This window comes from Cupressus sempervirens, chromosome 1 (genome assembly GCF_028749045.1).
Source record: "Cupressus sempervirens isolate cs-2001-9-10 chromosome 1, ASM2874904v1, whole genome shotgun sequence".
Classification (NCBI taxonomy): domain Eukaryota; kingdom Viridiplantae; phylum Streptophyta; class Pinopsida; order Cupressales; family Cupressaceae; genus Cupressus; species Cupressus sempervirens.
The window spans coordinates 407,043,198-407,115,286 of record NC_143118.1 but is presented as its reverse complement, the minus strand read 5'-3'; the positions used below and the strand labels follow the sequence as shown (position 1 = coordinate 407,115,286).

General features: G+C 33.5%; 1 pseudogene; it reads right to left on the bottom strand.

Annotated features, from left to right (window-relative positions):
- Positions 1 to 43,528: 43,528 nt before the first annotated feature.
- On the bottom strand, positions 43,529 to 50,426 carry LOC149578023 (cytosolic sulfotransferase 17-like; annotated as a pseudogene).
- Positions 50,427 to 72,089: the final 21,663 nt, after the last annotated feature.

Genomic DNA, 72,089 nt, shown 5'->3' with positions numbered 1-72,089 from the left:
GAACTAATTAACTACAAAAATATAATATATAATTAGCTCTCCCTTTCCTCAATCTTCCTTTCCCCGTTAGGTACTCCTCTTCAAATTTATCAATAGAGTTGGGATCCCAAATCTGATCTACATGGATATTTGTTGCCAACTTTGGAAGATATTTACTAATGCACACCATGGTCTAGTATACCATATATCCCTCTACCATAGAACCCTCAAGAAATGCCTTTTGTTGAACCACGCCCTTCATAACTTTCAAGTTCCACTCGACCATCCACATTGACCAAGTTTGTATAGGTCCGCACAATTCAATATCCTCAACTTTATGTATGACACAGTGTTCTTGAGCATTGAAACAGGTTAAAGGTAGAGACTTTTGCATTTCACACATAAGTTGTGGAATTTTAATTTTTCAATATTATATATCATTTTTTATCAATTTCATTATATCATAACCATCTAAAAGAGATTCAACACAAAAGAACATATAAATGAGATTTCAGATAAAATTATACAATAGACTTTAGATAAAATTATACAAATCTAAAAAAAATACTTCTAACCTCATGTATTTTCCAAGATCATATGTAACTTTTTTAATACTATTGTCAAACTAGTATGGGAGGGATAGAAGTAGGATGTACTACAATCATTAAAAAATGATCATTTCAATATATTATTAAAGAATACAGTAGGTAGTACATTCAATTTTACAAATATATTGCAAATAGAGAATATGATTTACCTTGACGAAGGTATGCCAATCATGTGTTTTCAGCCCTAGCCCAAAATCACCTTTCTTTGATATACGAGTGCTTACATTTGTAGTAAATCTTGTGAGAATTTTTATTTATTCATGACTTCTTTTGATGCATCACTTTGTTGCTCCATTAATATCCAAGGGAGGGCACTTGTATTTACATGATCTCCATTGCTATTTGATTCAATTAAATATTTCAGTGCATGATTAGATTCATGAATATCAGTACAAATTTTGGCAACTTTTTCTATCATTCCTTCATAAAATATTTTCCATAGTGTCTCTATTACATTATTTTCAATATGCATAACATCCAAAAAATGCATGATCGGGTGATCCTTGTAGTACAGTAACTTACTAAACTGAGTAGGATAACTTTTCATTCCTCTAGGAAGTTAGTCATTAATTCCTTGCCAACCTTCATAAGCATTAATTACATCATTACTAAATATAAGATAATATCAAAATATAAATTTAAAACTTCAAACCACAAATTGGACATTACCTTGACAATTTAGTTGATTGTATTCCAACTTCTATAGCTAAGGTGTCATTCTTCGTGGCCTTGATGATGTCTCTTCTTTCCCATTAAAAATATTTTTTTCAGTAATTTGATACTTATTATTATTGTGGAGAAAATACCTAAACTCATTGAACACCTACTTTTCTGAACTTCTTGAATGATGAGATTTCATCTTCAGACCACAAACTAGACATTCAAATTTTTCCTTTGTCTAAAGACCTAAAAGATCATGTACAATTGGATCATGTACAATTATCATATATAACATAAGCATACAACAATAATGTGTAAGCACTATAATAGAAAAAAAATGTGTGATCTTAAAAATATAACATACTGCAAAAATGAGTTAGCCTAGGCGCATCATGTATTGTCCATTCAAGTATTGCATGGAATTGAAATTGTCAATGTCCTATTGGTCTATAGATTTCATTCATAGTGATGCCATTCAATAACTTCATCAACTCATCAATTAGGGGCTCAATATACACATTATTTACCTAGTAATTGAATGAACATACACATTACATAATTATTATGACCATTCTCATGCACTATTTATAAATTAATTTACATAATTATTAAATAAAAAAATACCTGGCACAATCATTGACAACATTATGTGCTCCCTCTTTATGGAAATCCAAGAAGGAATGTTATAGTTAATAACAAAAATAGGTGACACTAAGTAAATAGATCTAATATCTCCAAATGGATTGACATCATCTACTACAAATGAAAGCTTTAGATTATGAGGTTCTTCTTTAAAGTATGACCATGTTTCTTCTATCTCTTTAAATGTAGAACCATCCATAGGAATTTACATAATGTCATCTTGACTTCTATTCCATGCATGGTAATCCATAAATTGTGCCAAGCTAGTCCACTTGAATAATCATTGAAGATGTCAAATAATGGTAATGTACCGAAGAACCTTGAGGCACCCTTTTTGTTATTTTGTCTGACCAATATCTGCTAATATGAAAATTAGGGCATTCTATTGCAAATTCATTTTGTTTATGATATAGAATGCGATCATTGGGACATGCATGTATTGTCTGATACTTCATTCCAATCTGATTCATAATTGTAGATAATTATCAATATGAATGAGGTAGAATGTTTGATGGTGGTAGCAAAAACTAACCTATCAACCTACAACAACAAATATGAATTGTTAATATAATGAATAGTAATTGTATGCTAACATTGAAGATGGTAAAAATGGCATACCTTAGCATACGTGACATTGCTACATTGGATAAACCATTCATAACCCTCAAGTTTACCAACACTATAGTCGAGAGAAGAGTTTTTTGTGAGCCTTGGTCTAGGGGCTCATGTGCCTTCTCAAGTAAAGGTATATCAAGACCATCTTCATCATCATTATCAGGTGTGCTAGTACCATCATCATGAGAATCTTCATCACCTACTTCAGTACCATATTTTTCAATCATTTCCTATGGAACATTATCATATTCTTCCATGGGAGTGTTATCCTCATCTTGGATATTCACATCTCTATGTTCCTCTAGTAGGAAACCCACATTTAGTGACGGATGAAAATTGAGGCCCCCTTCAACATGGCCATGTTGCCTACAATAACTCTAGGTTGTTGTCATTATAATTCTTTGATTTTTTAAGCCCTTAAACTTTTTGTAACTACAATTATATTTATCATTTTTTTTTCAAAACTTAGACCACAATGTGACCGTTGTCTCATTATTTTGTTTTGGGTTCATATTGTCAAGCATGGTCTTTCCTTATAGGAAAATATATCTGAAAAAAATTTAAAATGTTGTACTTAATATTTATATGTACACATATGGTTTTGAAAGAAAAATTTTACCTAACTAATGTGTATATTATCTACAAAAAAATGACATGTTGTACTTAATTTTCATATCTGCACATATGGTTTTGAAAGAAAAAATTGGTGTAACTAATGTATATATCTACAAAAAATGTGGACATGTTTTACTTAATGTTTATAGCTGCACATATGGTTTTGAAAGAAAAATTTAGTGTAACTAATGTGTATATTTGTAGAAAAATGGGACATGTTGTACTTAATATTTGTATCTGCACATATGATTTTGAATGAAAAGTTTGGTGTAACTAATGTTTATATTTGCAAAAAAATTGGACATGTTGTACTTAATGTTTATATCTACACATATGGTTTTGAAAGAACAATTTAGTGTAACTAATGTTTATATTTGTAAAATAATTGAACACATTGTACTTAATGCTTCTATATAAACATATGCTTTTGAAAGAAAAATTTGGTGTCATCAAGAGTTGATTTGTTCTATGAAAGTCCTAGTCTATTCATACTTGTCCAAAAATTGTAAACTTTCTATTCATAAGTTTTGATGGATTGGTTCACACATTAAAATTCATCCCTTTCCATCTACATGATTTATTTTGTAACATATATCTTTTGGACTAAAGTTTATTCTTGTACTAAGAGCTTTATCCATCAATAAATAAAACCATGAACATTCTCTATGTTATACTTGTTGTTTACCCTAAGTTTGGATTGAGGGTTTAGAAGTATATTTTATTTCTCTTTCATTCATGTAACCCAAAATTTTTAGTGCTTAGTGGATAATTGTATTGGAAGGTGGAAATAGTATGAAGGGTGAGGATATTTGGAGTTTTCATTAGGTGGAGATGCAACAGTAAATTTCATGATGGTGACTACAAGTTTAACATGCTAATTGCTAAGAATCATAGCACAAAAGGTGTTCAAGGACTGGTGAAGGAAAAAGCTTTCATGAAAAGAATGGAAATAACATGCCAATGATGTTTGAGGAAGAATTTTTTTCATGGGTTTTGTGGGAATGAGCCTATAAGGCCAAACAACATTTTTAAGCCTAAAATGCCCTAGAACAAATGAACATTAGAGATTTAGATATGGATTTACAGTTACTCAAAGATTCTATAAATAGTTTTTGCGGTTGTGTGAAATTTTGTGAAGTTTAGAATAAATTTGGCAAAAATAGGGCTACTAGGAATGAGCCCCTTTTAGGCCTCCTAGTGCAACTTTTGAATTTGGAATATTGGGAAGGGCTAGACCTGTCAGTTGGCCAATAAACCTTGTAGAAGGTTAGAGAATGAGATGTTATGGTGTATGGTGACTTAAGATCCTAGAGGATGCAAGTGAAGAGAGGTGACTTAATTGCATAGTAGTTATTGTATTAAAGAAGGAGGTGGGTTATTAAATCTGTTACAGATTTGTAGCTTTAGTTAGATTACTCTAACTAATGCAATCAAATGTATAAGTGGCATGTTGGCCTTGAACATTTGATCTACATCTTTTACCTTATCATAATTTATCTCTATGATATATATGATTAATAATAAGTGAATTAATAATCACCAACTGTGTATATGTATTTAATAACAATCATATTATTAAATACATATGCATGAATGATTATATTGAAATAAATAATAATAATATTATTGCTCAAGTGCATAAATATAGTATGGTGTATTGCAACAAATATAATCAATCATGATTGTGATAATGATATCACTGAGTAAGGTTAATCAAATAGTTGTTAATGGTAACAAATGATAAGTTCATAAATGGCATGTCTCACATAGAGACATGTCCTTATGTGAGACATGGCTCCACATTACCTTATTTATTGAAGTAATTCCAATACTTATAAAAGCACACAAATCACTTTAAGTGCAAAGCAAAACAAGTATACAACCATTCAAATAAATATATCTTAGCAGCATTAAAGTCACAATAGATCAATATTGATAAAATTATCTTGGTGAGAATATTATGAATTGAAAACAATGGTAATCAAAGGTTATAGATATGCATAACACTAGACATATATCCCATTGCTTATTACCTATTCTTTCAACCAAAATAACCATCGTATCTTGGTACAATTCAATATCTTCAACATAAGCCAATATCTTAATTTCTTATAAACTGCACTTTCAATGATGATAAGTTGTGTTCAATGTTGTGAGCTTCTTATCTAGGAAGTCTTAAGTTATAATCTAGATTCAAACTTAAAAAATGATAATAACTTTAAAATAGGCTTTGTTAATAGTGAGGGATCCTAGGATACTTTGAACATCAACCCAGATTCAATCATTTTTAATAATAATATCCCTAGCCCAATTTAGCATCTTAGGTGCATCCTAATTTGTTTTCATAGCCAATAGGGCTCCTAACTTGTTCAATTCTATATAATTCCTTTTCTTGCAGGGAAAGATTGAAGAAAGTTATGCTCACTTCTTACATTTGAGAAGTCAGAGTGTGGGATTCCATGATTGATGATCTAAAAGAAACCCCAGTTTTTTGTAGCTCTAGAGCTTTCTACAATGGTCTCTTCCTGAATATGTGGAGAGTCCAAGTCATGCCAATCAATGAATAGAATCGAGGTGTTTTGTGTTGTTTGGAGGGGAACTATTTCTACCTGTAAAATAGGAGCCCCAGTTCTTTAAGCATAAATTTTCAAAGGCTGCTTGGTTTATGATAGTTTTTCCAATGCTTATCAAGTAGCATTGTCTTGTCTAGAGTCTAGACAAAACCAACATAGTCATTTCTTTAAGTAAAAAAAAAAGGCAAAAAATTTGAATTACCAAAATGAAAAATAAAAATGCATATGACCATTGAAAAAATAACATGTTATAATCTTGTTATTCAAACATGTTCTAGCTACTTTTATAATGTAATAAGGAACTAAAACATTTTTGTGTATGCATTAAACAAGACTGCCCATAATATAAGCATTAAATTCTAGATTCTCAGAGAAAATTTAATTAGGAATAGATTGTGAACACCAATAAGTTTATTAGAGAACCAAAGAAACCTCATAATGATCATGATAGAGAATACAATTAGAGAAAAGACCAGAACCCACACCTATCATCTTTCAAGAATGATAAGAAGGTTATTGGCTATACCCACCCAACCAACTATATCCATCGAAGCTCCCAAAGTTGGTCAAGGGATAGTTGTCATGTTTGGCAACTAGATTTGTCAAGTTGACAACACTAAACTAATAGGCAAAACTGACTGAATGTGGTTGTAGGGAAATTAGAGAGGTTGTTTTATTGGTGTTATTAAATGGGTTTGTCCTATCCAGAACCACCTTTACAATTGACTTTGAATACCCAAAAGAAAGAAAAACTTTGAAACTAAAGATAGACTCACTTGCAATTATCTTGTCAAGTGCTCTTTGAATTTTGAAATGAAGGTACAACTCCCTCCTTTTGATTTACAATAAATGATTTTCTGGTTATGCCTTTAACCTAGAAGGCAATGAAGGAATACTAACATCCACTCATCAACATGATTGAATATTAAAATAAGAAGTAGATGGAAAATTTTAACTTACTCCCTCGGGACCTTTAAATTCCAAAACATGTTTCCAATATGCACCAAAGGAAAGCTAAACTTTCACATGCAATTAATATCCATAAGAACATGAATCACCATAGAGTAAAAAATATTATCTACACTAGAAAGTTTAACCTAACATATAAAACTATAGAATTTTATATAATTTTCCAAAACTTTAGAAAATATATTCAAAGTTTTAAAGCATAGAATACTTAGGAAAATATAGTTTTGACTTGGTAGTCTAAGGAAAGATGAACTTTTTCTGATACAAAATTGAAACATAAATTATCTTCACTTTCCTTCAAAAGTGTAGACCTCTTAAAAAATGGGAGCCACCCTGTTATAATAGAATTTCCTATTTTTAAAGAAATCCTACCCTGGTAGTTTTTCAACCACCATAACTCCCTTTCATAAATCCTTCCCAATACAATAATAATTAATTCTATATAAGAATTAATTATTTTACATTCTTTTTCCATTTTAACCCATTTCATTTCTCCCTGTACTAGTATGCCTTAAAGTACAATAATAATTAATTACTTTAAAGAATTATTTATTTTAAATTATCTCTTTTTACTTTATCCCTCAACTTCCAAATTTCTACCTTCAAGCTTTGATTTTTTAAATATTAAGTGCAATAATTACCTTGCACTTTATATTAATGTTAATTCTTAAAGAATTAACTCATTTCATGTTTATCAAATTTTCCTTAGAATTACTATGTGAGAGATTAATTTCATATTGATAATTAATTACTTTGCATTTAAAAATGATAATATTTAATATTTTTAAAGAAATAAATATTATACAATGCAAAATAATTTATAAATGATAACCTTTAAAAGCTTACCATTTTTTTAATTCTCACATAATTGATTTGGAGAGAGAAATTTAGGGTTTCAAAATCTCAAATAACATTGGCTCTTTCTTGGGGCTGCATTCTATGCCAAGATATAGAGAACTCTAGAATCTTTGTCTATCTTTATCCAGTGCCTATCCATTGGGTCATAGAGTCATTATTTCCTTACCATTTGAATGAATATTGTAATGTATGTAGTAGCATCACTTTAGAGAGATTCAAGCCTTGAAACAATTTGTCACAATGCATCATATACCTCATCACTTCTCTATTAAATAGGACTGTGAAAAAAAATCCCTTTGATTATCATCCACTATAATTCCTTTGATTATTTTATTACCACAAGCTTGGGTTTATCTATATGCTTTCATTTTCTAGAATACGGGAGAACAAATGTGTTTCCAAAAATGCCAGTATATTCTTTTAAAAATGTGCTAGTTTCAATTGAAAATTATTATGATTTGTAGCTACCAGCTAATTCATAGCCATTGGAAAATGCACCTTCTACCTTTAAGTTTCAACCCTATTGACCATCAATTACATCCAATCTTTAATAGCCTTCATGTTGTTGATTGAGCATGATAAATCTGTAAACATATTGCACACATATATACCACTACCAACATATTATTGTTGAGTAATTAAAATTGGAAAATCCATCATCTTTATAGTTACTAAAGATGTTTCATTCCAATAACACAAGGCTTGATTCACGCACATGCATGATATATTGAAACATGTAGAATGCATTCTTTTCACAATAACTAACATAAGAATCAATGTTGCACCATCTTCTAGACTCCAAATCATTACTGGGCTTCAAATTATCTACCTAGTTGAAATAAAATATACCTTCTTCCTCACTCTAAAAGGCAGTGGATTAAATAACATATGTATTGCACTACACAAGTGTATTGGAGTTATCCTTCTCACATTCTATATTTCCTAATGAATTTGAATTTGAAGCATATGTGAAGTTGCTTCAACTTCAATTTCAAGTTTTCTATAATGTATTTTATTTTCTTTCATCAAGCCTAATCTATGCCCTGCACCGATGCTACCTCCATGATTTTCTATCCTTTCATATAGAAAGGGTTCAATTGTTTCCAAAAGCTTATCATCATTTAGGAGTTGAGATGTTGAAATGTAGATTATGGTCTCCAAGATGTTCATAACCAACAACCTTAGCTAACTATATCATTCCTTCATCTTCATCCAATTCCATTATGTGTTGGCTGTGAATCTCCAGAGTTATCCATGCATGTATCGCCAGTGTTATCACGCTATTGTTGTCAAGGGATGACTCAATTGCATGCTTAGCTTTCTGTATCCTTTTTCTATTTTTCTTTTAATAGGGGATGCTAATTCATTTTCCCCATGAGTGATTGAGCTCAAAAATGCACCTCCCATGCTCTTAGTGTCCAAGGTTTTCACACAAAGTGGAGATATAATGAGTCTTTTCAAAGGACCTAGATCACAAATTTCATTTGATTCAATGCTCATGTCTACCTGAAATTCAACATGCAGCAATCAGCGACACCAAACACAATGCCATACATGGCCACACATTTGGAACCAGCCATGGCCACACATTTCCAATCCTTAGGTTAATCCTTTGAACATTTTAAATGTGATTCTACACCACAAACAACATAACGATGTATGGAACTATCATAAGCTATTGATGGCCCCAGAGGCTATTGTGGTTGAAGTGGCCCCAATCAAACACAACATGTACAATTTTTTCCAGAGAACACATTCTTGTCTATCCATATGTGAGAGGTAGTAGGGGTCATCAACTTTAATCTAGACTTTTATTTTGCCTTTACTGGTTTCATCCAACAAAGAAAGTCTTTTCTTTGCCACTATGAAACTATATACAGGAGAGCTATAATCCCTAGAAATAACATGGAAAAACATGGCAAAATGAGCACGTCCCATAAATTTCCCATCTTATAGGGTTTCCACTTGCATTTTAAATCATCCATCGTTCATCTAATGGAAAACTATCATCATAATTTCCACGTGTCTTTCTTCTCCACCCTAATAGACTTTATGAAAATATTAGGGAAAATAATTCTTTCACAAGTGGAATATTATTATGAGTAACATGTCCATATATTTTACCAAATAAGAGCATAGTTCCACTATATAGATCCTGTATCAAAATATTTTTGGAAACACTAAATTATTGATTTAAAAAATGCAAAAAATTCTAGAGCCTGGGTGTATCAATATTTGAAAAGGCACTTTGAAAAAATCTTTTCTGAATGAAATATGTCCACAATTTCTTTAACTCACATGATGAAGTCCTTACTCTTTATTTTATTTTTTTAAATCAAAATCCACTTTCAACTCTATCTCCACATGTCACTAGATGCTTCCCACTAAGTTATCATTATATTCTTACATATGGCTCTCAGAAAGCATGATATGGAATTTAAATAAGGAATTTGACTCTTTCAACTTGGATAGTGAAATTGGATGAACATTGGATATGACCATTCAATGGGAGGGCCTTTACTTTCTAGAAAATTCCAAGTATGGATTGACTCAAAGAAAAGGGGGAAGGCTCAAAGCTAATGCAACTTTATTGAAGAGAAACACCAAAAACACCTACACTACCGACAAGCAAAACTAAAAAAAAAAACTACACCTAGCCACAAAAAAATCTTTATGTACAAAGAATAGGGCAAGCAACCCATACTAAATGTACCTAGTTACTCATGGAAAACCATTAACTGGTTGAGAGAAATACATGCTGGTATGAAAAAGTGGCTAGAAAATGAGATGCACCACTCTAAGCACCCATCGAGCAGTACATAAAAGCATGGATCCAAAAATCATGTTCTAGAGGAACCTTTGAATAACTATGCCAATTACAAATAACCATTCAACTCAAAAGAAATTAGGTTTTAGCATTCTAACCTGTTCTTTGATGAGGCAATTTTTATCTCACACACCTTTATGACCAACCTTAGTATTTTCAAGACCTTTTTTGTTTTATGTTGTGGCAATTTTTCACTAATCTCCATGTAACCAAAATGGAAGCATTCATAATTAGCATGCAAGAAATTTTTTGTTTTAGCATTACCACCCTTAAGTGTTTCTTGATCTTGATGAACTATTAAACTATCTTCATTAGAGTAGCTAGCTAAATATATATCAGAAGTATCAAATATAAAAGATTCTAACTCTGAAAAGAAAACACCTAAAAACAAGTTCTTACTTGATTCAACCTCCACAATGCCCTTCAAAGCTTCTTCTTGCTCATGTGGTAATTCAAGATCTGATCTTTCTTCTTGACAGGTATAATAAAGATGACAAATTTCATTTCCCTTTGTGTATCAAGATAATAGCTACCTTATTTTTCATTTCAATTTATCACATTTTCCCAATTATCACCAATAGCTAGGACAACATTAGATATTTTAAAAGAAAAAGATTTGAGTTCCTGCAAGGACACAACCAATGATGAGCTTTTATGTAGCTAATTATCACCAAGTTTCCCCTTGGTGGAAAACCTAGCAAAGCAAGTTATCATATCAGATGATTGAGGAAGATGTTGATCATTATTTTCAGCATGCAAACTAGATTCTTCTATCATATCTAAAGAATCATTTTCAGTAGGTGTGTCTTCATGATAGTCTACATCACCATACTCAACATGTAGATGATATGCTCCAACCATATCACGGTGGTTGCTTTTAATCACAAGAGGTACTAGAAAATCTTCTTCGTGGAAAACTGTCAAAATTTGACAAGAAGAGACAAAAGGTGCTGATTTTATTTTCTTTTTCAGAACAAGCTTCTTCTTAGAAGGCTCAACCTTTAGATAGTAGTTTTCTTTGGAAGAGTCCTTGTAGATTTTTGGCCACTAAGAATCAAATCATCATCCAACTTGATTTCCTTCTTTTGAGCATCTACCAAACCTTGCACTACAAGATGCCTTAACCCAAACTAAAATTCAACCTCCATTGTAGCAGTAAAGATAGCAATGAAGATGCCTATCTAATTGATTTCATTAGGCAGATGAGCTATAGGGATTTTTCCAACACTCTGGTTAAATTTGTCAACAAACTCTCTTCGAGATTCATCCTCTTTTATCTAGATTCTAAAAAGATTCTTCAACAATAGATAGGCATCAACTATGAGTTGAAACCTCTCAAGGAACTTTTCCTTAAGATTATCCTAAGTGGTGATACATCCAGTTGGTAGATTCTAAAACCAATCAGTAGCATTTCCCACAAGGCTTTGAACAAACAACCTAATGGATACATTTTCTTCTTGTACACCAAGAACACCAAATGCAACAATAACTACTTTGATGTGGTCATTTGGATCCTAAGTCTTGTCTCCAAAAAACTTGGGAAGGTATTCCCATGATCTTTTAGGTAGGGCTAAATACTGGACCAAAGCAAATAGTCTGATCTGAGCCCCCCATGGATAAGTGGCAACCATGGCCATAATATACACTAGACTTATTCAACCAAAAATAACTTAGAGTTGCTAACCTCTATCCTTGGGGAGGTAACCTTCAGATATCCAAAGAAAGGGAAAGCATTAGAACTTGCTTTCTTTCCCCAGTGAAGTCACCAAAAACTATTAGTAAATAGGTTTGTCCTCTCAAAAAACACCTTTACAATTGACTCTTGAATACCCAAAAGAAAGAAAAACTCTAAAACTAACAACAAAGTCACTTGCAATTATCTTGTCAAGTGCTCTTTGAATTTTGAAATTAAGGTACAACTCCCTCTTTTTGATTTGCAATAAATGATTTTTTGTTTATGCCTTTAACCTAGAAGGCAATGAAGGAATACTAACATTCATTCATCAACATGACTGAATATTAAAATAAGTAGATGAACAATTTTAACTTCCTCCCTCAAAAACTTTAGACTCCAAAACATGTTTCCAATATGAAACAAATGGAAGCTAAACTTTCACATGCAATTAATATCTACAAGAACATGAATCACCATAGAGTAGACAATAGTATCTACTCTAGAAAGTTTAATGTAACATATAAAACTATATAATTTTATATACTTTGCCACAACTTTAGAAAATGTATTCAAAGTTTTAAAGCATAGAATACTTAGGTAAAAATACTTTTAACTCTGTATTCTATGGAGAGATGAACTTTTTCTGATACAAAATTGAAAACCTAAATTATCTTCCCTTTCCTTCAAAAGTGCAAACCTCTTCAAAAATGGGCGCCACAATAGAATTTCCTATGTTTAAAGAAATCCTACCCAAGTAGTTTTTCTCAACCACCATAACTCCCTTTCATAAATTTTTCCCATTACAATAATAATTAATTCTATATAAGAATTAATTATTTTACATTCTTTTTCCATTTAAGCCCATTTCATTTCTCCCCATAAAAGTTTTCCTTAAAGTATAATAATAATTAATTCTTTTAAAGAATTAATTATTTTAAATTCTCTCTTTTTAATTTATCCCTCAACTTCCAAATTTCCACCTTCATGCTTTGAGTTTTTAAATATTAAGTGCAATACTTACTTTGCACTTTATATTAACATTAATTCTTAAAGAATTAACTCATTTCATGTTTATCAACTTTTCCTTAGAATTATTATGTGAGAGATTAAATTCATATTGATAATCAATTATTTTGCATTTAAAAATGATAATATTTAATCATTTTAAAGAATTAAATATTATACAATGCAAAATAATTTATAAATGATAGTCTTTAAAAGCTTACCATCTTTTCAATTCTCACATAGTTGAGTTGGAGAGAAAAATTTAGGGTTTCAAAACCTTAGATAACAATTGGTAACATGTGATGATACAAGTCTATAAATGTTGTAAAATCCTAACTATGGAGAGAGGAGAGGAGTTAGTGTATGAAGTGGTAACATCAATAACATAATGGTTTCCTACAATTCCTATGTCTTTTTAACAATTTTTACTATTATTTGTAGCTTTATTTCAAGTCTAGATGCTTTCTTTTTTAAGAAAACTTATATGAAATTTTAGAGCATATAATCATTAGTATCTTGGCTTAAATGGCACCTAGATTCATTAAGGGAGATATTTGGTTCTGAAAAAAACTGCTGTAATTTTTTTCCAGGATAATTTGAGAGGGAAAAAATGGGATATCTTGCATGAAAGTGGTCATGGAACCCCTAAACCTTGAAGGAAGAAAGAAGAGGGGTTATATTTTATTCCTCCACAAGTGCAATTTGGTATGCAATAGTTTCCACATGCTTTGAGTCAAGGGAAAGTGATGTTGTAACTATCTCTGTGTTACTAGAATTGTGACAAGGTATTGGATTAAGCGCTTTAACCATTCAAAAATTTGGAGAGTGCTATGAGAGTTAGGAAAATAAGATTGGGGAGTCTAATTGATCTTTGAGTGATTGAGAGTGGTTTTGTACCCAAGGAATGATCTCTTCAATGATAGTTTAGTGTAATGCGTGATTGTCCTATAATGACAATAAAATATGTAAGAAATGTTATTGATTGGGATTTGAGATTGACTATGTTAGTAGGCATTGAGGACACAATGGGAAAATTCCAATGTGTTGTAATGGCTAGAGTCTCAAGGGATTAAGGCATTTAGTTCAGGGTTAAGTCTTATTTGTAGTCGCTGGTGGAATAGGATACTAGCAATGCTACATTAGCAGAGTTTGGTTATGAAAAGAGTCTTTAAAAGAGTAGGATATGATTGAGGGATCAGAGGGAATACAATATGATGCTAGGTTGTGTTGAAGAGGATGGGATTTGGTCATAGGGTACAAGTGAAGTTCTATGCAATTAGTGGTCATGAAGACAATAAATGTAGTCATTAAGTGTTGTGAGGGAAATCAGAAAGTGTTGATGATACAATCAATGAATGAGATGTGATCAGAAAATGAGTATGATTAGAGATTGAGTGTGATTAGTATGTGGAGTATAGTGGAAGGGAGATATTTCTAATGATTAGGCTTTGGCCATTAATAGTTCTTGAGAGTGTGTGATCAATTTAGAGAATCCTTGTATTGATCCAAGAATTGGGATAGTTTCTTTGATGAAGACTAATGATGTGAGAAGTTGTATTGCACTAAGACTTTCAAGAATATGTCCTAAATTAATAGGACTTTTGATTGGGACCATTATCTTCTACATCATAGTGGTACCAAAGCAAGGGATCAGATCCTTGCAAGGTGAAGATGGTCTAACAAGGTCAAAGAAGGAAATGCTATACTTCTTGAGTAATGGGAAGAAGAAAATAGAGGAAGAAGAGAGAAGGAAACAAGAAGAGAAAAGAGATGAGAAAATGAGCCAAGAGGAATTGAGAAGCATAAGGCAAGTGCTTGAGGAAAACATGAGGAAGTTGGATGGACCTATGGAGTAAGATAGGATGAACACTGGGAGATGGGAAGAATAGACCAACTTTAGGAGCCTAGATGGATATAGAATACAATTAGAGAAAAGACCAAAACCCACACCTATCATCTTTCAAGAAAGATAAGAATGTTTTTTGTTGTAACACCCAACCAACTATATCCATCTGGGCTCCTAAATACATGTTTTAGCTACTGCAAGAGAGCTTATCTTCTAGTCTTAGGGATGAAAAACAATTGAACGGAATAAATTTCAAAAGAAATATTTAGGAAATAAACATTTATGTTGCTGCAAAAGGGCCTAGAAAAAATTCTAAAGGATGATAATCAAATAGAAAAGAAGGGATTAACAAGCCAAAGAGTGTAAAGCTAGTGGTAGTGACTTTGATATTTCAAATTGGTAACTTGTGCAGAGAAGGGATTCACAAGCTTAGGTAATTTTTAATGAGAACGAAAATATTTTATCAACAGGTCAATTGAAGGATAATTAACATTCTTGACAACATGTGATAGTGAAGTAAGGAAAATGTCCAACGATCTAAGAAAATGAAAAGTTTAATATAAACTTCTAGGACTATGATCATAGTTTATACGGTTGTCTTAAGAAATAGGTCAAACCCATATAAGATGACCATAAGGACTCAAGAATTATGAGTTTCTATGTTGAAAACCATGATGATGATGAGGAAGCTAAGTTGATTGAAATGTCCACTATCAAGATGAAAAAGGATTTTATGTGCTTAGAAAGATGTTAGATACAGATAGAATTGAAGATTTAATGCCTCATGATGAGCTCTTGTCAAAATTGAGTGTTTAATAAAAGCCTAACACCATGGAATGAATTAGTTTGATATTGGATAAATATAGAAATGAAGATTTAATGCCCCATGATGAGCTCTTGTCAAACTTGAGTATTAAATCTAAGTCTAGCACCTTGGAATAAAGTAGTTCTTTGAGGCAAGTGCAATGTTAACCCCACTCAAGATAGATGCATCTCTATTAGGTCCCTATGGTTAATATATATAGACATAATGGAAGGTTAATTCATGTTTTAAAACTAGCACTAGTGGATGATTCTTTTCAAGGTTAGGAAGAGCTAACACTCTATTCTAGGCAACTAGAAAAACTTGTCTTTAACAACACCTAGACAACATATGCCAAATGTTCTAATATGCATCGAAAAAATATATATAACTGATCGTGGCTATATTACAACCAATGAAAGAACATCGAACAATGCGTACATTCAATAATGTGCAACTTGAATATCTTTGAAGTGAGTGGATACTGATATGATAGAGGCTTCATAGATTACACTTAGCTAGATTTTGTGCAATTATTATCAAATTATTAATAAGACACCAAATTATAAATGACATTATATCATTTTGATGGAAACCTTACCAAATACACACTTGAAAAAAGATTACTTATTGATTTGATGAAACCCTTATGGTGCAAGGGCCCTAGGTCCTGATGAAGGTAGTTAAACACTGAGGAGAAGGGTGTAAAGATCAATAAGTTTCCAAGATGACACAAGTTAGTTTAGATTTCCTTTTTGTGCATTTGTGACTTTTGGATTGCATAATTTCTAAGGTTTCTTCCAAAGTCAAAGGGTGGTCAATGAGTGGTCAAACATGGGTGTTGACCAAAAATCATCAATTTTATGTTGCATAAAACTCATTCATATTTTGGTATAGTTTGATGGATTTAGTATAGTTCTTATGTCATGTTTTTGAAAATAATGTAAAAAACTACAAAATTGCAAAAAAAAAAAAGTTGTCATGGAACTTTTACAAAATTAGGGAAGCTGAATAGTTAGAAGTTTAATTTGATAAGATTGAAGGTAGTTGAAGTTGAAAAGGAATGGCGACCATTTAAATATATGTTTATCTCCCACTTTGAAAGGATTAACAACTCCATGTATGGATCTTGAAAATGAATAACAGAACGTTTTTCTAGACAGTAGCCTATATTTGTCAGCATTTTTATTTCTAATTTTGGTAGATAATAGTTGTAAGTATATGCTACTATTTTAGAAATTTTCTTTCAAATTTTATGAATGGGAAATATGGTGTGGTTCGAATAAGGGAGGATAGTTTTAAGGTTTTTAAGTTTTATCATACTTGTTGTTTACCTTAGACTATGATAGGGTTTTGAAGGTAAAAATTGTGTTTCTCTCTTCTCTAACAAGGAGAACTCTTGGTTCTAGGTAAAGTGAAGAATATTTATGCATATAATCCTTCTATGGGATTGGTTTGATAATTCCCTAATGGTATAGAGACCAAATAACAATTGTTGTCACTATATTCCCTACTAGTCATGGGCTGACAGTCTAAAGAATAGACTTAGAGACCTTTGTGTGAATGTTAGATGGTGGAGCCTTAGTGAAAAGGAAGAATTAGTGGTTCCAATAAATTATCAAAAGGAAAATCCTCATGGGGTTTGTGGTTATAGACCTAGAAGGCCAAACAACAACTTCTAGCCTAAAAACCTAGAAACTAGGGCTTGTTAGGGGAAGGCTTGAAATTTGAGATCTTAAATCCATATTTGAGATATAGAAATAATTTTTTATATATTGAAAGATTTTACAATTGGTTTGGGTGGTTGTAGAGAATTTTATGGATTTTAGTAGTATTTTGGGTTAAACAGGGCTACAAGAATTGAGCCCCTTTTAGGTATCTTATTGCAACTTTTGAATTTGGAATATTGAGAAGAGCTAAAATAGTTAGTTGGAAAAGAAACCTTGTAGAAGGCTAGAGAATGAGTTGAAAGGGTGTGTGGTGACTCAAGATCCTAGAGGATGTAGGTGCAAAGAGGTGTAAGAGTGATTGTTGTTGAGTGGATGCACTAGACTACTTGGAAGATAGGGCGCGTTGAGGGTGTGAAGGTGGTCAGTGGGATCAATGGACAATTTCACATTTACCCTAAACTTGAGTAGGTCTTAGGAAGCCTATTTGGTTATTCTTGGGTTTTCATACTACTCTTACTTGAATCACCCTGCCAAATAAATTATGTGATAAGAAAAGTTGTAGATTTCTACCACTTAGCGATGGCAACTCGAAACCTTTCAATTGTCTACAATGGAAATGGATACTAAAACTTGTCAAACATCTACAATGAAAACATAAGAAATAGGATTTTAAAAGACAAAAATTAATGAATTTTCAATTTTTGAAGGGCTATTGTATAATACCCTTTCCTTTATTAAACTTGTCATAATTATTTTTTAAATCATATCTTTTCTCTTCCTATTCTCATAAACAAATTTGAAAGCACACTCTTTAACAGTTAAATTAAGGCACACTAATGACATTTGTTGACAATGCTAGTATTTTCAATATTATTAATCTCTTGGCTACACATATTTTAGGATAGATGCTCAGAGATTTAGCTCCCTTTGTAATCAAAGATGATATTGCTCTTTAGGGATGTACTCTTTGTTTTCCCTAATGGATAGCTTGCCAACATGTTTTCTTCATGATTTTCCTTAATTTTAATAAAATCTACATAGATTAATACAGAGATCTTTAGCCTTTTTTTGAAAAACAAAATCAAATAATTTATGTAAGGTAGAAGGAGCAAAGGTATGTCGCTTGCTAGTATTTTTTGCATTCAACAAAATTGCTAAGTTTCTAGGACATCGAGTTTTATAAAGGCTTTAGAATATGTTAAGTTGTTAATGTCATAAAGATACATGTGTATTTAGGAAAAAAAATTCTCTATACAATTGTGTATATCTAGATAATCTACATCTTGTATCATGAATACAACTCTATCTAGCTAGACACACCATAGTCCCATCCATTACCTATACACTACTAATGGAATCATCTCAAGGATAAGCTCTAGATTCTACCATATTAACACCTTAATTCCTATATTGCAAAGAATGAGATCTAAGATGTATCTAAAAAGTGCAAATCAATATTGTTGGATGAAGAAGAAATAGATTAAATTTGGCATTGGGCTCATAGGAAGCCAATGAGTTTCATGCAAAAAGATGTGGCCTAGTGCAAAAGAAAAAAAAAAAGTATTCATCTTGAGAGGAGAACTATCCACAAATTTTTTTATTATAGTATAGGCTTCAGTGTAAGAAGAAATAAAATTAGGTCTTTTTACACTAGTTTGATAGAGAGAAATTTCAAGAAAAGAATCTAGAATTTTTTTATGGTTGATAGTGTATCTCACAAGATTTCCTATAGAATTTACCTTTCTTTTAATGGTTGATGGTGTATCTCACAAGATTTCTAAGCTCCTTCAACTGAGTATAACTTCACTAGAGTCCATGATTGACTAGACTACCTTTGAACTTGGAACAAATAATACCAATGTTTTTCTGTCCAATATATTCTATTGCTTTAATTCACTTTGAAAGAAAACCATCATCAAGACTTGTAGCCTGCCACACCCTAGACACTATCAATTCAATGAAATAAACCTCTTTTAGTTGGCAATGATTTATGAACATTGCTTCCATGCCATCATCTTTGGTTTGCTTCAATATTGGATGTCTTTTCTACATAGGGGATATATTTTGAAATCATCGAAGGTGTTATATGATTTTCAATATTTTTAGAAGTTATACAGATTCTTCCACATCAATAAAAGAATATTCTACTTGGCAATCTTTGCAAGAGCTTGTAAAGATCTCTAAGGAGGTTGGGAAAAGTTCTTGTTTGAAGGGACATGAGGCCCATCATCAACCAAAATATGGTCTTATCAGATTCCATCTTTGTGACAAGAATGACCAAACTCAGATATATGAACCGAGTATGAAGCTACTAAAAGGTGGGACTGTGACTTTATGGAGTGGCTTGACCAAGTGAGTGTATATATAAATATATGTGTCTCCAAGAAAGATTTCTATTGAAAGTTTTAAGAGTTGCAAATAGCTCTATTGCATTGGGCTTGCTTCTTGTGCTAGTTTTGCATTTTCACATGTATGGTAATAACAATTTATAACCACTTAAAGCAATACAAGATGCTGAAAATATACCATTAAGTGCATACCTTGTTTCAAGAATGTTTAGATTTTCTTTGAAGAGTGATGAAGGAAACTAGGTAGGGAGCCAATTTATAATGATTGGGATGATAGATAGTGGTTCCAAAGATCATCTTAGAAAATAAACTTGCATTAACATGATGCCAAAATTCTAAAATCCCAATTTTCTTTGTTTTACCCATCATATCTTATTAAAACCAATTTGGCAAAAATTTTAACCAAATTAGGAAACCCTAATTTAAATTAAATTTTGACCAAATTAGGTAAAAAAAATGCATTCATAGGACAATATTTACATTGGTCAAAAATTTAGGTAGAAAAACAAGTGATCATGTACTAGTGCGTGTTCTTTGGCTTTACTAGTATTTTACATGTAACTTAATTCATACTGATCTATGCACTTAGATATTTCATCATGACATTCTGGTCTACCTATCCTTAATTGTGCATGTGCCAATTCTCACTATTGACTTCACAATATCATAATTACTTTTGTATTTATATTCAAATGTTTGATACTTAGACAATTTTGTGTCTATGAACATAGAATCTTTAGCTATATGATATGTCTTCTATTCCAAAATAATATGTTTCCATAAATGACAACTCTTACTCATCTTACTTAGCCATATTTCCAATAAGGTCATTCTTTAAGCTTGAAAGCATGTAATTGAAGCAACCACACTTTTATGCATTAATAATGCAATGGCGTCTTATTGATCCATTTTACAAAGGCACTAAGATGGTTTAATTCCATATAAAAATCCAACATATTAAGAGCAAGACCAAATAATGGGATACCACAATTTTTAATAATGTTTTTGAGCAAAAGAAGATTTTGGGCCTAATTTCAATAGGTTATTCACACACAATACTTTTCAGCAATTTTGATTGTTTAAATATTTCACATTTTTCTTGGCACCTTTTAATTGAAAGAATTTGATCTTGATTTTATGTGAATAGATTTGCTAACCTTTAATCTTCAATAGTTCTAATTACATCATTTTATTCAAAATAAAAATTACCTTGATTTTCTATGTATGGAACCAATATAATTTTTAATGAGAAAAATGGAATGTCTTCACTCACATTTTTCAATTTGTTTCTCCTATCTTATTTTCATTGTAACAATGTAGAAATCGACAATAAATTATAATTTTAGATGCATTTCTTTCTTAACATATTTTTTATGCCAACATGAATTTAACATAGACTGAACATGAGTTTCAACCTAGATTTTCTTTGAATGGATTCTTTACAATATTCACTAGATCATATAATTTGGAAAATGAAATTATCTTCTAAAAATTTTCAATTCGATGTTGCAATCTGGTCTTCAATGCAACATTTTGGAGATTGAAATTTAGATAATGCTTCATTCTATATGGTTCTTTTTGATGACAATGTAAACTTAACATTGATTTGATTTAAATGGATTTGTTACAAACACCTAACTTCAGCTACTTGTATAAATTTAAAAAATAATAGTTATTCTTAGCATCTTTCAATTCATTTCTTGCTTTGAATTTCATTGGAATAATATAAACAGAATGTCTGCAACATCTAAAATATGAAAACTCTGTGAATTTGTGCATAACCTTAAGAGGGACCAACATTGCAAGTGTATGAATTTTGAAGCATCAAGGAAGAAGTGGGTGGAGGTGGATAAAATTGGAGAAAGATTTCTAATTTTTGTTGTTGTTTAGAAGTTTTTAATTTCTACTATGTAAAATGCATTATTGTAACTTCTATGCATGAACAAGTAAATTGTCTAAATAGTCTAACATAAAGCATGTTTAAAGACAAAACTAAAATCCATATCTTACCAAGGGGGTATTTATTTATTTATTATCAAACTCTTTTGTTCAATCTTCTTATATACATTTTACATTTTACATGTTGATATTCATATAAACTTTAAAAAATGAATCAAAATATATAATGTCATTTGACAATCATAAATATTAAAATGTCATGCTAAGAAGTCAAATTAAAATTGAAAATGTAAAATAAAATTCAGAAAATCTCTAAAATACAAAATTAGAAAAAAAATTCTAAATGATATTATCAAATATAAAATAGATGAAAAGCAATATTAAATATGCGAAGTGGCACTTTTCTTTTTTGAAGTTTTCTTTTCAATTTTTTTTCAGTGAAACATTATATTTATATTAATAATAACTAGTTCAAAAATAATGAGTTCACACACACACACACACACACACACACACACACACACACACACACACACACACAAACACACACAGAGTATACTTTTTCCAAATTTTAATTATTCAAATACAAATAGTCACAAAAGTTTATATAGGTAGATTTAGTGGAAAAATAAAATAAGTAGGCATTTGACATATTTAATATTGATTTTCATCTATTTCTAATTTGAGAGCATCATTTGACAATTTATTTTTAGTTTGTATTTTAAAATCTTTGTGAATCTCATTTTACATACTCTATTTTTATTTGACTTTTGAGTTTAATATTGCAAATATGTGTTTTGTTAATTTATTTTATATTTATTTGTTAATAATTATGATTGCCAAATATTATATATTTCCATTTATTTTTAAAAGTTTGTGTAATTGACATTTGTGAAAGGAAGCCTAGGTGCGGAAATGCTTCCAAATGCTAAATCTAATTGGAGAGATGATGTTGAAATTTATCTCATAAAACCTTAAACTATTGCAAGCTAAATAAATACATATAAAGAGATTAAACTCATAAACATAGAACACAAGATATATGTGGGAAACCCTTTTTAAGAAAAAACCTGCCACTCCAAACCCTGACTCAATTGTATTATTTTTTTTAAACTAAAAGAGGGGTAAATTTTTTATTGAAAATCAAAGAGAGCTGAACAACACAAGAAAAAAAGAGAACTACATAGCTTTATCCTGGTCCACAAGTTGATCCAGCATCTATGATAAATCAAGGGGAAGCATCTTAGGATCAAGAATGTTACAAGCCGACCCCTGCTCAGAGGCCCATTTAGCCAAACAATCAACCACACCATTCCACTCATGAGGGATATGCATAAAGGACATAGAATCCAGAGAATTGCATAACTAAATGATCTATTGAATAGCCAGAGCCAAATGCCAATCCACATGCACAAGGTTCCTATTATATAATAATTTCACAACCACCTGCGAGTCAGTCTCATAGATGATTCTTTTCTAGCCACGTAGACAACACTATTCCACTGCAACTAAGATAGCCAGGGCTTCCATGAGGTTATTAGTATGGTAACCCTTGTATATAGAAAATAGAAACTAGATATCACCAGAACTATCACGCCCAACTCCCCCAACACCAGCCGAACCAGGATTTCTTCGAGAAGAACCATCAGTGTTGATTTTAAGAGTGCCCACCTCAAGAGGAGACCAACATCCCTAACAATTAACTCGCTGAGGGTGTTGCTTAGCTCTATTCCTAGAGCGGGTGTGGGGAATTGAAGGAGAGCAATCCTGAAGAGGAAAGTAGAGGCAAGAGTAAATACTAGCATCAATAGGATCCAAACCTGATGCAGGAGCATCTTGCATGGGAAAATTAAATTATTAGAAAAAAAAAAAAGGAGAGAAAAAAAATGGGGGAAAAATAAAAAATTTGTGGAGGAGAGAGAAAGTGACAAAAATGGAAGGAAAATAATTTAAAATAGAAAATAGGAAAAGTGGAGAAAAGAGGAATCTCTATTTTCAAGGTGCATGGGTGGCATAAATAGAAAATAATAAAAATAGTTGTCATTCCATTAATCGAGGTGTGTAGGTGGCATCTTAGAAGTTTGTGGAAAGTTCCTTAAATCATGCATTTAATATTTGTTGGGTGCTTAGTTGTATTTGGGTGGGAATTTAATATTTATTTAAAGGTAGTTGTATTTACCTTTTATCCCACATTGCTTGTGTTTGTAATGTCTTGTGTTAGAAGTGCCTATTTAAGCAAGGCTTATAATCGTTTGTAATCAAGTTCAAGAAATGGAAGCTCTTCTAATGAAAGTTGGAGAAATAGAAGCTCTTCAAGACAAGCTCTTCAAGTAGAAGCTCTTCGGATGTAATTTCTTATAGAAGCTCTTAGCGAGAAATCTCTCTTATATTGTAAGAATTTGGATTTTTTCCATTTGGAGAATATTCTAATGAATTTCAAGTATTAATGGAAGTTTTATGAAGAATTTTGTCATCTCTCTTGTCTCCATATTATTGCATTTTTGGTTGTGAGTTGGTACGGGTGGTGTGGCCTGTCATCAGTGGTATTAGAGCAGGAGTTCCTGAGAGTGCGGATAGATTGCTGAACGTGAGGCAGTTTGCACCAGGACCTTGAGTTGGTTGAAGTTTGTCAAGAAGTTCTTGATTGTGTAGATAGATCGCCGACTTTGAGGCAGTTTGCACAAGGTTCTTGTGTTGCATGAGATTTGTCTTCTAAAGACTTGATTATGGAGAAGAGAAAGAAGAAGATGACTTTTGTTATTGGATGGATTCTGAGGATTCCTAGACTTGAGAGATTTAGAAGGAGAATGCAAGAAGAAATATTTTTGGATTTGAAGAAGCAAGTGAATGAATTAGAAGTTGAGTTGTAGAAGAGAAAAGCACATTACCAGAAAAGAGACGTTGATAATTATTTGGATGCAGAAAAGAAAGATGATCAAGTGGAAGAGCAAGCGAATGAAGAGGAAATCATTTGCGAACCAGAAGTTGAAGAAGATGAACAAGAAGAGGAAGAGCATAAAGATGGAAAGATTTATGAACCTGAAATAAATGATTTGAAGATTGCAGCAATGGAGGAAAAGAATAGTGCCTTCATTGGAGATCAAGCAAGTGGAGTAGTTACATGCATTGTTGACAACATGAAAGAGGCAAGCAAAGATGACTATGTCAAAGAGGTAAATTCTTATGAATTATATGATGCTAAATTAAAGATGATTTTGAAATATATTGGTTTGCATGAGAATCTTGTTAGTCATGTATGGTATGCAAAGAAAGATTGGTATGGTGTTCTTGGGTTGCTTACAGGTGTGATTAATTCAACAAGATTGAATGAGGATGAGATTTATGCTTGGATAGAGTTCATTGCAAAGGAGAAATTTCAGCATCGAATACTTGTTCCGGCTATGTGTTGGAGGAAGAGAAAAAAATTATGTCAACAATGGCTACTTCATTTTGTGACTCCATACTCACAAAATTTTTCCTACCATGGGAGTCGGATGCAGGAGCATCATGCATCAGCAAAAAAAAAAAAAAAAATGTGGAAGATTTGCATGTCAGTTTTCTTGTCCCTATTGAGGTGGAAGCTTGTGGTGAAGATGAAGATGGTTCTATATCTCTCTTTTGAAATCAAAGTGTGGGACACACTTTTCTATCTACCAAGGGAGTTTGATGCAGGAGCATCTTGCATGGGAAAATTAAATTATTAGAAAAAAAAAAAAGAGAAAAAAAAAAGGGGGAAAAAAAAAAAATTTGTGGAGGAGAGAGAAAGTGACGAAAATGGAAGGAAAATAATTAAAAATAGAAAATAGGAAAAGTGGAGAGAAGAGGAATCTCTATATTCAAGGTGCATGTGTGGCATAAATAGAAAATAATAAAAATAGTTGCCATTCCATTAATCGAGGTGTGTAGGTGGCATCTTAGAAGTTTGTGGAAAGTTCCTTAAATCATGCATTTAATATTTGTTGGGTGCTTAGTTGTATTTGGGTGGGAATTTAATATTTATTTAAAGGTAGTTGTATTTACCTTTTATCCCACATTGCTTGTGTTTGTAATGTCTTGGGTTAGAAGTGCCTATTTAAGCAAGGCTTATAATCGTTTGTAATCAAGTTCAAGAAATGGAAGCTCTTCTAATGGAAGTTGGAGAAATAGAAGCTCTTCAAGACAAGCTCTTCAAGTAGAAGCTCTTCGGATGTAATTTCTTATAGAAACTCTTAGCAGGCAATCTCTCTTATATTGTAAGAATTTGGAGTTTTTCCATTTGGAGAATATTCTAATGAATTTCAAGTATTAATGGAAGTTTTATGAAGCATTTTTTCATCTCTCTTGTCTCCATATTATTGCATTTTTGGTTGTGTGTTGGTACGGGTGGTGTGGCCCGTCATCAAAACCCCCATCGATGTCACATTTAGCAAGGAGAGTTTCCTGAAGAGAATTAACAATTCTCCCCCATAGGTGCTTAATCTCAAACTACAAATCTTGAAAGATCCTTCTATTCCTCTCAAGCCAAACATGCCATAAAATAAGGGAAGGATCGATAGTCCAAGCAACTTGAAGAAAAGAAGTCTTGGAAGGGGAATGGCCCAAACGGTCCTAGAATTTAGACAAAGAGGACACATGCCAGCACGTGCATCCCCACAAACTCCACCAGAGGTGCCAAATCTATTTGGAAAAGGGGAACTAGAAAAAAAAGTGAGATACAATATCTTTACTATTGTAATAGAGAACACAGATGGAAGGCACCTAGAAGCCTCACTTACAAAGATTATCCCAAGTGAGACAATGATTGTAAACCAAAAGCCAGAGGAAAAAGTTACACTTAGGCCATGAAAAACTATTCCAAACTTTCTTCCACCAAGAGACCTCCACCTCACCAAAAAGTTTCTTTGTCAGCACAAGGTACCCTAAAGAAATAGAATACTTGCTAGAAGAAGCACCTCCCCAAGCCAAAACATTAGGTTCCTTCAACAAGCTGCACTCCCTGGAAGCCAATATCTGAGATAGTTCCAATTGATCTCCCAGTGAGCCACCCAGAGGCCAATCAGAAGAAGTCTTCCATCTATAACCCATAGCAAGGCCCAAGTTAAAAGCCTCGTTACAATGAGCCACCTTATTCCATCTAGCAGAAAGGAAACAATCACAAAGATCTTGCAAGTGAGGATGAGAGGAAAGGAGAGGAGGATGCCCATTCCAGGAATCACTCTAAAATAGATTCTCAGTGCCTTTGTTGCAGATCCAAAATAGACTTCTCTTCACTAGGTGAGCACCAATCTTGAGGGTATGCCACATCATAGAGCCTCTTCCCTCAAGAGAAAACTTGGAAAATTTTGATGGTTCAACACTAGGTAAATACTTGTGTGATAGGATATGGGCCCAAAGCTGAGACTGCCTAGTACACCAACGCTAATAGAGCTTGGTAGCAAGAGCTTGACTGCACAAGATAGCAGACTAAAGGCCTCCTTCCTTTTTTGGCCTAAAAAAAAATTCCAATTGATGAGGCTCCATTTGGTATGTTGAAAATTTTCACTCCAAAGAAATTGGTGAGAGAGGGCATCAAATTCTTTAAGAAAATACATTGGGGCAGCTTGAACCATGCTTCTGTATATGGGAAGAGCTTGAATTATAGATTGAAGGAGTGTCACCCCACTAGCAGTAGAGAGCCACCTATGAGTCCATTATTGACCCTTTGTCAAATTTTGTCAAGCAAGCTTTGCCAGAAAATCCTAGGCTATCTACCCACCACAATAGGGACCCCCAAGTAAGTCAAAGGGAGAGACACAATTTGAAATCTCAAGATACTAGCAATCCTCTGCTGGATCGGCTCAGGAGTGTTGAAGAAAAAATAGAGGACTTGTGGTCATTAATTTTTCACCCAGAGACAACCAAATAAGAATCCAAGGTGAGCCAAAAGGCTTTAGCTTCCTGAATCCAAGCTCTCCTAGCAAGGGTAGTATCATCAACAAACTGAAGGTGAGAAAGAGCAGGCAAACCATTTCCCATTGCCATCCTTGAATCAAATTTTGGGAAACATGAAACTTGATAAGTCAACCAAGTCCCTCGGCCATAATGATAAACAAATAAGGTGAGATGGGATCTCCCTGACGAAGACCCCTAGAAGCCCCAAAAAGCTCTGTCGATTCACCATTAAGAAGGACCGAGAAGGAAGGAGTAGTAACATAGCTAAGAACCCATCTAACATAATCTTGACTAAAGCCAAAAGCAAGAAGAACTTTCCTCAAGAAATCCCAATTGACTCTATCATAATCCTTAGCCATACCAAGCTTAATAAACATAGCACATTCCTTGAAAGTACACATAGAGTGAATAGCTTCAGAAGCAATAACCACCCCATCCGAAAAAACAAATTCCTACCACAAAACCCCCTTGTTCCTTAGAGATAACCATAGGAAGGAAAACTTTAAGCCCCTCTGCTAGGATCTTAGTGATAATTTTATAGACCACATTACAAAGAGCAATGGGCCTAAAAAAGTCCAGCTGATTAGCCTCTTCCTTTTCGGAATAAGGACTAAAAAAGTAGCATTCAAGGCTCGAAGCATTTATTTGTTGGAAAAGGACTCCTGAACCACATCCAAAAGGTCATGATTGATAATATCCCAAAATTCTTGAAAGAATTCAACAGGGAAACCATTCAGCCTTGGAGCTTTGCCCTTCCGCAAGCTAAAGACCACCCTCTCCAATTCAGACATACTAATTGGCCTCATAAGAGAATCATTCATCTCCCTGGTTACAATAGAGGGAATACAAGAAAAGATAGTATTCTCTTCAATCTCTATTAGAGGTAAATAATCTGAAAAAAGAGCAGAGTAAAATTGGATAGCTTCCTTGGAAATAGCTTGAGAAGAAGTCAGATGCATCCCATCAGAAGTAACAAGAGAAGAAATGTAACTCCTGTTACGTCGAGCCTGCACAGATCTATGGAAAAATGAAGTGTTCTTGTCCCCTTCCTAAAGCTAGTCAACTCGAGCCTTCTGTTTCCAATAGACTTCTTCTCTAAGATCCCACTTAGCTAAATCAGCAGAAGCTTGGGATTTTGCAATGCCAAGAGCTTCTAAAAAACCCACATCCTGAATCTACCTGGTAATAACATCAGGACGATCCTGAGCCCTCTTCTTCATAATATGGAGATTACCAAAACAATTTTTGTTCCAATGCTTCAAATTTATTTTAACAAATTCAATTTTTTTAGAGAAGGAGAACATAGTAGTGACATAGGCAGGGCCTCCCTGTCTCCACCAGTGAGCCATTAAGTCATGAAGAGAAGAGTCTCGAAGCCACATCAGCTGGAACTTAAAGGGAGGGTTCTTGGGGAAAACAACATAACTAGTTGTGAGCTTAATAGGCCAGTGGTCAAAACCTCTCCAATCAAGAATTGTAGAATAGTTACAATAGTTACAATATGATCTATAGAGCAATAACTCTCCAAGAGTATTTAGCTATGATATCAAATCTAGAGCAATTCTTGTAGCATAACAATTCTCTTCAAATAATGCTCTCTCTCATGATTCTCTACAACAATGCCTTGTACTTATAATGCATCTATAAATTATTTTAGAAACTTCCTTATGCACAACCCCTGCATAAAACCAAAGCATTATAGAATAAATCACCAAAAAAAAAAGTTTTTTTTTTTTCTACTCCAAATCCTTTCTTGTGGAAGAATCCAGTTTTATTTAGCAACTTTTTATGAAAGCACAAATAAAATAATAAATCATGGTAACATTGAGTGAAATTATCCTAACATTCTCCTACTTGACGAATACCTTATAGGAGTTACTATTGGCATATAGTCAAGTTTGTTATTAGTGACAACACTTATTCAAATTCTATGTACAGTGTTTGCCAAGTACTATAGTTTAGACTAAGCAGTTCAACATTTGCCATGTACTTTAGTTCAAATCATGCAGTTTAGTGTTTATCGAGCTTTATAGTTTCCACCAAGCTAATAGCTTAAGTCAAGTAAAGGTATTGTTAACCAAGTTGAATGAAAATAGTGTCTACCAAGCATAGTTGTGGTAAACAAAGAATGTGGTTTATACTGAGTGACACTATATCTACTGAGTCACTAGTGTATATCGAGTTCAAAACTATGTTAAAGTGATTAATATGGATCGAGCCTCTACTTCTAGTGAGTGCATGATGATGCCAAGTAATGATAGTGGACGTTGTGTATTAGAAATTCACCAAGTCAATTTTTGGAACCTGAGTATCTATATTTGGGCCAACTTTGTAATATTGGTGTTAACTTGTGTTATGGCCAATTTTCTAATTATGTAAATTGAATTGATATATATGTAATGTAATGATATGAGATATTGTGAATGAAATGTAAGCATGCAAATGTAAATCAGAAGTAGAGAAAAGTGTATTGCAAGGCCATATCATGAGCAGTAGAGTTATATTTATCACATTGAGGTGATTAGTACTTCAAGGATCTTAATCGGCAATTCAATTATAAGTCAAAGATATACTATTTTATAATAACAAGTGAATCAGCTTCAAATCCCTTAATAGGGTAGACTTAACAATTTTTTCTTTAAATCTCTTTACTGAGTGCATACTTCATTATATGTTTGTAAAACCTCTAACAAGGTAGACCTGGCAATCCTAATTGCTCCTAATAGGGTAGATCATCAGAAGTGATCAATGTAAGTCTTAATAGGCCAACTTTATGTTGTAGTATTGAAGTTTCATGGGTATCACACCCACTCTAGTTTTACTTTCTATTTGGAAGGTTTTTGGGTCACCAAATATTCTGTTCATGGTGTCTTATGTTTCTCCATTTCTTGTGCATGTAGTAGACCAAAATTACTAATACAATTAAGTTTTGAATTAGTTAAAAGTTTTGAAGTTATTGATTCACCCCTCCACTCTTAGTAACTTGCTAGTCTCATATATTTCCAACAATTGGTATCAGAGCATTGTGGTTCTCAGGATAAAGTTTGCTAGCTTGAGCAAAGATCAAGGACAATGGAGGTATTCAAACTTGACAAAGCTATTGACAATCAAAAGTTATATCTAGAGATGGCCATAGCTCAACTCGAGAAAGAAAAAAAGCATCTTTCCCAATCCCTAAAATGAAGGAAGGAACTTACAAATTATATGAATGACCATGAGTATGTTGAAGAGAAGATTGAAGATTTTCTCCCATCAAGTAGTTTAGATGAAGCAAATGATGCAATTAAAGATTTCCTAGAAAGGAATGGTTCCCTACAAGAAGAAGTACAAAAATTGAAAAGAGAACATGAAATTCTGTCAATAAGATTGTGTGAAATCTTAGAATAGAAAAATAAGGTAAAAGAAGACTTGGAGGTAAGGAACAATGAAATCCAAAATCAATCCCTTTAGCAAAAAAATCTTATTAATCAACTCTCCAATGAAAATGAAAAAATCATGGGTCTGAGATCTAAAAATGAAAGGTTAAGGAATGACTTAAAATTTGAAAAGTAAATCAATGAAAGGATGAAAAATGATCTAAATTCTAAAAAGCAACTCAACAAAAGAATAATGAAATCCCAAGTAGACATGGATCAATTGAATCAACAAAGTGAGCAGAATCTTTATAGGCAAAAGGGTAAGGTAGGACTTGGATACAAAGAAGAAGGTGAATCTTTCAAAAAAGGTGCTCAAAGGAATAAAAGACCTACTCACAATTGCTATGGTAAAATAGGACATAGATCAAATAATGTTGGAGTAATGGAAAGGAAAAATATAATGTAAAATGCTACAATTGCAGTCAGCATGCTCATAAAGCTAATGAATGGAAAGGAAAACCAAAGTTGGAGGGAAAGTGTCACAAATGCAAGAAACAAGGTCACAAGGCATCGAAATGCAGATCTAAGATATTCAATCCAGCTGAACAATTTGTGAAGGAAATATTTGATTGGGACTACAACACTTGGAGAATATGGACACATTGGCATAAATTGTATTAGACATCACATGAGAAGAGAGGATACAACCATACGATGTTACACATGTATTAAACTTGGTCATATAGCTCAAAATTGCATGAATATAGGTAGAATTAGAGATGAAAAGAAAGAAAAAGTAGATAGCATCATGATGTAGATGAGACAGCAATGGATTCCTAAATCTATTGAGCAAGCTAGTTGAAGTGATGATAGTCATGTCACTCAAGAAGTGGGTGACTCCACCATTTCCAATTAAGTTGTTAAGGAAGAACTAGAATTGTGTTTTCAAGGTCACATCTTAAATAGTTCCAATTCAAAGGAAGTAAAGATTCATATTGGTATTCAAGATACAGAAGAATCATCTGTAAGATCAATAATAGTTATCACTAAATTGACTTCTCTAATGAGCAAGGTTGGGTTATGGACTCTATTGAGTGAAGTCAGGTGAAAAATGGTTATGTTTGGTTGCTGAGTTACAAGCTTTCACTAAGAAATTTGTATAGATAGTGGATGATAGGTTGACATGCACAATATCATTATGGCTCCTATCATACTAAGCATTAATGGAAAGTTTTATAAAAAAGGTAGGAAATTGACTTCATTTTCACCATGAATTCAGTATATTACGAATAGAGCAATTTGCACAGCATCCTACTGACCCTGAGTAGAATTTGCAAAAAATGTTTTTCGAAGAATTTTCTTAGTTTACTGAGTTACCATGGCATCCAGTAGCAGCAGCAAGGCAAAGAAAGGATCTAAAATGTTGGTGGGAGGTATTGAATGGAAAGCCCCTAACTTCAAACTTGTGCCAGCGATCGTTGAAACCCTCAACCTGAATGGAGCTTACTCATAGATAATACCTAAGTTACTTCTTATAAATGACATTCAAACTCATTTTAAATGTGCAATTTAGGAGATAGGAACCTTTTGAAATGGATAATGGCCTAAAAGAACTTTGTGTGAATAGAATTCTCAAATGTAAGCACAAACATTTGGAAGAGAAAGGTTTAACTTATATTGCTCACTTGCCTCAGAACTATCAAATCAAATTGATTAGGTATATCCTAAGCTAAGTTCATAATGGTCAACTATGGTGAGAGCAACTAGTTTTAATTACCAAGAAAATGATACATCACACTAGTAGTCTACCCATGCTCACCAAAGCTAAAACCACTAAAACCCTAGGTCCAGATGAGCTACGAAAGAAAACCCTAGCCAAATGGGATGGAAGAGGAATGAAAATCAGCAATGTAACTGATACAAAACTAAAATTTCTTATCCATGTGATAGCACATAGGATCTATAGTTCTAGCTGACTCAATAGTGTGTATTGTGAAGCAATTCACTTAGCATATAAGGTTGTGAAGAAGCATTTGTCATATGACTTAGCAGATTTTTTGTTCAAGTAGCTAAACAAAAACATGGAAAGTATTAAAATTTCAAAGAATAACCTATGCAAATTTGGTTCATTGTTGACATGTTTGTTTTTCTATGTTCAAAATTTCTTCCCCTCTAAATTCATGATTGTGTGGAGAAAAGATACACCAGTTTTATATTAGATCAATGAGTATATCACTGAAATGTGTGAAAATTTTGACAGTATCATGGATAATTATTTTGAAACCTTCAAAGAAAAGATGAACAATAGATTTAGGAAACCAAAGAAGTTGGTTGAAGATTATAAGGATGATGTTTTCTTTATGGTAGATTGTGAAAGAGTATACATCCAGATAGTAAGGCCTAGAGTTGTGTGGGTAAAAACTTTTTCATATGAAGTTAACATTGATGAGGCAAAGGAAATCATAGAAGCCTTGGTAAATGAGCCTATAGATCCAAAGACACCTCTCTTTGGAACCTATGATGAGGCTAAAGCAAGAATTGAACTTGAGATCAAGCTTCTATAAGCAGTAAACAAAGGCAAGAGCAGGATAACATAGTTGAGAATATAAAGAACCCCTCTTATGATTATCGAAGGAAAAGGGGAAGATGTGGAAGAATAAAAAAATGAAGAGGAATTAGAAAAGGAAGAAGAGCTAGCAAGGAAAAAAGGCAAGGTGATCATCACCAAGCCACCGAAGCCATCCACTGCAGTATTTACAAGGAGATCTAGGAAGAAAGTAGGAAAAGAAAGCAGTGAGGTAATCTTCAATTGACATCCTCTCACATTTCAAGAAAGGTTGAAGATACTAAGAGAAGGTGATAGAATAAACAACTTTAAAGCACTTAAGCATGAGACAAGGACTCTAGCAGAGCCAAAAGAAGTTGAAGATTTGGTCATGGTCAAATTAGGTAGATGGAAATTCTCTCCAGACCAACTAGCATCACAGATCCTTGCAATTTTGTTAGATAAGGTCAAGGATAGATTAGAGAACACGAAATAGACTGTCAAAGACATTTTTTCTCAAACATTAAAATAGTTGGTACCCAACTTGACTGATTCAGAGGTAAATAAGGCATTAAAAAAAAATGAGAATAAAATGACTTTAAAGTTCAACACTTGTCTAGTTTTGATGAAAGACATAGAGTATGTTGTGAAGAATGCTACAAACCTATGGGAAAATGTATTCCATCTTCACAAACCAAGTGAAAATCTTGTTGAAATCAAAGATGATGATGATGACAGTGACAAGGATGAGGACAATGACTAAGACTCCACTCCATTTGTCACAATTGATGCAGAAGAATATCAAGATCTAATGAACAATGCTGAAGAAGAGAAAGAGGAAGTAGCTACAGAGGAAGCTAGGAAAGAAGAAGAAGATGTTGACCCAGTTAATATAGTTCCAGCTATCATAGCTTCACTTCCTCACTCTCTCGCAAAACTTGCAACATCATCAAGCTCAAAGGTAGCTTCAGCAGACTTGATTGTGACAACCATTGATACAAAAAATGTCCAATCACTCCCTACTACCTCTTAGCTTAGCGTATCACTGATAGAAGTGTCTACCACTTCATTCACTAAGCTGCAGCATCATTTAGTTACCAATCTAGCTTTCGCAATGGATACAAAATGCTCCACAATTTTAAGTTCCCTAGTAGTAAGTACAGTTTTGGATTCTTTAGTTTTGACTACTTTAGTTGTACATACTCTAGTAAGAGCTTCAATTGTAAATACTTCTATCAGTACTTCACTTGCAAATACTTTAGTTTAGGGAAGTTTGGTAAATACATCAGTTTTGGATTTTGTAAGTATTCCAATTAGTATTCCACCAGTAGGCACTATACAAATTTTCACTGCTAGTCCTACTATTTCCACTATTTTTTCTATTCTGAAATCTAAAGCATTAACTTCAAAGTCAGTTCAACCAAGACTTCTGACTAGTGGAAAGGAAACAGATGAAGATATAGATTTGAATGAAGCAATTGAAATTCCCAAATGGGATTTTGATAACATCTCTATGGATCAAATGCACATAGTTGGTCAACTTCTTCAAAAGAAGGCAAGGAAAAAGAAACTCAATGAAGAGAGAGATAGAGAATATAGGATTATTGAGGATGCAAAAATAGGTGTTGAAGTTGATACTTCTCAACACATTTTGTTACAATTAGAAGAGGCAGTCACCAAATTCAATGAAGATTATAGTGGTCAAGATAGGTTAATTGAGAAAGTAGAAAAGAAATTTGATAACAAAGTACTTGAGCACATTGCTCAGCAAATAGCTATTCAGCAGGTAGAGCTTTCTTCAATTCTGTCAAATCTTGAAACTTCCTACACAAATGTAGCATCCGTTTTTGCAAGATTATGTGATATTACTAAGCATACTAAGGAAATAAAGAACAAATTGATGAAAATTGATGAAAATATGATGGCTAGTGCAAAGCAGTTGCAACTTGGCCCCAGTTCAAGCTCTACACATCATATGAAGATTAGATTCTTATCAAATATGTAGGTAGAATTATTGAAAGAGGAAGCAAGGATTTGGTCTACACTCATAGACATTAAAAATATGATCCTTCCCATCATGGATACAATGCAGAAGCACATTACCTATTCTAAAATATTGATCCATGACAATAATTTCTCAATTGCAGATCACATGATTGAGCTCTCTGTAGAAGTGCAAGTTGCCCTTCAAACTTGCAAATTTTTGCAAGATAACTAGGATAAGACCTTAATTCTCATTCTTAAGGTATATTCTAAATTTCTCTCACATTTTGGTGTCTCCATATGAGTAGATTGTGTATAAATCTTTGCCATTATTGTCAAAAAGGGGGAGAGACATTTATATATTAAAGGGGGAGAGATATTTGTAACTATCATGAGAAAAAGATACTATACCAGGATATACACTTAGTATGTCAATATGTCTAATATGATATGTACATTGTATGGGGGAGAATTATGCAAAGAAAATGTATATATAACAGAGTTACAAAGACAAATTTTGAAAAATCTCAAAAAAATTAGCATGCCATACCAAGCTAGGTATCACACTATGTTGTACATAAGTTTTGGCTAATAAATTTTTTTTCATTAATGCCAAAGGGGGAGATTCTTGACATACAGTCAAGTTTTTTATTAGTGACAACACTTATTCAGACCAAGCAGTTAAGCATTTGCCATGTACTTCAGTTCATACCATGCAGTTCATTGTTTGCTGAGCTTTATAGTTTCCATTGAGTTAATAGCTTAAGTTAAATGAAGCTAGTGTTAACTAATTTGAATAAAAATAATGTCTACCGAGCATAGTTGTGGTAAATTGAGAATGCAGTTTATACCTAGTGACATTGTATCTAACAATTCACTAGTGTATACTGAGTTTGAAACTATGTTGAAGTGATTAGTATGGATTGAGCCTATACTTTTATTGAGTGCATGACAATACTGAGTAATGATAGTGGACGTTGTGTATGAAAAATTCACCAAGTCCATTTTCAGAACCTGAGTATCTACATTTTGGCTGACTTTGTAATGATAGTGTTAACTTGTGTAATGGCTGACTTTGTAATAATGTAAATTATATTGATATATATGTAATGTATTGTATCATATCCAAGGGTGTAATGTAATGATATGAGATATTGCAAATGAAATATAAGCATAGGAATGTAAATCAATAGCAAAGAAAAGTGTATTGCAAGGCCATATCAGGATCATTAGAGTTATATTTGTCACATTGAGGTGATCAATACTTCAAGGATCTCAATCAGAAATTTAGTTGTAAGTCACAAATCTATTGTTTTATCCTAACAGCTGAGTTAGCTTCAAATCCTTTAACAAGGTAGACTTAACACTCTTTTCTTTAAATCTCTTTACTTAGTGCATACTTCATTGTATGTTTGTAAAACCTCTAACAAGGTCGACCTAGCAGTCCTAATTGCTCCTAATAGGGAAGATCATCAGAAGTGGTCATTGTAAGCCTTAATAGGCCAACTTTATGCCACACCATTGAAGTTTTGTGGGTATCATCCCCACCTTAGTTTTACTTTCTATTTGGAAGGTTTCTGGGTCACCAAATATTGTGTTCATGGTGTCTTATGTTTCTCTATTTCTTATGCATGTAGTAGATCAAATTTTTTTATCCAATTAAGTTTTGAATTTTTACAAAATTTTGAGGTTACTAATTCACTTCTCCCCTCTTAGTAACCTAGCTAGTCTTATAGATTTCCAATAGTTACTGTATCACAACATAGACCTCAAGGCCTATAGAACCAACACACCATCTAAACTTCTTAGTGTTCACTAGCTTTGTCAATGTATCTGCAACATTCTCCAAAGTTGCAACCTTTTCTAACTTCACCTTTCCATCTTCAACCATATCAGAAACAAAATGCTACTATACGTCAATATGCTTTCATCTAACATGGAAAGTAACATTGTTTTCTAAAAAGATAACACTTTGGCTATCAAAATAGATAGTAATATGTCCTGCATCAAAACCAATATTAGAACATAATCTCTTAAGCCAAATGGCCTCTTTAGAAGCATGAGTAGCTACCATGTACTCTTCTTCTGTAGTGGAAAAAGTAGCTACAACCTGTTGCTTACTCATCCAACTAATTGCACCACCAAACATCATAAAAACATATCCACTAGTGAATCTTCTACTATCAATGTCACCTACCCAATCTAAATCTACATATCCATGAATGCAAATAGAACGAAGAGATACAAAAGAGTTACCTTTAAAGCATAAGCAATACTCAGATGTGCCTCTTAAATATCTAAACACTATCTTAACTACATCCCAATGCACCCTTCTAGGATTAGCCATCTAACGACTAAGAAGTCCCATTGCTTGGGCAATGTATGGTCTTGTATAGACCGTAGCATACATCAAACTACCAACAAAACTCGCATAAGGTACTTGAGACATGTCTTCCATCTCTGTAGGATATTTTTGACAATCCTCCTTAGATAGCCTTGTTCCCTGTAACATTGGAACAACTAACTGCTTGCAAGTTGTCATGCTGAATTTCTCCAACATAGAGTTAACCTACTTCCTCTGGCTCATCCAAAGCTTTCTACTAGCTCTATCTCTAATGATCTCAATCAAAAGAATATATATAGCTACACCTAGATCTTTCATCTCAAACTATGCTTCTAACTAAGACTTCAAATATAAAATTATTCTTTTACCATTCCCAATTAATAACATATCATCCATATATAGGACTATGATAAAAATGCGACCATTCTTAGATTTATAATACACACAATGGTTAGATTTAAATCTCAAAATTTTCAAGGACAACACATAGGTGTCAAACTTTTGATACCACATTCTAGGAGACTATTTCAAACCATATAGAGATTTCTTCAACTTACAAACAAGATTTTCTTTACCCTTTTCAACAAAATGCTCTAGTTGTGACATATTTCATCCTTCAAATCACCATGAAGAAATATTATCTTCACATCCATTTGCTCAACTTCAAATTCATAAGTTGTTGCAAGAGATAACAATAATCAAATGGATGTCAACTTTGCTACAGGAGAGAATATTTTACCATAATCAATTCCCTACACTTGTGAATAGCCCTTTGCAACTAACCTACCTTATACTTCTCAACACTACCATCTAAACCTAAATTCTTCTTGAACACCCATTTTCATCCAACAGGTTTTTGTCCTTTAAGAAAAGGTACCAAATCCCATGTAGCACTCTTTTTCAATGTTTTTGTCTCTTCATTCATGGCCTCTATCTAGTAATTACATAATTGATACCCATAGCCTCTCTAATAGTCTTAGGCTCATCAGTGTTAGAAATCAAAGAAAATATACAAATAGAATCAAATAAAGAATATCCAAACCTCTCAGGTAAATAACCAAATCTATTAGATTCTTGTCTATCATGAATAGACCTCCTCAAAGTTTGAGGTTCGGGTTCTTGCTATTCTTTGGAACTTTCAAAGCTACTTAAGTTTTCATTCTTAGGTCTATCAGGAGCTCACAATTCTTCTCACTTAGAGGTAGTAGGAAAATGAACTAATTCATTTTTCTACTTCTCTTCCTTCTCTACTTGCAAATGAACCATGAAAGGTTTTAGCTCATGAAATGTAACACTTCTACTATAGAGCACCGTCTCTGCAACTAGATCCAAAAGCTTGTAACCTTTCACACTAATACTATAGCCAATGAAGATACACTCAACTACCTTGTTCGCCAACTTTGACCCTTTTACACTTGGCACATGAGCATATGCCCCACAACCAAAGACTCTAAGATGTCTCAAAGAGGGTTTCTTATTAGACCATGCTTCCATTGGCATCTTCTCAACAAGGGCTGAAGTAGGAGACCTCTTAATTAAATAACATGTAGTGGCTACTACTTTAGCCAAAAAAATTTGTTCAAGACTAGCACCACTCAACATACTGCTAGCCCTCTCCATCAATGTTCCATTCATCCTCTCTATAATTACATTTTTTGGTGGAGTGTATGGAGTTTTCTTATGTCTCTCAATTCCATGATACTTACACAATCGGTCAAATTCCACTAAACAAAACTCACCACCATTATCTGTCCTCAAACACTGCATTTTTCTACCAATCTAATTTTGAACCAAGGATTTAAATTCCTTGAACTAACTAAAAAATTTAGATTTACTTCTCAGGAAATAAATAAATTTCCTTCTACTATAATCATCTATGAATGAGACAAAATACAAAGATCTAGATATCAAAGGAACATTAACTAGACCAAACACATCTAAATTAATATAATCCAAAACCCCAACAGACTTTTGAGAACTAGAATAAAAGGAAGCATGATGTTGTTTACCATAAATATAATGTTTGCAGAAGTCAAACTCCATATTACAATCATCAAGGTATTCAACAAGGCTCTTATTTTTTAGGGCTTTAAAACCCTTCTCACCAATGTGACCAAGTCCTTGGTGCCATAACATTGTCTTCTTAGCAAGGAGCTTCATCTCCAAAGTATTAGCACCGTTAGGTACCCAAAAAGTATGACCATCAGATGTAGAAATAATGGTCTTCTTCTTTTCTCACTCTGCTAGTGATGATGAAGAATCCAAATCCCTTCTCTTAGACTTCCTAGAAGTGTTATTGCTCTAAATCGTACATGCATCTAGCCTATACAAGGTGCCCATCCTAACACTCTTAGAAAGCACCATATAAGCTCTTGTCATCTTGCATCCATCACTCAAGAACACAATTTGTACACTCACATCACCAAATTTTGCTGACTAGAAGTCAGTTTCTTTTTAAACTAAGGATATATAGTACACAATCAATCCCCTTCACTCTAACATTAGGGAATCTGATCTTGACTCTACCATGACCAACAATATTCAAGTGAGAGTTATCACCTAGATACAACTTTCCACCATCAAACTCTTCATAGTTTGAGAACCAAACATCTTTTGATGTATGCATTTTGAGGGCTGCAACTAAAGCATCTACATCACCTTGAGAAGATTTATCAGTAGCAGAATCAGAGAAATCATTTTTGCCTTTCTTTTTCTTCTCCTCTTTGCAGTCTCTCTGATGATGACTAGGTTTTCCATAGCTCCAATATTTTTCCTTGAATTTTTTACCAAGAGACTTGGATTTTTCCTTCTTGTCCTTTTTCTTTCCTTTCTCTGTTCTTCCACCATGAGCAAGAAGAGCATTCTAAGCCATCTCAGAAGACTTTTTTTGCATCTCTTTAGATAACTATGAACCAACCACATCCTGTAATTTGAAAGTGGTTGTTGTGCTTCCATTAGCCATAACAAGGTGATCCCATGAATCTAGCACAGAATATAACTTAAGCATGCATCTATCTTGATCATCAATCTTATTACCAATAGTTCAACTGAGCAATCAACATATTAAATGCATTCAAGCGATCGAAAATAGAACCTCCTTCATCCATTCTCAAAGAATACATCTTCTTTCTTAGAAATAACTTATTTCCCAAGGATTTTCCTTGATAAATATCACCAAGCTTTTTCTAAAGGCTAGTTGCAGTCTTCTCTTCATGACCATTCAAGAATATAGAATTAGCCAAATAGAGTCTTATCAAACCCTTGGCTTTTTGATCTGCCTTATCCCAATATTCTTGTAATGTAGTCTGAGGTTTCATTGAAGAACCTGCATCCCGTAGATCTCTATCTACAAGTATGTCGTCCACTTTAAGTTTCCACAACTCAAAATTACTGCTATTGAACTTATCCATCTCTACTCTACTAGATGTTCTTACCATATCTAACTTGCAATAAGATTATGAAAAAACCTTTGCAAGACTCCCACTGAAACTAGATCAACACAAAAAACCTGTCTATCCAACAACAATAACAAAGCTGGCTAGGCTCCGATACCAATTGAAAGGAAGCCTAACTGTGGCAACACTTCCAAGTGCTAAATCTAAAAAGAGAGATGATACTGAAATTTATCTCATAAAACCTTAAACTAATGCAAGCTAAATAAATACATACAAAGTTATTAAACTCATAAACACAAGATATACATGGGAAACCCTTCTCAGGAAAAAACCCACGACTCCAAAGCCAAACTCAACTATACTATCAGCAACAATAGTTAAAATACAATTAAGAGAGCCCCAACTCTCCAAGAGTATTCAGTTGTGATATCAAATTAGAACAATTCTAGCAGCATAACAACGCTCTTCAAACAATGCTCTTACTCTCATGATTCTCTACAACAATGTCTTGTATTTATAGAGTTTTTGTACAAAAGAAAATAATTTCTAAAGCCATTCAACACATCTATAATTTATTTTAGAAACTTCCTTATGCACAACCCTTGCATAAAAACAAAGCATTATAGAATAAATCACCAAAAAAACAAAAGATTTATGTTTTTCTACTCCAAATCTTTTCTTGCAGAAGAATCCAGTTTTATTTAACAACTTTCCATGAAAGAACAAATAAAACAATAAATTATTGTAAGGTTGAGTCACCTTATCCCAATAATTTACATTTTAAATTGATTTTCAAAAATAAATTTTGTTTGCTAGTCTATAAAATTTATTTCTATTTCTATTTGTTAATAATTATGGTTGCCAAAAGACATTACATATATTAATTCACGTTTTAAAGTTTTTATAAATCTGAAATGACATTTGCTATTATAATTTGATTTTTAACAATTTCTTGAAATATTCTTATTTAATACAAAACAAATGAACTGCAACAAACACACATCTAGTAGGTCTTTAGTTCAATGAGTTATTGTGATTTTCAAAAGCAAGTTGCATGGGGAAGATGAGTTTTCTTCAGTGAGACAAAATGTGCAAGTGGTAGACAAGTTTATTTCTTTGTTTACATTATTACTCATGACGGTGTGTATTTTAATCTAACTTATGGTAGTTAACTTGCAATAGTTAATATGCACAGATTGAAAATACATTGTATTCCAACATTAACATGTGGGTGATTTTGGACACTAAAGATGCACTGTGAGTTCCAATTATTTAATGCTTATACTACTAAAACAATAATTTTTTTAATATATATACTATTAAAACAATGTGATTTATATCCTCGATGTATTCTTTGTTTAGGGGGCTCAAAAAATTTAGACTCTATTTCCTAGCAAATAATGGCAGGCATGCCCATGTGGAATATTTAGTTTACCAGTGCAGACTTAAAAATGTCCTGCAAATTAAAAATGTCATCCAATTACTCATGGATACTACTTTTTTTAATGTTTATGTTAAACTATATATAGCTCCCTATTTGTTACACTAGTATGAAATGAGCAGACATCTTCCTTAAGTATGAAATCTGAAATCAAGCTAGTGTTGAACCCTCTCCTCGGCGTCTTCACATTTTCCACATGCAATTATTTTATTCTCTTATCAACAAATATGAAACCTTTTGTCTTTATTATTTAGTAAATCTTGATCTAGGTGTTGTACCAAAGAATGTGATGGTAGCTCTTAGTAAACACCTATTAATATTGCTTAAACTGATCAAATGAGACACATAAAAACCATTCCCCAACCAAATAGATGCTTGAACACCAATTGAATATACACAACCTATGTAGAATACATGGTCAGATTTAGTAAAATTCGCTCATACCATTTATTTAATTTGGGTGAAAACCATACTATTCCAAATGCTATGAAATCCAACTACATACGCCCATGAATTGCCCATTATAGCTAGTAGATTGAAAAAAATTCAGAATTTTCAATTAATACTGGGTTCTACAGTAATTACTATTCTAGATTAGTGGGGTAAGAGTGCAACAAAATTTCTAGAAGCAACATTTTGATCAGGGCAAAACATAAAAATAACCACAAATTAGTTGGGACTAGATTCTTCTAGTTTTGGTTAGACCCTATGTATTTTGCACAGTGAAATACCTGGTTCATATGGGGATGACTCTTTTTTTTTTAAACACCCAGAGAACAAAGACATGTGCCATAGGAACATGAAGAAGGAGAAGCCTTAGCCACCAACTGGTGATTTCAAGCATCCCTACCAATGGATGGCCTAGGACCTCGCTATATGGGAAAGTCTGAAATAACCCTAATCTCAAGACCTTCACCTCTATTCACACCTCTTCTCTTCCCTTGGATGATATGTTTCTTTAGGTTAGAGTTCATACTTGAGAAATAGGCCTAATTCTTGGAACCTATTCTCAACTGCAAGATCCATATGCCTGTTCATCTCTAGAGTGAAATGATTCTTCTAGTCACCCACTTTACCCTTTCGAAACATATCTCGATATAGATCTTGTAAATTATGTGTCCCATTTGTGTCAACAACTATGTTTGAAAGAGATTGAAAGTTGCATTGACTCTCTATGAAGCGAGCATCTTCCTTTGTCAAGGAAGACCTCCCAAGGAAATCACAAATCTTTCTCATATGGGACAAAGGATCTTCCATCATATCTTCATAAGTCAAAAACAAGATGTTGCTCTGATTTCTACTAGCATTCCAAAAGCCCAAGACATGATCCACAAATGGGCCGTAGAAAGAGACCCCTATAATGTTCCCATGTTTTAGCCTTCATGTTCTCCAAAGTCTAAGTGGAGGATAAGAAGAAATTAAATTAATTTCTTATAAACTCATTCAATTAAAAATTAAAGGTGACTTCATATTTAATTAATTTAATTATTTACAAGGGAGTAGCATCTAGAGTATGTATTGATTATTGGAAGGATGAAAGCCTCTCATGATTTAATTAGTTATTACCAAGGAGGAATTTATAGGGTACACATTAATTATTGGAAGGAGGAAGCTTCTAACTCTTGCAATTAATTAATGTTTTAGTTCCTTCCAGAAGGATGAAGAAAAGAATAAATAGGGTTGAAAGTCTCATTGTTGATCATCAAATGATTGCGAATTGCATTGATAAGAGCTTGGATGTGTTCAAACCACATACCTTTCTTGGCAATAGAGGATGTTCATCCTCTTTTGTAACATTCTAGACATCATTCCCTTGGGGATTGGCCTTTGGAATACATCTCTTTGTACTTGATTGCAGCATTTTTAGAATTAATATAATTTTAGCAATTGATTCAGCTTTTGGGCATTCCTTGGTGTCCATTATAGTGGTATCAGAGCAATAAGTCTTGTCATCCTGTGGAGATCTTCAACATCTATGTTTGAGCATGTGACAAGGGCTTTATAATTTTTGCAATACTAGAGCAAGAAAAAGTAGGAGTTCTGACTCACATAACAAACGAGATAGTTCATCCATGTAGAGAGACACACAATCCAGTGATACAGACATAGAGGAGACATTCTTTGAACAAGAGAACAATATGGATGATCGAGATGATAGGAGTACCAGTCCAGATCAAGAAAATGCAATGCTTAGGTTACTGATTTCATTAGAGGAGCATAATAGGCGAATGGATATGATGATGCAGCTAATAGCTAGATAAATGGGCATCAATATTAATTTGGGTGATGCCAACAATGGAAAAAGCAATAATAGGGGCAATGATAATGGAGGCCGAGACAACATTAATGCTAATAATAACAATGGGAATGAGGCTGATAACTTTAGACATGTTGCACGGCCAGCTCGAACAACTAGCTCAACACCCCTTCTACCCACCTTCTCACCTAGAGAACTAGTTTAACTAGTTAATGAACCAAGATTATAGAGTTATAGGATCAGTTTAGGAGAGATTGGGAGGCTAGTGGGCTATAGTTTCAAGTAGACATCTCTCTCAAAGATTAGTTGGACTTGAGGATGAGACACATGCTCAGATTAGGAGGAAGAAGTCAAAACTTTGAGCTGAGAAAGAAAGTGGGGAAACTTTCTTTACCATATTATGATGCTTTTGAGAAGATGACTACACGAGCTTGGGTGTAGAAGATGGATACTTACTTGTAGCTGAATCATATGCCTAAAGAGGAGGCTATCAAATATGTAGCTATTCACTTGGATGGACAAGCACATGAGTGGTGGCACCATGGCATGGTAACCTTGGGACATAACCATATCACATCTTATGAGGGGTTTACTAAGAAGCTCATAAAGAGATTTGATACTAGGGATCCTGAATTACAATTTAAGGAGTTGGCATGACTCAAGTAGTGGGGATCAGTTGAAACATATATCAGTGAGTTTCAGAGGTTAGCTGTGTTGGTCACATATATTTTAGAGAGGAGGTTAGTAGTGTTGTTTATGGATGGACTCTCAGAACCCTTGCGAGGTTGGGTCAAGGGACATGACCCAGGTACGTTGTAGGAGGCCATTAAAAAGGCTCGTGACTTAGCACCTTCTTCATTTAGGAGGAGATTTCAGCACAAGGATTCTTATATGTAAAGAGACAAGGAGAAGGACAAAAAACCTTTTCACAAGGATGCTCAACCCAAAAGAGATAAGTTGGATAATGACACTTTGAATGATTTAAGAAAGAAGAAGTTATGTTTTCATTGTAGAGAGCCTTGGGATTTATCTCATAAGTGTCCCCTCAAGGCTAAGGCAAATCAAATGGAATATTTCTTAGCAAAAGAGTCACAGTCAAAAATGGAGGATCAACACTTCGATTCAGATGAGGATAGCAGTAATGAGGGAAGTAGCATTCTTGAGGATGAGAAGTCATTAGCACGATTAAGAAGGGCTCAGAAGGCAATCACATTTAGGGTTAAAGGTACTATCCAAGGGTAGAAAGTGATCTCACTCATTGACACTAGGGCTACACATAATTTTATAGATGCACAATTTATAGCCAAGAGAGGTCTACAGACTGAGGAGCATGCTGGATTTAGGGTTATGGTAGCTAACGGTGACAAACTATTATGCACTCAGAAGATATCTAATCTTCACATCAAGTTTGGAGATGGCTATGAGTTGAAAGATGAGTTCTATGTGGTAGAAATGGGAGACTATGATGCCATCCTTGGCATGGTATGATGGCCTCCCTGGTAGAGTTTACATTTGACCTAGAAAAATTGGAGATGAAGTTTCAGCATAAGGGAAGAACTGTGGTACTTAGGAAACTTTTAGATGGAAGTTGCAGAGTAGTTTCCTTGAGAAAATTGCAAAGACTTTTTCGGCATGATAACATAGAGTGGATAGCAGAATGTTTCGCTATGACAACTTCACAAGAGCCATAGGTGAAGAGTCATCCACTAGAGATTCAAGAGATACTTGACAGGCACACTAAGGTATTTGGCAAGATTCTGTATGGGGTTCCTCCTAATAGAGGAATAGAGCATGTTATTGAGCTTGAGGAGGGAGCTAAACTAGTCATGATTACTCCCTATCATCATCCTAAGAAACATAAGGATGAGATAGACAAGGAAATTAAGGAGTTTTTGGAAATAGTGCATATCAAGCCTAGTAAGAGTCCCTTTGCTTCAGTAGTAGTGTTGGTAAAGAAGAAGGATGCGACAATGTGATTGTGCATTGATTATAGGGTGTTAAACAAGAAGACCATTAAGAACAGATATCCCATCCCATGAATAGTGAGTTGATTAATGAGTTACATGATGCATTTTTTTTACAAAGATTGATCTACGATCAGGATATCATCAAATCAGGATGAGGGAGGACATTGAGAAGATAGCTTATCGGTGTCACTATGGTCACTTCAAGTTTTTGGTTATGCCATTTGGGCTAACCAATGCCCATGTTACATTCCAGAGTTGCATGAATACGATATATAGGGGGCAGCTTAGGAGATTTGTTTTGATTTTCTTTGATGACATTTTAGTCTTTAGTAAGACTTGGGAGGAGCATTTACAAAATCTTGAGATGGTGTTGTCTACTTTGGAAAAAGAATCATTGTATGCCAAGGAATCTAAGTGCGAGTTTGGGATGACTGAGCTACTATATCTAGGACATATTATCAGTGCAGAGGGAGTTCAGGTAGATCTTGAAAAGATTAGGGCTATTGTTGATTGGCCTACTCCTACGAATCTTACATAGCTTAAGGGATTCCTTGGTCTTTGTGCATTTTATAAGAGATTTGTTAAAAGATTTTCATAGCTTGCTGAACCCCTGACAAACCTTACCAAGAAAGGGGCTTTCACATGGACAGAGGTAGCTCAGAGAAGCTTTGATCATTTCAAGAAGGTGATGTCATCATGTCCAGTACTAGCTCTACCAGATTTCACAAAGCCATTTGAGCTTCATTGTGATGCATCAAGAAAAGGAATTGGGGCGGTCTTAATGCAGGAGAAGCATCCCATTATTTTTGAGAGTAGAAAGCTCCGTGGAGTGGAGAGGAGCTATTCCATCTATGATTGGGAGATGTTGGCTATAATGCATGCATTGGTTAAGTTTAGGTCCTACCTAGTTGGGGGAAAGTTTGTTATCAAAACCAATCACAACAGCATCAAGTACTTCACGAACCAACATGATTTGAATGATAGACAATAGAAGTGGATCAAGAAGTTGTAGGCTTATGACTTTGACATTGAGTTTATCAAAGGTAAGAAGAATGTAGTTGCAAATGCCTTATCTAGGAGGCCTCATATTTTCTCTTTAGCTAAGGTTATAGGATTTTGGAGAAATAAGATCACAGAAGAATATACGAAGGACACTTGGGCTTCTAGAGTAATTGCAGGCACCATACATGATGATCGCTATGTGGTGATGGATGGATTGATAAAGTTTTAGGACAGGATATATTTGATTCATTCATCTCAGTTTAAGGAAGTAATACTGAAGGTATTTCATGATGCACCTACAGCTAGACATCTAGGGATCTTTAAGACCTACAGGCAGATTTGTGAGCGGCTCACATGGAAAGGGCTCAAAGATGATGTTTAAAAGTATGTCAGAGAGTGTGCAATTTGCCAGCAAAATAAGGGAGAGCACACATATCCTGTAGGGTTGTTACAACCTTTGCCCATTCTGAATAAGAAATGGGAAAGTATTTCCATGGACTTCATCACTGGGTTACCATGAGTACAAGGGAAAGATTGCATCTATGTGATAGTTGACCAATTGACAAAGTTTCCTCACTTCTTTGCTATTCCATCCACTTATATAGCAGCATAGGTGGCAGATCTTTTCTTCAGAGAGATATTCAGATTACATGGGCTACCTACTTTCATTGTTAGTGATAGTGATAGTAAATTTATGAGCACTTTTTCGCAAGAGCTATTTAGGTTGTGTGGTACTGAACTTACACGTAGCACTAGTTATCATCCACAGACATATGGGTAGGTAGACATTGTGAATATTGGTTGAAGGATATCTGAGGAACTATTTGACTACATAGCAGAGGGCTTGGGTCAAATGGCTACATATGGGAGAGTACTGTTATAACACCACTTATCATATGTCTATTAAGATGACTCCATTCATGGCACTGTATAGTTATGAAGCACCTAGTTTCGTGGATTTGGTTTTGGGAGATAGTAGAGTGCCCAAAGCAAAAAACTTCTTGCAGGATAGTCAAGATATTTTGAGGGTGCTCAAGGAGAATATAGAGCAAGCCCAAAATTAGCAAAAATTGTATGCTGACCAGCACCTGATAGAGCTTAGTTTTGAAGTTGGGGATATGGTTTACCTGAGGCTACAACCATATAGATAGTCATCACTCAAGAAAAGTGGAGCAGAGAAGTTGAAGCCTAGGTTTAATGGCCCCTACAAAGTGATCTGCAAAGTGGGTGAGGTTGCTTATGAGATAGAGCTTCCACAGAATAGTCAAGTGCATAATGTGTTTCATGTGTCAAAAGTTAAGAAAGCCATCCGACAAAGAGTTGTGCCTTCAGCAGAATTACCACCATTAGATGAGGAGGGAAAGCTTGTATTAATTCCTGAGGCTATTCTGGATACTAGGGAAAGGACTTTGCGAAGCAGGTTGATTAAAGAATATTTAGTCAAATGAAAATATCTGCCTAAGGAAGATGCTACTTGGGAGAGTGAGCAGGTGCTACAACAAATAGGACTAAGATTGCTTGAGGACAAGCAATTTCAAGGAGGGCAAACCTGTAATGTTTCTATGTTTTATCCTTCATGTTCTCCAAATTCTAAGTGGAGGATAAGAAGAAATTAAATTAATTTCTTATAAAGTCATTCAATTAAAAATTAAAGGTGACTTTGTATTTGATTAATTTAATTATTTACAAGGGAGTAGCTTCTAGGGTATGTATTAATTATTGAAAGGATGGAAGCCTCTCGTAATTTAATTAATTATTGCTAGGGAGGAATTTTTAGGGTACGCATTAATTATTGGAAGGAGGAAGCTTTTAGCTCTTGCAATTAATTAATGTTTTAGTTCTTTCCAGAAGGATGAAGAAAAGAATAAATAGGGCTGAAAGTCTCATTGCTGATCATCGGATGATTGTGAATTGCATTGATAAGAGTTTGGATGTGTGAACCACATACCTTTCTTGGCAATAGAGGACGTTCATCCTCTTTTGTAACATTTTAGACATCATTCCCTTAGGGATTGGCCTTTGGAATACATCTCTTTGTACTTGATTGCAGCATTTTTAGAATTAATATAATTTCAGCAGTTGATTCAGCTTTTGGACATTCCTGGGTGTCCATTACAACCCCATTACAGAATGAATCGAAGAATACATCCTTGGAAACGGGAAATGTCTTTTGAGCATTGAGGATGTTTTGAAATGCAGGCAGGAACTTCCAGTGGGAAACAAAAGTGTCCTTGGGATTTGGAGCAATATAAATTATTCGGCAGCCCAAAGACTTGATTTGAGGAGGAAGAGCAGAGTGAGGAAGATGGGTGCCGAGAATTCGTGGGGACGGCTTTTGTGCAATTACAGCAGGGGCAGTAGGCTTTGCTCGTGAATTGTAGCTCCTTTCTATGATGGGAATCAGCTCATGTGCATTCTTTCCCTTCAATACGCTGCCCTTGCTCTTGCTCATAATGCAGGCAATGATGGATTTCAACCAGGTGATCCCCGTCTTCATTCCCGAGCACACAAACACGTCATCCTCCCGTGCTTTGAAATGCGAGTACATTTTCGTCAATCCCTCCACAAGTATGTTGTCGTAGAAGAAACCATCATGTTCAACAAGTTCAATTCCATACGGGCTTTCTGCAATTCCACCGGATGAAGAGAAGGCTAAGCCCGATGCAGACATATTGAAAGAGAAAGTGGGCACTGCGGATCCTATCAAGAGAGCTAATGATAACAAAGCGGAGTTAAACGTCATATTTTAAAGATCAAAATTCCATTTTTAAATTGCACATTGGGTATAAGTGGACAACATTTTTTATTTAATTAAACATATCTTGTGGGATGGTTGACGATCAACTTTAAATTCGCACTTGTAAATATGGCACATGGGCATGCCTAGAAATTATGAGTTCCTGGCAGGTAGGAAGATTTTGCCGTTTCACTAATATTATTTCTCTGTTCCCTCACATGTCAATGTTGTTGTAAGGAAACAAACTGTGCACTTTCCATGACACAAAATTACGTGCGTGTATCTTGGAAAAAATGTCTGGCCCAACATTCTAGCATCCGTATTTACACATTTATATGACCGAACAGATTCCACCTTCCACATACAATTGACTTTCAACGACGCCATTAAAATCGCATTGTTAACATTTGGGCATTATTATTTATTTCATGACATGCTTATTCTGTGATCTGGGTTGTGGAGAGGCAGTACCATTTTTCATAAAGTGTCTGACGTACAGTGACATCAGATTTGGGTATGAATAGATATTAGAGAAAATAAATCTGAACTATTCAATTGAGGAAAAATAATTGAACAGAACAGCCAGCCAACTTGATTATCAAAATTCATTGGTGGAGAAATCAGTTAGTCAAAAGTTTGCAGCTAGATTAGATTTTCACCTCTTTAGAAAGTGGGTGCTGTGTACAGGTCCCATAAGTTGCCTTTTCATTCATTCCAATTGAGACATTCCCACTTTCCTTCCCTCCACAGTCGACATAAATCACGGATCACCGTATGTAGAAAATGTGCATAAAAAATATGCGTAGAGGAGGGAGAAATGGTGAAAGGATTAAACAGAGAATGAAAATGTTGCAATAAGAAGAAATACACAACACCGGATTTATCCTGGTTCACCACAATAGTGGTTACGTCCAGACTGCAGAGTATTGAATTAAATAAGAAAAAGTTAAGTTACAAATGAGCAGGGGCAGCATATAAAAGGGCTCCAATAATATTACAAATGAAGAGTCTTTGGAAACCAAGAGACTCGATTATTGGAGGGAAAAGAAGACTTGACTGTTGGCCTTCACAATATCAACAAACTCCCACCTGAAGGACAACCAATGCTGCAACTGATCACCCAATACCCTGCTCAAAGAATAATCTATCTTTTCTTCACAACCCCAAGAGAAGTTCTAGCACATTCGAACTTCTCTTTGGCAACAACCTTCGTGAATATATCAGCCGGATTTATCTTGGTGTCAATCTTGACAACATTCAGCTTGCCCTCTTCGACTGCATGACGAACAAAGTGAGTATGTGCATCAACATGCTTGAAGCGATGTTGTGATGACTGATTATGTGCCATGAAGATCGTACTATGGCTGTCACAAAACAGATTATATTCATTTTGATGAACTTTCAATTCACCAAGTAACCGCTGAAGCCAAATCATTTTCCTTGCACCTTCGGAAAGAGCTAAGTATTCAGCTTCAGCTGAAGAAAGAGCAATGCAATGTTGCAACCGTGAAGCCCAACTGATCGCAGCTCCAACAAATGTGAAGGTGTAACCAGTGGTAGACCTTCGTTTGTCCAAGTCTCTGGCAAGATCAGAATCAGTGTAACCTTGTAGTTGAACTTTGTTTCCACCAAAACATAAAACATAATCTAAAGTACCTTTTAGATACCTTAGTATCCATTTGACGGCTTCCCAATGAGCTTTGTCGGGATTGCTCATGAACCTGCTCACAACTCCCACCGCATGAGCAATGTCGGGGCGAGTAGAAACCATAGCATACATAATACTACCAATGGCTGATTTGTATGGAATTTTCTCCAGAAATTCTTTTTCTTCCTGTGTTTGAGGACATAATTGAGAACTTAATCGAAAATGACCGGCAAGAGGAATAGGAGTTACTTTTGATTCAGCCATGCCAAATCTTTCAACAACTTTGTCAATGTATTGTTTTTGAGACAAAGTGATTTCCCTCTTTTTCCTATCCCTTGTGATTGTCATGCCAAGAATCCTTTTAGCCACCCCTAAGTCTTTCATTGCAAACTTGCTTGCCAATTTTTGTTTCAACTCATTAACTATTCTTTTGTTTGAGCCAGCTACTAACATATCATCGACATAAAGAAGAAGGATGACAAACTCTCCACTTGGAAGTTTCTTGAAGTAGACACATGGGTCTGATTCATATCTTGTGAAATTATGCTCAGCCATGAAGTGATCAAATTTTACATACCACTGCCTTGGGGCTTGTTTCAGGCCATACAAGCTCCGATTTAATTTGCAATAAAGGTGTTCATGTCCCTTCTTTACAAACCCTTGTGGCTGCTCCATGTACAGTTCTTCTTCTACATCACCATGTAGGAAAGCTGTTTTCACATCAAGTTGTTCTAATTCAAGATCCCATGTAGCTGCTAATCCTAGAACAATTCGAATAGTTGTCATTTTGACAACTGGTGAAAAGATTTCATTGAAATCTATCCCTTGTTTTTGATCAAATCCCTTTACCACCAATCTGGCTTTGAAGCGTTTATTGCCTTCCACTTCATCTTTCACACGATATATCCACTTGTTCCTAAGTGGTCTTCGATTAGGCGAAAGAGATACCAAATCCCAGGTTCGATTCTTGAGTAAAGAATCCATTTCTTCACGCATCGTTGTTTGCCATTTATCACTATTGACATCTTTGAGAGCTGCTTTGAATGTAGACGGTTCTGAAAATTCTGAAACTAGAATTGAAGGCTCTGCTTCTTCAGTGTACAATAATTCATAATCAGAGAATTTAGACGGCATTCTTCGTTCTCTAGTGGATCTTCTCATTTGGGGTTCTCTGTTCTCTGGTTGAACCAATTCAAATGGAGAACCGGTTACACTAGTTCGTTGGTTTAAATGTTGAATGCCCTCTCTGCTACTTGAGAACAGATTATTATGAAGTGTGCCTTCTCCCTGTGATATATTTGTATTGGGTGCCTCAAAACCGGTATTACCAAGATTCTGGTCTGTGTTCCTGCCATGATTACCCTACACATTAACGTCCTGCAAATCAATTTGTAGACCATGTGAAACAGCTCTAACACATTGCGGATGAAGTTTTGCACCCTATACATTCACCTCTGTTACGTGCGTTTGAACCTGGTTTTCATTTTCCCCTTGTGGATTATGTGTAGGCTGCGGATTAGTTGGACCTACACTCTGAAATTGCCCACGTTTATTGCCAAGATTGTGGCTTGAGTTTCCACCGTGCTCAAATGGATATAGTGACATACATTTACCATGAGTACTCTGTATATAGACAGGATTGCCATGGATATCAATTGGTACAGCCTGCGAATTACTCTCATCCTCCAGTTTGATGTCCTATAGTTCTATTTGCCCACCTTGCATTGGTGGATGAGCATTATAGTCCTTTGACTGATAGCCCATTGTAGTAAGAGGATCCCTTGTACTTTGGTTTGAAAAACTTTCACAAGCTCGATCGTGATGGAGAGACAAATTCCTGTCATGAGAAGAGATATCAAAAAACTCTTGTGTAGAACTATCATCATGTCCTGTGTTCCCAGGAGTGGAAGAAGATGAAAAATTTGGAAATAGTATAGAGGTGGGAATATATGAAATAGTGTTATAAACTGTTTGTGGATTCAATCCAACATTCCTTTGTGCAATGATTGGCACAAATTCTTTTTCAGACATTTCCTGAGAATTTAATGCTAGAAAGGTTTTCTCATTGAAGACAACGTCTCTGCTTCTAATAATCTTCTTATCAGTTAAGCTCCAAAGTCAGAAGCCAAACTGATCCTCTCCATAGCCAACGAATATGCAAGGCTCAGATTTCAGATCCAGCTTGCTTCTTTTTTCTTTTGGCACATGTGCAAAAGCCTGACAACCAAAAACTTTAAGATGAGAATAAGAGAGTCTTCTACCTTGCCATTCCTCTTCTAGAATTCCAAAGTTCAACCTTGAAGAAGGACTTTGATTAATGAGATATACGACTGTATTACATGCCTCAACCCATAATTCTTTTCCCAATCCTGCATTAGAAAGCATACACCGAGCTTTCTCCATTATTGTCCTATTGAGTCTTTCCGCTGCCCCATTTTCTTGAGGGGTATAGGGCACAACTTTCACCCTACGAATACCATTATCTCCACAATAATTGTCGAACTCCAGCGAACAAAACTCACCTCCATTATCCATTTTTAAACATTTGATCTTATGCCCCCTTTGGTTATCAACAAGAGCTTTGAAAACTTTAAACTTAGAAAAGACTTCAGATTTATTTGCCATCATATATATCCATACTTTCCTAGTACAGTCATCAAGGAATGTAACAAAAAAATTTGAACCTCCTAAAGAGCTTACCTCAACCGGACCAAAGACATCTGAGTGTACAAGTTCCAATGGTTTCTCCTTGAGATCATGTCCATCTTTCAAGACGCTGACCCGCTTTTGCTTTCCGTAAAGGCAATGTTCACAAAATTCCAAATTTTCTGATTGGAGACCTGGTAGTTGATCTCTTTTGAGCATTATCTCAAGGCCCTTTTTGCTCATGTGGCCTAATCTTTGATGCCAAAGTGTTGCATCACTACCCATGACTGTCATAGCAGCCCCTATTTCAGTAGGCTTCTCAAGAAGATAAATATTACCAACTTTATTTCCGTTGGCAATTAATCTTGAACCCTTGGTAACTTTCCAAGTATACGGAGATAAGAATGGATAATATCCTTGGGCAAAGAGCTGACTAACCGAAATTAGATTTCACTTTAATTTGGGAACATGGCGAACATCGTTTAACAACCATTTCCCTCCATTTTCCAGCGGTAACAAAATGTCACCTTTGCCAACTATTTCGCAAGATTTGTTGTCTCCAAGAAATACCTCTCCAAATTGACCACCATGGTAGTTTGTGAAACAATTAGTACATGAAGTAGCATGGAAAGAAGCTCCAGAATCTATCACCCAAGAATCTGATTTTGTATCACTTGTAGAAAGAACTAAAGCACATTCATCTTTCTCATAGGCTGTATTTGCTTCCATGTTTCTCACATTTTCTTGTGCTTTCTTGTAAGCCCGACAATTTCTCTTTGTGTGGCCAGGCTTACCACAAAACCAACATTCACCATTCCTACCTCTTGACCTTGAACGATTGGGTGACTTTGATCTTCACTGATAGTAATTATTATTTCCTCTATGATGGATTCTTCCTCTTCTCTTAGTGCTGACCATACTGAGAGCATCACCAGATGAGGAGTCTTTGTTACCCCTTCTCATGTCTTCACTTAATAAAGTGGCAACAACTTCATCATAGGCCAGCTTTGACTTCGTAGAGCTTGAAGTACTTACAGCTGTAACTATGGGATCCCAACTATCAGGTAAAGTACATAACAAGATGATTGCTTTGGATTCGTCATCTTGAGTCATACCAACTGAGCTTGCTTGACATAATAGGGTGTTCAAATCATTTATATGATTTGACATTGCAATCCCTTCCTTCATTTTCAGTTTGTAGAGTTTCTTCATAATGAAGATTTTGTTTGCAGCCGATGCCGTTTGATACATATTCTGAAGTTTGTCAGGCAAACATCTTTTGTTGACGTCTCATTTGAGACATTGAACAAGACATTTTTCACAAGTGAGAGAAAAATGGATGCCATCGCCTTGTCATCCATCTTTTGCCAATCTTTATCAGTCATTGTAGACAGTTTCTTAGACTTTCCTTCGATTGTGAGAGCCAAGTCTTGCTTAACGAGCAAGGAACGCATTTGCACTTTCCACAAGCTGTAATTCTTGCCTGTAAATTTCTCTATTTTCAAATCCTCCATCTTTTCGAAAAATTCAACACTGATTTTCCAACCTGCACACCTCGTGCTCTGATACCAATTGAAAGGATTAAACAGAGAATGAAAATGTTGCAATAAGAAGAAATACACAACACCGGATTTATCCTGGTTCACCACAATAGTGGCTACATCTAGACTGCAGAGTATTGAATTAAATAAGAAAAAGTTAAGTTACAAATGAGCAGGAGCAACATATAAAAGGGCTCCAATAATATTACAAATGAAGAGTCTTTGGAAACCAAGAGACTCGATTATTGGAGGGAAAAGAAGACTTGATTGTTGGCCTTCACAATATCAACAAATGGTCCATCACCATGTGCAAATTGTTGGGTGATGCGACGTGCTCCCCTGCCCACAAGTGGTTAATTATGTGGTGTTCCATGTTCACTAATAGTCATGGCTTTTGGTGCAACGGCAAATGGGCCCAATAATTAGTATCAGAGCCTAGTTTTGGCCTAGTCATGGGTTTAAATCTCCCTGGTGCCTTCCCGACCTGCGTAAGCACCTGGTATGCACGTCGAGGGGGAGATTTTTGGGTGATGCGACGTGCTCCCCTGCCCACAGGTGGTTAATTATGTGTTGTTCCATGTTCACTAATAGTCATGGCTTTTGGTGCAATGGAAAATGGGCCCAACACAAATTACACTGATGTTCGGGCTATCATCCACACCATTCAGGCCCACCATTTACGCGTCAGGTCACATCATCTTTGTCTGTATCTCTCTGCTCCAGGCCTATACATCGCACTCTACCTTTCCCTTCTCAACAGGAAACCCTCTTCCATTGCTTCCATCATTTATCATTTCTGTGTTCACTTTGATGGTCTTGGCCAAAGTGATTTTCATTAAAATCACATTGTTAGGAAATGGGGAAAAAAAAATGCATTCATAGGCCAATATTTACATTGGCCAAAAGCATCAATCATCTAGTAAAAATAATAATGCTCAAATGTTAGGAAATGCACTACGAGTTCATGTCATGGAACATCTGTTAATTATTTTAAATAGTTTCAGGCATGCATTAATCTTAAATTTTATGTAATAATTATAAGTATGTGCTAATTACTAAGTATCATATTCTTAAATTTTAATTTTTTACCATCATATGAATGAAATGGTAACTATAAGGGAAACCATATTATAGATATGATAAGATGAAGATGTTCTAAAAAATCTCAAATAAATAATATTGCAGTTCATACATGTTGTTTCTTCTTTGACAAAATACTTTTGCAAATTAATAAGTAAAACAATGAGATTTTTAATCTTTGGATTTGATTGTGTAGAGAATTTTTACTACCAACATTTCAGATTATACTACATGATGCATCATTAGGAGGATTCTAGGGAACAAAAAGAATGAAAAGAAAATATTTTTTCTTCCTATTACATTGGCATATACTAATGTATTTAAAAAAATACAAATGCTACCAATACTTTGAGATACTAATTAATCTAATGTCATGAAACATATATTTTAAGAATAATGAACTTACAATCAAAATTCATTAGTATACTTCTTTCCCTGGATGAATATTTGTTAGCAAATATTATAATACATTGGAGCAATATGGTGAACATATTTATTATCTAAGCTGAGCTCCATGATTTTGACTTCCATTAATACCATTATCAGTTGTTGGAAATATCATGACAAGCAAGATAGATTGTCTAATCTATATTCATGCGTGAAAATAAATAAACAAATATTTCATTACCATAACACTTTGACATAAGATTTGGTAACCCAGAAACCCTCCAAGTAGAAGGTAAAATTGGGATGTGGATGACACCCACAATGCTTTACTACTGCGGTAATAAAGTTGGCCTGTTAGGGCTTATAATTGATCACTTCTAATTATATACTCTAATAGAAGTAAGGACTATTAGGTCCACCTTGTGAAAGGATTTTACAATATAATTAACTATGTACTCTATTAAGAGATTCAACAAAGGACTATTAGGTCCCCTGGTTAGAGGATTTGACTAATGCACCTGTTAGGATGAATCAATAAGTTGATCTCTACTTTGTAACTGTGTTTGCTGATGTAGATATTTTGAATAACATGATCAACCAACTATGATAGATAAGTCTCTATTTTTCTTTCTATAGTGCTTTGTATCATGCTTACTCAATCCTCTCCATATTAGCTTCTTCCCTTCAAATATTTGTGTGTGTGTGTGTGTGTGTGTGTGTGTGTGTGTGTGTGTGCGTGTGTGTGACATCTTACACTTCCTTCACACACTTACAGAAATGAGTTTTCCTTCTTTATATACCCATCAATCAATAACTTCATACCAAGTCAACTCACACAATAAATATCTTCATAATAATCAAGTTATACCTTCAAGTTGACCCAAATGGTGAAGCTTGTGGAACATTGTGCATTTTGATGTTTTGTTGATGCTTGGAAAATGTAGTGATCTCGAGTGATCATATGACTCTTGAGTAGTACTACATGCTTAGGAAACACTTTAGAACTTGGGTAACTTTGGAGCATACTAATTTGAAATTGGTAGCTTGGTTCACACATAGAGCTTAGTTAACACTATGAACTTAATTCACAATGGGAACTTAGTTTCTATTGATAACATTGAATAACTCCATTTTTGTTGTGAGCCTGGTTAGCACAGTATATCCTTCATATACCTGGGCTATAATGCCTTGCCAAGGGATCCAAAAGAATAACCTAAAGTTTCACTAAGTTTGCAAAACATTTTTTTTTAAATTTAAATTCGAATTTGTTTGGATATAAATATATATATAAATTTTTAACTATATATATATTAAAATAATTTCTTTTAATATATATATATATATATATAAATATATGCATTGAAAAATTGTTTCCTTCTCTATATTGATATAGAAAATATAGTCAATCATACAAACGTTTAATTTAAAATTTTAGTCTAAGATTCAACCCTTCCCATTTAAATTTTGTATACAGAAGTTTATAGACAAGTATATGATAAATTATAATATCGTAATGTTTAAACATTCCTTGTAGAGAATTCAGATTTACAAACCCTAGACACGAAGAAAATAGGAAAGGATAATTGTGTAATAAATCGATAATAAAAAACACAAGACCCTACCTGATCCTAATGCTATTATGCAATCTCCAGGAATTGTAAAAGAACTTGCTCCTCTCAATTAACCTTTCTCTGGAAAACTTTCTTGGTATCAGCCTTCTGAAATTCGCTTCCAAGAATTGTCTCCCAAAAATTCCTGTCCAAATTCGTCTGTCTCAAAAATGAACCCTCGAAGTTGTGATAAGAAATTTTCTCCTCAAATAGGGGCACTAATTGTGCATTCACCCGAGAAGACTCTTTGCACAACTGAGTTAACTCCAAAATAACCTTTCTTATCTTTTCTTTTAATTTGCATTCATCTTTTATGCACATTAAGTTGATTTCTTAAATAACTTTATTTAATATTCCACTTGACTTCTATTTTAAATTAATTTATTACTTTAATCTCATGTGCACTTCATGAAATTAAAATAACATTATTAATTTCTATTATTTAATCTTTTAATTTAATTCTCATATTTAAACTCATGCTTAGATCATGCGATCTAGAATTCTTAATAATTTAATATCTTTCAACTTTTAATTTATTTTAGAACTTAATTGATAACATATTTAATTAATTTAAATAACAATAATATTTAGCATTTATTTAAAAATGAACTCCGAATATATTATTATTAAATTAAATAAATATTATCCTGTTCTAAATTTATCTTTGAACTTTAATTTCCAAATTTAATTCTTTTATTTAATTAATTTCTCAATTAATTAAATATTAAAGATATCATATTAATTCTCTATTAAATTAAATCTTTAATTAATCTTTTTAATTAGACTTAATCAATTGAAAACACATCAAGGACTCATATAACAACATACGAAAACCCATCATAGAAAAACACATACTAAATCCAACAAAAAGGGTTATAATCACGAAATTACATCCTTTGATGCATTTGGAGGGTACTTAACTTAGATACTTGTCCTAATTATCAATTAGGACAATTGGCTAAAGGGTTTAGGATTTGGACTTAAGAGTTTATCTCCCCTCTCTTACCATTGAGACAATGCGATAGGGTACGCTCATCCTGGCAATTCAGGGAAGTCGATACCCGGTACCTGCAACCTGCATAAAATCCACACATGTACAAACACAATATTCTAAGCTAAACAGACAATGGCAAGAAGTGGTGCATTGTGTAGATCCCGACTAGCGGGTGACTACGACTCCCTTCCTTAACCACATCAGAAACACCACACATAAATAAAACAAACACGCACACCATACACATGCAGTATGGGGTAAGTATCCATAAGAAAGCATTTGTGATAATAAACCATCTAACTAATCATCATCGATAACTGAAAACATTGAATAATCATCATACATGCATGAAATATATAGAGTACCAAGTAATCTCATCATATAATAAACTGAGTGTAAAACAACATCTGATAATCTCTAAAATAATAATACTAATCATCAAACATAAATTGGCCTAAAAGATTTTGGCAATGATGATAGAAATGCGACTTAGGGGCAGTCACTACATCCACCCCCCTAGACTTAGGCTTACTCCTAGAAGCCTACAACAAATTAAAGCTAAGGACTCACTGTCTGGGTCCCATTGGACCCTTTCCCCCTGTAGGAGGATAAGACTCCACTGAGTACACTCTGTGGGCTCTATCCATGCCACCAACTATAGGTTCTGAAGCTGCGGGTCTCTGGCCTGAGAACTGTGGTTTCCCTTGAGGGCAACGAGACGACTTGTGTCCGCGTTGTCCACATGAGAAACACTCTCCATTGAAGCTCCTATGAACTCTAGGTGCACTAGACTGCTGGAAACTACCCCCACTAGGATAAGACTGAACACTTTGAGATGGTTGGTCATACTGGATGTGATTGTTGCGCTGAGCATTGTGATAGTTCCTAGTATTGGAACCACCGCCACCACTCTGTGCTGGAGGATAAGTACCTTCTTGCCGCTGATTACCCCCAGAAGGAGGTTTCCTATTGCCACTTGCTCCCTGACCACCCTTCAATCTTGATGCTGAAGGTGCTCCTACAAAACCCCCATGTCCTAAGTTCACACTCTGCTCTACAAGGATGGCTCAATGTATCGCATCCTTGAGGGTTTTAGGTTCAAACACCTTAACATCCCCAATTAAACGGTTGTTCAAACCTCTAATGAAATGTTGTTCCAACTACGCTGGGTTGTCATTGAATCCTGAAAAGGGCATGAGCTCAAAGAACTTGCGCTCATACTCTATAACAGTCATAGTGTACTGTCTCAGGTTATGGAACTCATCTGCTCTATGCTGCTTCCATTCCTCTGGTAGGAATTGCTCATGAAAAATCTCCAAGAAAATCTCCCAAGTGACACTACCCATGTATATTACCAACTTCTTTTCCTCGATTGTCCACCAAGTGGCCCCAAAGAACTCTAGGTTGGTGATAGCCAACCTCACTTTGACATTACTGTCAAAGTCTTGCATAGCAAAAATCCTGTCAAGGGCAATAAGCCACTGCTCAGCTACATATCCAGAACCCTACCCATTAAAGGGCTTGACCTTGGACCTCTGAAGGTCCTTCATCTGTGAAGATACAATGGATCTATGTTGATCCCTCAGAAGGCTCCTAGACCTAGGTCTATGCTCATGTCCTGCCCGATGTGCTCTATCCTGAACATGAATAGGAGGTAGGTGATCAATGATGGTTCAAATCATTTGCCTCATGTCAACCTCCTCCGAGTCAGCATGCTCCTCTCTATGGTTCTCTTCCTGATGCTCACTGACATGCTCTTCCCTATTCTCTTCCTGAATGGGGCTCTCGTGGATAGACTCATGAACACTAATACCTCTACCTCGTCCACGGCCTCTGCCACGGCTAAGGCTATGACCTCTAACAGAAGATCTCATCCTAGATACCATCCTACAATAATATCCAAGACACAAGATGCTAAAATAACCATGAAAGATTCTACTGAAACGCATAGATAAAAGACACATGTTTTGCAAACAAGATAGTTTCAATTTTCAGTTTACCTATAATTTCAGTTTAAGTATAATTTCAGTTTTGAAGACTTAAGTGTTGAAGTATGAAAAATAGGTACTAATAGTTTACATAATGTTTCAGTTCAACCAGTTTCAAGTTTCAGTTTAAGGTTTGCATTTTTGTTCAACTAGTTAACACTAGTGGCGTTCCAATATACCCAGAGCTCCCAATCTAGAAACTCAGGCTCTGATACCAGATGTAACGCCCCGCCAAGGGACCCAAAAGAATTAACCTAAAGTTTCACTAAGTTTGCAAAACATTTTTTTTTAAATTTAAATTTGAATTTTTTTGGATATAAATATATATATATTTATAACTATATATATATTAAAATAATTTCTTTTAGTATATATATAAATATATGCATTGAAAAATTGTTTCCTTCTCTATATTGATATAGAAAATATAGTCAATCATCCAAACGTTTAATTTAAAATTTTAGTCTAAGATTCAACCCTTCCCATTTAAATTTTGTATACAGAAGTTTATAGACAAGTATCTGATAAATTCTAATATCGTAATCTTTAAACATTCCTTAGAGAGAATTCAGTTTTACAAACCCCAGACACGAAGAAAACAGGAAAGGATAATTGCATAATAAATCGATAATAAAAAACACAAGACCCTACCTGATCCTGATGCTATTCTGCAATCTCTAGGAATTGTAAAAGAACTCGCTCCTCTCAATTAACCTTTCTCTGAAAAACTTTCTTGGTATCAACCTTCTGAAATTCGCTTCCAAAAATTGTCTCCCAAAAATTCCCGTCCAAATTCGTCTGTCTCAAGAATGAACCCCCAAAGTTGTGATAAGCAATTTTCTCCTCAAATCGGGGCACTAATTGTGCGTTCACCCGAGAAGACTCTTTGCACAACTGAGTTAACTCCAAAATAACCTTTCTTATCTTTTCTTTTAATTTGCATTCATCTTTTATGCACATTAAGTTGATTTCTTAAATAACTTTATTTAATATTCCACTTGATTCTATTTTAAATTAATTTATTACTTTAATCTCATGTGCACTTCATGAAATTAAAATAACATTATTAATTTCTATTATTTAATCTTTTAATTTAATTCTCATATTTAAACTCATGCTTAGATCATGCGATCTAGAATTCTTAATAATTTAATATCTTTCAACTTTTAATTTATTTTAGAACTTAATTGATAACATATTTAATTAATTTAAATAACAATAATATTTAGCATTTATTTAAAAATGAACTCCAAATATATTATTATTAAATTAAATAAATATTATCCTGTTCTAAATTTATCTTTGAACTTTAATTTCCAAATTTAATTCTATTATTTAATTAATTTCTCAATTAATTAAATATTAAAGATATCATATTAATTCTCTATTAAATTAAATCTTTAATTAATCTTTTTAATTAGACTTAATTAATAGAAAACACATCAAGGACTCATATAACAACATACGAAAACCCATCATAGAAAAACACATACTAAATCAAACAAAAAGGGTTATAATCACGAAATTACATTCTTTGATGAATTTAGAGGGTACTTAACTCAGATACTTGTCCTAATTATCGATTAGGACAATTGGCTAAAGGGTTTGGGATTTGGACTTAAGAGTTTATCTCCCCTCTCTTACCATTGAGACAATGCGATAGGGTACGCTCATCCTGGCAATTCAGAGAAGTCAATACCCGGTACCTCCAACCTGCATAAAATCCACGCATGTACAAACACAATATTCTAAGCTAAACAGACAATGGCAGGACGTGGTGCATCGTGTAGATCCTGACTAGCAGGTGACTACAACTCCCTTCCTTAACCACATCAGAAACACCATACATAAATAAAACAAACACGCACACCATACACATGCAGTATGGGGTAAGTATCCATAAGAAAGCACGTGTGATAATAAACCATCTAACTAATCATCATCGATAATCGAAAACATTGAATAATCATCATACATGCATGAAATATATAGAGTACTAGGTAATCTCATCATATAATAAACTGAGTGTAAAACAACATCTGATAATCTCTAAAATAATAATACTAATCATCAAACATAAATTGGCCTAAAAGAGTTTGGCAATGATGACAGAAATGCGACTTAGGGGCAGGCACTACATGGGCTACACTAGGATCTTCTTACTAATGGAAAGTTTAATTACAATATTAAACAACCTTCTTAGATACTTAAGAGGTTTGCCACTAATTGAAAATATGTCTTGCCATGGGGTAAACATCATCTTGGTCAAATTTCTCTCTTTTTAATGATTGCAAGAAGTAAAGATAATGAGTAGGAATAGATGATAGAGAAATAGAGAGAAAAAATCTAAATTTATAATCAAAATCAAATGTAATAAATCCAAAATAGAAATCATGCTATACTAGATAAGTCCAAATTATTAATTGATAATATTAGTTTTGTATGGAACTTGTAATGAGAGCAGTAAAAAATAGCACATTGAAAAATTCCCTAAAGATGACATTTCAAGGATTCTCATACCCTTCAAATGAAAATTGCAAGACAATTATAACCATTTGTATAATGTTATGTGTAATAATTAAATTAAAACATTTATTCAAATAAATTTTCTTTAGCATTGAATCCAGGTGAGTAATTTCATGTTACAAGTTTTGAAAATCTATGACCAAAAAATATGCATATCCAAGCTAAAAATTGTAAGGATTGAAGAAGATGGTTTATAACTTTGGCCTTCATACTCTTTTGTTAGTATATTTCTAATGGAATTTCATGTTTCATGAATTAAAATTAAACACAATAGAATGGAAGATTTGATAGCTCTATGGTCTGCTTTAGTAGCTAATGTCTAACAATTCGGTCTAAAAGTTTGTTGAACGATCCCTTATTTAGAGTGTACTAGAAGTTTTCACAAAGACCATTTATTATTATACACAACTTTGTAAGAAATATGTAAAATATCACCAACATGCAAGGGTACTATCACATCAAAAAATATAAACATACTTGCCTATCAAATTTAAAATTCATACTGGCCACTAATGTCTAGAAAAACTTAAATATGTAATATACCAGGCCTATGAACACTGTTGTTGTTGAGCACAAATTAACTGGATTGGGAATCTATTAATTATTGTGAAATCAAATCTAGTGGAGCTTATATTATTATGAAAAAAGAAAAATCTTTGAACTAGTCCATACTCACATTATTCATAATCTCATTGAGAGAAAGAAAATTAGATAATTTTTTTTTAAAAAAAGTATCAATGGCTACTATTACCTAGATGTAGTTGTGTCCTATAACGTCAATACACTATGATTAAATTAGAAGCCAATTCAACTTTTGTCATGTGCTAAATTCCTTAGGCAAAACACAACAAACAAATTTTATTTATTTGCATAAATATATATTCCCTGAACTTCTTACACCTCACCCTTCTTCCGACCTTGATCACTTTGATATACTACTAATTGGATATTTTAATTATTTATTTATTTATCTGAATCTAGTTTTAAATTATTTATTGATTATTTGTTTGATTTTATTTAAATTAATACTTTATCTATCTATAAAATTATCAAATAGTACCAACATTCCAATGAAAGAATGAATCAATGTATTTAATTAATATTGAATTTGAATTACTATGTCATGTATTTTCTTTTCATACTACTTAGCGATCTAATAACTTGAAATCCTACTTTTATCTATACCATAAATCTTTAAAAAATTAAATAGAAGTTGTCACTTATATTTCTAACCATAAAAAAAAATTCTCAACACATTTGTTACATATTAATCTAAAGATATTATTTCATTTTAAAATTTATGTAGCTTATAGATAAATGTATTGATACAAAAATTAACAACATTTTAGTTACATAGATGATATGATATTTAACTTTTTTTAATCTTAATTAATAGATAGTCTAACACTACTTGTTTAGACCTGAGATGATACCAACAACAACAATAACAACCAAAAGAAGATAAAAATATAAGCATATTTAATATTTGATAAAATAAATAGTCAATAAAAATAATGATTTCTCTAGAAGTTTATATGACAATTAAATAAAGAAATTTTAATTTTATTCCATCACAAGTGACATTCTTGTCTAAAATGATTATTATTATTATTTGTAATGACTTGTTGCCTTATAAAACATGTAACATGCAGAGAAGATTTAATTCTAAAAAAATTAAGATCTTTATATTTTTATTATTTTTAAACAAATTTAGAAGTTAATGAAAAAATCAATGTCATATTAGAAATTTAAAGAATTACTTTTAAGATAAAACAAGATAAACTTTATGTTATTTAAATGAAATAGAATTAAGAAATAAAAATAGAATGTTTCTATGATTATTCTTTCAGTATAAATTAAAATCTTTTACTTTCTATAAAATAAAAAGTCATTACAAAAAAAATCTAGTTTAAAAAGTCTAAGTCTTAAGTACTTCCCCCCACCCCCGCCCCCCTTAAGTACTTATGTCTTAAATAATGTCATGCCTTACTCCCTTATAAGTAGGTGAGAATTCAACTCTAAGGAGAATGCATTTTTTTAAATTCTTTTCTTTGAAGGTACTTGCTAATATTTATGAACCCCACCCTTGTTAGCTCTTTTAAGAGGATACATACATACATATATATTTGTTTGTTTGTTTGTTTCTTCACCTTATTAATAAACTGCTGACATTGTACTTGGTTTCTTCCTTTTTTTTATTAACTTCTTGTAAGGCAATAGAATTATGATGGGTGACTTAATGGTTTTTATAATAGTAGTGGCAAGGAGATGCTTATTTTATTGGCTGTATTTTAGGAAAGGCTTTTATTTGAGTTGCCACACATTTTCCTATGCACCTAGAGGCCTCATTTTTAGAGTTGAACTTATTTTCTTAGTTTTCTTCATATAATCTCTATGATTATTTATAATTAGTTGGTGAAGTTGAACATCATATCATGCATTATAAAATCTATTCTATATAGAAAATGTAATGTATTGCACATAATAGCTATCATATTACTATCAAAATCTAATTGCAAGATACTTTAATATGAAACATAAGTGAAATCTTTGCTTGTAATTCCATGAACATCAATTATTCAATTTACATTATTGACATCCATTTCATGACTGTGACTAAAGGTGAATACATTAGCTATTAATTTTCACATTCTACATTCATCTATATGTTTCAAGATTGAACATAAAATGCATCCAACTATTTAGTTGAGACTTGTGAGAGATGGAATAACAAAGAGATAAACTTCTATTTATTTTTCTAATGTATAGTACCATGATACATAATTCATTTTCTTCAATACATTCATATTAAAAGTAATGAAACAACAACATCAATACAATGAAATTCTCCATCATGTTCCTCTGAAGACTTGCATTCAACACAATTATCAAGCATGCACATAGGGTGGTGAAATCATCATATCAAGATATACACAATGGAAGGACCTTTTACAATGTATAGATGATTTAAAATCTCTCTATTGGCAAATATACAAGAACAATAAAAACACTCCTACAAATACAAATAAATTCACATAACAAGATGGAGTTGTTCTCCATTTCAATACAAATACAATAGTGTTCTCTATTTCTATACAAAGGTAAAACTTCACAATCTCCAAATGTCTAAGGCCTCAAGCAAAAACCTGCAAATAAGAGACAAAATGTAGAACTGTAGAGGCTCAACTTCCATCCTAGGCCTCATGGAAGCCACCCTTGAGCTTGGGGAAACAAGGCACAAATAGTTGTACACCTTTACATTCATATATCATGCAAAACTATGGCAATACAACTCAACACAACACAATACAACTCATCCCAAGGCTTGCACATAGATTCTACAATAGAATCAACATATAGGGTGAAGGTGGGCTCTCTCTATGAGAAGAATTCCAAATCAATGAATCACATATATTCACATATATCTCATAAGTAACATGTCCCTGCAAATCTTAACACTGTCTTTCCTCTTCATGCACCTCCTTATACCTCCCAAGAATGCAAGTAATCATGGAGTCCATACTCTATTGAAACACATCAAAATCATCTGCACACATGGGAGAGTTTCTCAGCTACATGGGTGAGCCCAACTAACCCCTTCACCCAAGCATCTCTTCCCTCCAAAGGGTGAGTGATGCTTCACACTTGTGCTGCACAAAAAAAACCACAATAACAAAACAAGATTCAAGGAAGAAATCACATAAAACTTCCCACATTCAACCCACATACATCAAGATTCTTCACAAAACCACATCTACACCATATCAAATCTACAATGCAATGAAGAAACACCATATCAAATCTATAATGCAATGAAGAAATACCATATCATATCTACAATGTAATGAAGAAACACTGTGGATCATGGATACCAACCTTACTCCAAGCAATGGAAAATGAAAGTTGTTGTAGAGCTCCTTATCATCTTCCTCCAAACCCTAAATGCCTCTAAAGTTAGAGAGTGGGTAGTAGGTTTCTAATTTTTCCGATCCTCTATATATGACTTCCATTTTCTGATTCAATAAAAAATACATTCTTTTTGGGGTCTCATAGGTCTTCTAGGCACTCTAGTGGTCCATTTTAGCCCAAAAACTTGAAGTATTATCATGGGTAAGGTTTATTTCCATCAAAAAAGTACCTTAAGCTACTTTTTAGCCCTCATGATGCTAGGTGAAGGCCAATTTCAAATTTTCTAAGGTGATAACCTTTGCTTCCCTTACTAAGTCAAGGCAATAAGTCTAATTATTAATTATGGAATTTAACTTGAAATAAGGTGGCCGCATGATCCATCTTTAGAGAACATGTCATTTTCACATAATCAGTACAAGTGTCAAGTGACACACACAAAATTCACTATACATCACACATGACCTATTCAGAATCTACTCATGAAATAAATAATACACACATACATCTCACATTTATAAAATGAATACATCACAATGAGGTTTAAGAATATTCTAAAGATTCACCTTGACAAGGTCATATTAGCATGTGTTTATACTTTGTTTCCCTGTTATGTTTCCATGGTTCCTTTCCTACACACTAAACTTGAACATTAGTAGCCCAATGAGAAGTCACATATCAAATACATACGAAAGTAATGGTACATGCTAATTTCATTATTCTACAATTCACATATAAAACATTTCATAATCAACTTCATATTCTCTGTCATTTACATAGAAAGCATTTTAATCATTAACCCTTAAAAAAAACTGCATATTACTAACTTCCCTAGCAAGATCAAATTAAGCATTTGAATAACATCATACTTCCATTTACTATCATAATAGTAAAATATTGAATAAATATCTATGTATTCATCGACTATGCCAATTAAGTCCTAATACATATCATAATGGAAAATCACAATTTAAATATCATCGAATAAGTAGCAAAATTTACTATCCATCAAGTATCAAAATATATGTTGAGATATCTAGCCCTAAGTAACAAAATGGAAATATAGTATCTATGTTATAATGGGTTAGGGTGAGGCCTCACAACTTTAGAGGTTAGGAAGAGAAATCACATGGTACTATAAAATGATTTAGAATCATAAAATGTTTTCTAGAATAGAATGAGCTAAGTCTTTCATTAAGATGGGAAAAAAAAATGGTAATTTCATGTAGCTACTCAAATCTTTATAGAACAAAATATATATGTACCATAATATTTTGTAATAAAAAATTGTGAGTATTATTAAATTTTGGAAACCAATAGTAGATGAAAGGACTAAACACAATGTCCTCTTTGACATACATGAGTAAAGGGAAAATTAACTCCCTTAACAAGTACTAGAATCCCTACACAAATTTGAAAATACTTCATAAAAATGCATGAATCCCATTTATTAAAAGCTTTAAAAAAATAATAATTCAAGGAAATGCAATGCAAACATGCTCAAATTTATTTTAAACTTACATAAATATCACATTTTTAAGAAAACAATCGTAATATATTAACAAAGAATTTCAATGAGACTTATTTAAGTTGCCCCTCTATGCAAACCCATGTACCAAACTCTTCAATCTACATTCATATCAACGCATGCGAATAAACCCTATTGAACAAGTTATCTTTATGCAACCATTACATAGAATACATGAAAAAATGCATGTGTGGATATAGAGTCTCATAAAATGTGAAATGAACATCTACATGTCATGCATTAAAATCTATAGCTCTAGTGTAAAATGTCACTTGCAACTCCTAAACAAATTTTCTAATATTCCCAATCAGAAAAGAAAAGACTACTAGGAAAAATAGTTCAATACAATAGCCAAAAAAAAAAAAAAAAAAAGTAATGTCAATTAAATTCCAAATTTCTCCAAAGTTACTGTTTCAAGCGATATTTTTCCTTATTGTTCAATTTTCAAGGGCCCAAGTAATACTAGAAAAAGCTATTTAAAATTTACGTTTCTTACCTTAATGATAGAGACTAAATATATATTTAAAAATTTGTTACTTGTGTTAAAAATATTTGTCTATCTATTACATTTAAATATTTTATCAACTTAGACAATCATCATATAAAATTTAATAACAAAAACAATAATATTATAGTATATGATTCTATAGTTTAAGTAAATCCAAATAAATTATTATTGAGAACAATAATTGCATAGTTTTTTTCTTTTATAGAATTACAAATTTGATAAAATGACAATTATGTTATTTTCTTGAATTACTAATTCTCTATTTCATATGTCCATGGATTTTAACATATGGAATAAGTAACATATCACATCTACTTTTAAGAAGATAGACTTTTGTCTATATTTTATTAAATGAATATGTTGTCATAATTTTTTTCAAAATAGTTCTATATAATAATATTTTTATTTATGCTGATATATTTTACCTTTATATATATTTATTTCTTAGCTATTTGAAACTTCTAATCTATATATTATACATCTCTTACTAATCTAGATTTACAAATATTTCACTTATTATTATCGCTTAAACATGAGACAAATTTGTTTATAATATTATTATATTTTAAAAAAAAATTAAACAATTTATAAAGATAATCTTGATACAAATATATCCCTTGTTTAACATGCTCCTAAATATTAATATTGTATAAATAGCTTTTAGTTTATATTATTATTAGTATTTGAAGGTAGATGCAGACAATGATTGCTAGTATTTAATATTTTTGCAAAACACAATTCCTAATTATTTTATGCTTAAGTTCCAACATGAGAGAACCAGAACTAATGAAAATAACATCATTGTAGTGCCTTCCTTTATCTTGGATGTATTTGTGTTTGAGTTTCCTACTTATTTATTTGATTATAATTTCTTTTAAATTTCAAATAATCATTAGATGCTACACTTTTTAGCTTGACATTAATATTCATAACTATATGTCACCTAAAGGAAAACTATTAGAGAAAGACATAATTATCATGATGAGCTTTGGAGTGGGAAACCCTTAAAATTTGAATCAATCTTTCCTAGATGGGAATGGTGCTTAGGCATTATTTACCGATTTCCTTGTCATTGTGCTAGTTGTAGAGGTCGTGAATAAATATTTTTTAGATAATTGCATGCTAGGGGGAATCAATTATGTCAAGTTATCTCACATTCCCTTTCAAACATTTCAGCCTCAATTAAAACATCATAAAAA